Source organism: Moschus berezovskii, chromosome 15 (assembly GCF_049115385.1).
Source record: "Moschus berezovskii isolate FMDL1 chromosome 15, NW_MosBer_1.0, whole genome shotgun sequence".
NCBI lineage: Eukaryota > Metazoa > Chordata > Mammalia > Artiodactyla > Moschidae > Moschus > Moschus berezovskii.
Window position 1 is genome coordinate 72,374,248 of NC_142474.1, and position 70,941 is coordinate 72,445,188.

The 70,941-nt window shown below is 50.0% G+C and overlaps 1 protein-coding gene and 1 pseudogene across 2 annotated transcripts; one reads left to right on the forward strand and one right to left on the reverse strand.

Annotated features, from left to right (window-relative positions):
• Positions 1-25,543: 25,543 nt before the first annotated feature.
• GATA3 (GATA binding protein 3) lies at positions 25,544-46,211 on the reverse strand. 2 transcript variants are annotated; one of them, XM_055427298.2, is made up of 6 exons: positions 46,010-46,211; positions 44,962-45,588; positions 42,070-42,606; positions 36,902-37,044; positions 32,535-32,660; positions 25,544-27,676 (listed from the first exon to the last, which is right to left on the reverse strand). In XM_055427298.2, exons 2-6 carry the CDS (start codon positions 45,200-45,202, stop codon positions 27,392-27,394), a joined length of 1,332 nt encoding a protein of 443 aa, XP_055283273.1. In that variant the 5' UTR covers positions 45,203-45,588; positions 46,010-46,211; the 3' UTR covers positions 25,544-27,391. The 2 variants fall into 2 exon arrangements, with proteins under 2 accessions (XP_055283273.1, XP_055283264.1); XM_055427289.2 differs by having other exon boundaries at positions 36,902-37,047; positions 46,010-46,209.
• Positions 46,212-49,828: 3,617 nt separating this feature from the next.
• Positions 49,829-50,498, forward strand: LOC148775470 (uncharacterized; annotated as a pseudogene).
• Positions 50,499-70,941: the final 20,443 nt, after the last annotated feature.

The window sequence follows — 70,941 nt, forward strand, 5'->3', positions numbered from 1 at the left end:
TTCTGGTCTGGAGAATTCCATGGACTGTATAGACCATGGAGTCACAAAGCATCAGACATGACTGAGCAAATAAATAAATAAGAACAGATTTCATCAGTGTTTGTTAAATGATGAACATTCCCTGTGTGTCTCCTGCCATTCCCCTGGCCCCCTTCTCAGCTGGTTGATCCTTTGCACCTGCCAGGATGCAGCACTATTTCTTGTTGTTCTAGAGAGAGAGAAATGCATGCTGTCAATCTCTGTCTCTGTCTAAGCAAGGGCCATCCCCTGTCACTTCCCCGGGACCCTGGTGTTCCGGAGCATAACCTCCACGAATGCCAAGAAGTGACTCCAAACCCATGGTTAGTCACCCCAGGGCTGGCTACTGGATGGTGTGGTCCACTTAATAATAATACTTAGCACTTAAACTGCCGCTTCTACGAGCCTCTTCAAAGCTTTTTACAATCATTAACTAATTATGGCACAGCCCTGCCCTAGTGACTACAGTTATAATTCCCACTTGACAGATGGGGAAACTGAGGCAGATTTTAGATGAGTTGCCACAGGCTAGAGTCAGTTTGCAAATACCAACTTCTGGATTGAAGCTGCTGTACCCCACACCTCTCTTATTCTAAATAAATAGTTTCTGAGTAAGTGAGTGGACAGGCCTCTGCCCGGGAACCGTGTCCACAGCTTTTGGGGGATGAGTGTAATTCTTCCTTCAATACTTCTGTCAGTCTCCGGGCAGAAGTTGAGTTCAGCTTCCAAAGGGAATGACTAACAAACAAACAAAAAAGAAACAAATGGGTTTCCCATGGGTTTTTGTTTTCTACTGTACATAATTTCTGAGCATATGTGAAAAGTCTATGGCAGTTTAGAGCAAATTAAATATTGTTCCCCACTTCTGGCCACTCACCAGCTTCCTCTCAAGAGAAAAAGATGCAAGAGAAAGAGAAAGGAGACGTAATGAAACTTTAAGCTCTGAGAATCCTCAGTTGGTGACAGAAATAATGATAAGTAGCCACAGCCAAGTGACATTAACATAACATAGCAAACGATCAGGATGATACTTCTGCTCTTGGATGTTAGATGCTAGGTAGAAAATTTTGATGGAATAGTTTGGCAGGAAACTAAATGACTCAAACCATCCAAAAGAAAACCCAAGACTCTTGATGTCTGAGTGCAGATTCCAACTATTAGCACAAAATAAAACCGTGCACCTATCCAACTTGGCAAGTTTGGAGGGGAGTCGGTTATTATTAATACCAGAACTAGAAACAAATATTTGAGATTCTTATAAAAGCTAAGTACCAGTCTCTGGGCCCTCTGGCCTATGAAAAGAGATGAAATACCAAAGCCAAGGGCATCCTGAGCACAGGAAAGATTTGGTGGATTCTGGGGGACCCCTTCTGGGGGGCCCAGCCAGCTCAACATCTGTGGGGACTAGAGGTTTGGGGTCATTGGCAGATATTCAGAGGGCATACCACACTTCACACACATGATGTCACAGAGATAAAGAAGAGCCAGTCAGGGGACCCGACCCAAAGAAAGACAGAGTTGGAGACTTCTTTGGTGGTCCAGTGGCTAAGACTCCACACTCCTATTGCAGGGGGCCCGAGTTCGATCCCTGGCCAGGGAACTAGATCCCACAAGCCACAGCTGAGAGTTCACATGCCACAACTGAAGACCCTGCCTGTCGCAATGAAGATCAAAGATCCCACATGCTGCCTGTCACAGCAGATAAATAAATAAATATGGAAAGAAAAGAAAGCACAGAGTTGAAGAAAAGGATGTTTATTAACCTTTAAATAAGACAATTTTCTGTTGCTGTAAATCACAATAACCTCCATAGGTGATTTCTTGGAGGGAGGGGCAGTAGGCCGCCCCCCACTCAAAGCCTGGGAAGTACATATTTCTTGTTCCTTCCAAAAGAGAAAATGCTTTCTGTGCTGCAGGAAACTCGTGAAAGTGGGCCTGTGCCCACCGCCCTGAGATCCTTAAGGCTCACAGTTTATCAATGCTTCTGCTTCTAACTCCCTGAGGTGTGCAGCCAAGTTCATCCCATGCCCACTAGCAACGTGGCTGAAAACTTGGAACAGAGATCATATTTTAGGACAAAATTAAGATCTTCCTATTAGGGGTTAGTTAGTTCAATGCGGTTCCCAAAGCAAAGGCCAGGGGAAAAATGAAATCTTTCTTGTTAAGTCACAGATTCCCTCCTTACGTGTAAGAGGTGAGTTCACGCCGAACAAGGGATCGAAGAGGGGTTTGGGGTTTGTGTTGTTTTCATGGAGTTAACTATTGGAATTAAAGCAATTAAATGCTATTAGCGTAACAGTTCTTCATTATTATAATAGTCCAGGCTTGAATCGGGTAGACTCAGGGTGGATTTCAGATCCCACGGATATTTGGCCTTGAACTCTGTTTCATTTCTTGCATAGGTGAAAGGAGCTAAGAAATAAAGCCTGGGGAACTTCACAAGTCAGAGGGAGAAGGAAAAATATCATATAACCTCCCTTATATGCTAAATCTAGAAAGAAATGATACAAATGAACTTGTTTATGAAACAGAAACAGGCTCATAGACTTAAAGAACGATCTTACGGTTGCCAGAGGAGATGGATAAGGGCTAGGGATAGTCAGGGAGTTTGGGATGTACATGTACACATTGCTGTGTTTAAAATGGATAACCAACAAGGACCTACTGTATAGCACAGGGAACTCTGCTCAGTGTTATGTGGCAGCCTGGATGGGAGGGTGAATTTGGGGGAGAATGGACACATGTATGTGTGTGGCTGAGTCCCTTTGCTGTCCACCTGAAACTAGCACAACTTTGTTAATCAGCTATACTCCAGTATAAATTTTTTTAAAAATGCTGGGTGACTTGGAACAGAGAAAGATTCAGCCTTTCCCAAGCCCAGAGAGCCCCAGACCCAACCCTAACCCTTTCTCATCCCAAAGCCCCTGAATAGAGACAATAGGGTTTGAGTTCAGAAGTTTGTGAGGATGTCACAGAAGAGAAATACACCAGAAGCACAAGTTCCTGGGATCCTCTGCATAGAAAGTTGCCGTGAAGCATATCACGAGAGGTATGCTGGCTGTGTACGAGTTAAAATTCTATCCCTCACGCCTAGGGTTGCCATGTAAAACATAGAACTCCTAGCTAAGCTTGAATTTCAGATAAACAACCATTTTGGATCAGTATATCCCAACTATTGGATGGGACATGCTTATACTAAAGTAGTGCCCTTTGCCTCACAGTCGTCTGATGACCTCAGGGCTTCCAAGGTGGCTAGGTGGTAAAGAATCTGCCCGCCAATGCAGGAGACACAGGAGATTTGGGTTCAGTCCCTGGGTTGGGAAGATCTCCTGGAGGAGGAAATGGCAACCCACTCCAGTATTCTTGCCTGGGAAATCCCATGGACAGAGGAGGCTTGTGGGCTATAGTCCACGGGGTTGCAAGGAGTTGGATGGGACTGAGTGCCTGAGCACGCACGCAGCATTTCAGTGACCCCACCCAGAAAGAGAAGCTCACTGGTGTAGCTTTTCCACAAGGCTCTCCTCCCGGCTGGAGTTTCCATGCTGAGTGCCTCCTGGAATGGATAAAGGAGGAATCTAAGTGTCCCCCAGAGAGATACTTCATCACGTGCCTCTAGAAAACCTGGAATTTGGGGAGAAATTGCCCTAAAAGATACAACATCCCATGTGCCTGCTTGTTTCCCACTGGAGAGTAGTGAGGGCTGGGAGAGAAGCTACAACCATCATCAGTGAATGAGGAAGGGTCTGCCCTCCCAGACGGGTCCATCGCCTCCGAGGCCAGCATGCAGTTCGGAGCCAGGAGAGAAGGCTGGGCTTGCTTTCTGTGCCTGTGTGTCTTCAAGCTTAAGCTTCTAGAGCAAACAAGCCTAGGGCAGCCCAAGACAAGGCGGGCATATAAAAGCTGCCACTCAAATGAACACCTTTCTTCTCAGCTTTGATTCCCTTCAAGCCACACCTGAACACGATGAACAGATGTGGTTATCTCACCAGATCTGAGTCTGGGGGAATCGTCAAAGTTCTTCCTCCATGTTGGTCCAGATTCAGGGTTGGCGAGAGAAAGAAGTGCTGTGAGGGGGCGATACTGGCTGCGTGGGTCATCATTATGATTACTGTTTGCAGAAAGCCCAACTGTGCATTCAGCAGGATTGTAACTGCCCCGAACAGGTGGAGAATGCCCCCTGGTCCTTCTCAGGGAAGCCAGCGAAGGCACCCCTCTGCCAGCATCAGATAATGACCAAGATGATAAGTTTCAGCTCCCTGCGCTGGAGCCTCCTCCAGGACTTGATCCCAGTAGGAATCTGATCCCTCGTAATGGCAGGTCTCTTTGATGTCTGAGATTCTCCTGAGGATAAGGGAGGTGACTGCGGCCTCCTGGCCTGACTCAGTTTTGCTTTCCTGCAGCCCTTGAGAATGACTTCCATCCTAGAGGCCTCCCATCCTGGACCTGTTTCCCAGGACCTATCTGCATGGAAGTTGCTAGTACCATCTTTTAAAAATGAACATCAGGGACTTCCCTGAGAGTCCAGTGGTTCAGACTCTGCACTCCCACTGCAGAGGGTGTCGGTTCAATCCCTGCTTGAGGAACTAAGACCCCACATGCCACACAGTGTCCATAAATAAATACATAAAATAAAAAGCAAGCATCAAGCAAAACTTCCTTTTTTTTTTTACACTAAGGACGTCTCTAGCCACCCAATAGAAGCCCATTGTTTCAAGAAACCAAAGGGGTAAAATGTTAAGATTTTGGCTTGCATACATTCTCCAGGTACCCACTGAACAGAATTTCTCACTAACTAGTTGGGTAACATGTAGCCTGGGGGTTAAACTCAATACACTATTTCACTGCATGCCTGTTCAGTTGGTAAGTCTTGTCTGACTCTTTTGGGACCCCATAGACTCTAACCCACCAGGCTTCTCTGTCCATGGGATTCTCCAGGCAAGAATACTGGAGTGGGTTGCCTTTTCCTTCTCCAGGGGATCTTCCTGACCCAGGATCAAGCCCACATTTCTTGCACCTCCTGCATTTGGCAGGCAGATTCTTTATCACTGAGCCACCAGGGAAGTCTCACCCTATTTCGTATTTGACCACAAATATTTATAAGCCACCAGCCTGGAGGTCTCCATGTCTCTCTCTCTGGCAGGTAACTGAAGGTCGGCTTAACACCCCGGGGAAGAAGACTGATGGCTAGTGGGGCTGAACCCCAACTCAAGGAGCTGCACCTACTGGCCTGTCATCCTGCTCGTTGAGTCACTGAAAATCCCCAAACTGTCAGGCTGAGTTGGAAACTGTGAGAAGGAAACAGACTTCCGGGAGCTCCCCCTGAGTGGTACCTGAGGGTCAGTGGTCCTTATGTTGCTCTGGGGTAGGAAGGGGTTTATTCCATGTGCTCAATGTCTAGACCAGAAAAACATTCTCTCATTAGTCAAATTCTCTCATCCACACACATACACACCCACCCACACATACATCTCAGGACGAATTGCATAGAAAACAAGATCAGGTCCCAGGGTCTGCTGAGCCAGGGTGAAATGAACACCAGCTTGGAGGCCAACCGGCAGTTCCGGGCTGGGCTCCAACCAAACCAGGGACCCTCATCCATCTGGTGACCCGGTGTCTCCCAGGAGGTAGGAGGCTGCCTTGGGAATGGTCAGGAGGGTGAGATGGGCTGAGAAGACAGTGGGAGTGGGGAGAGAGCAGAGTTAGATCACAGGGGCAAATTCTGGCAGGTCTGAATCCCAAAGGAGTCTTCCAGGACCGCATTCTTCCAGACTCTGAACCTTCTGAAGTAGGGACCATGCCCGTGGCCTGGACCATTCTGGAGGAGGGGACCCCCACTGCCCTGAGGTCTCCAGTTCTTTAAACTCTGGAAACCGCAGCCCGGCGCCCAGCTCCCACTGCCTCGGGCTGGCAAGCGGCAGCTGCAGCCCCTCCTCCACAGGGGAGGGGACAGGAGGTGCTGGGGCCGAGTCCCAGCAGGTGCCTGGGCCCGCCTTTCGTCCTGGGGCAAGAGGCAAGCGCAGGTGCCTCCTGCCACTCCCGCTTTCCTCCCAGTGGGAGTGGGCGGCGAGGGAGGTGTCCCAGCCGCGCCCTCGGGCCCCCCAGGGCTGGTGGCCGAGGGAGGGCCCTTTCCTCCCAACTCTTCTCCCAGAGAGAAGGCTGGGCCCCTAAACCCCAACCTTGCCCACCCGCCCTCCTTCAGCTCCAAGGAGCTTCAGGGCTCCCGGTAACTTCTGCTTCCTCCAGACCTCAGTCCTCTTCCTCAAATGTGGTGCCAGCCAGTGCCCTGCAGGAGGCAGCTGTGACCTCAAGGAAGCCACATTCTAAGGAAACAGGGAACCCAGAAGCTCTGAACCTCCCATACGGGCCTTCCCGAATGAATGAGCCCTAAGAGCTCGCGATTTGGTTCCTTAGATTTACAACCCACCCTGAAGCTCTGGCTCCATCAAATCTCTGAGTCCCTGCTCCTGAATCTTATCCGACCCTGGACCACACAGGACCCTGGAGAGCATCCCTCTTCTCCCCTACATTCAGTCCGCTCGTTGGGGAGGAAGGGGAAAGGGGATTCTTCAAGGTAAAGGGTAGGGGAGAACCATCAGATCTGTTCTAAAAGTTCTTCAAGGAGAACTTCAGGTCCACAATCGACATGTATGGCTAATCTGGAAAGGACAGCATCAGGAGAATGAATGACACACAGAGCACCCTTCCTGGATACGGCCACCGTGTGTGTTCATGGACCCCTCCTCCTGGCCCCTCGAGTTCAGGGCTGTGGAGCAGAATCCCAGGGAGACTGAGATCAACCCACCACAGGACGACCTGCTGCTTCCCAGTCCACCCCAGCAACTCCAGAGAAGAGCTGCTTCTTCACAACCTGAGAAGTGCCCTGTTTCCCTGGGAGGAAGCAATTGATTCATGGAAGCCCTGTTCTAAGGAAACAGAGGGAACCCAGAAGCTCTCTAAACCTTCCACATGGGCCTTCCAGAGTGAATCTCCCAGATAAAAGGCAAGCACAGAGGAGAAAATGGCCCAAGGAAGGCCCCTTGGAGGCTGGCAGAGATGTATGGGTGGAGGAAAGGCGACAGGGAGGTGACACGTGTTCGGTAGTGATGACAAAGGTGTCCTAGACTAGAGAATCCACCAAAGACTGAAAAATAATTATAATTTTTGAAAGACCAAAAGTGGCTCTAATTTTAGGGAGAAGGAAAGTTGGAGAAGCAGCAAAGGAAACAAGAAGCAGCGGCAGGATAGGACTGGGCAGGAATGTGACGGAGAAGAGAAGGGGAGACAGGCAACGAGGGAGAGACATGGGCAAAACGCTGTCCTTTGTGCCTCGGGCCCCTCTTAGCGCTCGTGACCCTTCTCTCCTGGACGTGCATGAGCTCGGACCCTGTTCCGCTAGTCTAAACTTGAGCCGAAATGCCAGACGGCCCCCAATTCTTTCCGCTGAAAACATAACTAGATGTTTGGGTGAAGGGAACATCTCCCCAGAAGCAGTCAACCAGGGTTTGGGGGTCCCTCCCAATGACGATCCCTCATTACTAAGCCCCAGGCTGCATCCCTTCTTCCACAACCCGCCTGTGCAGCAGTGAGACATCTTACATTATGGAGGTGGAACATCCTTGGTCTTCCTCTCCTTCTGACCCCCCTTTCTCAGCCCAGCGGCCTTAATAACCAGTCTTCATGTCAAGGTTTCGTAAGACAAGCTGAGAACGTATGTCCCTGTCCCTCCCACCTAGAGAAGGGGAATGTCTAATGTTGGGTCAATCTAGGCTAAGCTTCTAAAGTCCTTCCTTAAAGGATGCAACAATAAAACACTACCATCATCTAGAAAGGTTGTTTCTATTCTCCTGTGAAATTTCTCAAAAAAAAGTAGAACTAAAACGAGATGAAAGAGAACTCCAAGATCACGGAGTAACTCCCAAAGAGCCTTCGTTGCCCATCCACACAGCTGAATGTGATCAAAGACTAGAGAAATCAGCTCTAGAAGGACCTTCAGAGGCTATCCAGGCCAGACTCCAACTAGATGGACAATGAGGTGTCAAGGACCATGTGACTTGTTCAAGAACACACACTAGCTTTGTCTGTATGTACAAGCGTGTCTCTACAATGAACTACTGGTAACAGATTCACTGGGTGAGAAAGCAGATACATTATAAATTATGAAACATGCTATCAAATTACATTTGACAAGTGTATATCAACTTGTACTCACATGATCAGGGTATTTAACTTACATGCAGGGTACATCATGACAAATGCTGGACTGGATGAAGCACAAGCTGGGAATCAAGATCGCCAGGAGAAATAACAATAACCTCAAATATGCAGATGCCACCACATTTATGGCAGAAAGTGAAGAAGAACCAAAGAGCCTCTTGATGAAAGTGAAAGAGGAGAGTGAAAAAGTTGGCTTAAAACTCAACATTCAGAAAACTAAGATCATGGCATCTGGTCCCATCAATTCATGGCAAATAGATGGGGAAACAATGGAAACAGTGGCTGACTTTATTTTCTTAGGCTCCAAAATCACTGCAGATGGTGACTGCAGCCATGAAATTAAAAGACAGTTGCTCCTTGGAAGAAAAGTTATGACCAACCTAGACGGCATATTAAAAAGCAGAGACATTACTTTGCCAACAAAGGTCTGTCTAGTCAAAGCTATGGTTTTTCCAGTAGTCATGTATGGATGTGAGAGTTGGACTATAAAGAAAGCTGATCGCCAAAGAAGTGATGCTTTTGAACTGTGGTGTTGTAGAAAACTCTTGAGAGTCGCTTGGACTGCAAGGAGAGCCAACCAGTCCATCCTAAAGGAAATCAGACCTGAATATTCATTGGAAAGACTGATGCTAAAACTGCAACTCCAATACTTTGGCCATCTGATGCGAAGAACTGACTCATTTGAAAAGACCCTGACACTGGGAAAGATTGAAGGTGGGAGGAGAAGGAGACGACAGAGGATGAGATGGTTGGATGGCATCACCGATTCAATGAACATGAGTTTGAATAAACTCCGGGAGTTGGTGATGGGCAAGGATGCTTGGCAATGCTGCAGTCCATGGGGTTGCAAAGAGTCGGACATGACTGAGCGACTGAACTGGACTGAACTGAATCAGGGTATTAGGGCTTCCCAGGTGGCGTTAGTGGTAAAGAACCCACCTTCAAAGCAGGAGACATAAGAGACATGGGTTCAATTCTTGGGTTGGGAAGATTCCCCTGCATGAGGGCATGGCAACCCACTCCAGTATTCTTGCCTGGGAAATCCCATGGACAAAGGAGCCCAGCAGGCTATAGTCCATGGGGTCACAAAAGAGTCGGACACAACTTAACAACTAAAACAACAACAAATCAGGGTATAGACACGTCTGTGTATTATAAATTTTCTATAATATCCTCTGTTATTACAATAAAATAAATACTTGTGCATAGAAAATATCATTTTAATATTGGTATTTTTACAAAATATTTCAATAAAGGATAAACACAATGTCCAAAACAAACAAAAAGCAAAGAACACACACTAGGAATTGACTCAACTGGCATTACAGCTTAAGAAGAAGACATTAACTTTATTGATATTAGCATTATTATAATTAGTCAGTCCTTCTCTCCTAGCCTGCATACAGAATACTGCTGTAAGTATGTAGCTTATGCATTTAACCTCACTGCTAACTACAGTATGAGTTATACTGTCAGCAATATCGCCTTTGGGATAAAACGTGTTTGCAGAGTCTCAAAAGAAAGAGAGAAACGACATTGGGGTTCATCATAATTCAGAAAAGTGCAACTATGCCTTACTCCCCACAAATTCTGCACTATTGTATTTATATTGAATTTTTATAGTGATGCCCTTTGAATGGACGAAGAAGTTGGCAGTTGTAAGCAATCCTACAGTGAATCCTTTCTATTAGCAAAGCATCTCTTTGCAAAGCAAATAATAATGCCTCCCGATGTTCCTAAATCAGTTTTACGTAAACTGAAGTGTGTTGTCTGTTCTGAAAGCTAATCCCCACATTACTCCAAGCACAGCTCAGATTCCATGAGGGACGTTACTTTGGGAGAGCTGGGAAGGAAGCACTGGGGGAGGAGTGGACCGGGCAAATGAATCAGATGGATTCACTTCTTTCCTAATTTCTTCCGTCTTCACCAGAGCAAAGCCCCGACCATCATGTCCCCAAATAAAGTTTTCTGAGGAATCTCTTGAAAGGACAGCTATTATTAACAGGATGGACAAGGAAGCCTGTCCGATGGTGAAGAATAAATGGTATCCAAAACAAATATTTACTAATCCTCACCAGCACCATTCGAGTGGGAAGGCCCGACAGGGAGTGTCTTGGATTGACGAAGAGGAAGGGAAAGTCAGAAATCTGTTGAGGCGAAACCCATCCCCAGAGTCTAATTCATATTTTTAGATCTATTGGGGCTTTTTTAAAGATTTGTTTTTATGTGGACCATTTTTAAAGTCTTTATTGAATCTGGTACAATACTGCTTCTGTTTTTTGGCCTCCAGGCATGTGGGATCTTAGTTCCCCAACCAGGGATCAAAATGGCACCCCCTGCATGGGAAGGGTGGATTCGTAACCGATGACTGCCGAGGAAGCCCCTTGTTGAGACTTTTTTAGATGAAGCTGTAAAATTAAAGGACCAAGGATTGCTTCAAGGGTAAACCCAGATGGGGTCCATTCAGAGGAAGGGGGAGGCCAGCTTTTCCTTCTCCCCATAAAAATGTACAGTCAGGAGTAAGGGAGAGCTCAGAGGAAGGCTAACATCCTGCCAGAGTTTTCCTTGTGCTCTCTGGTTATTGCAGCAACTCATGACGCCCTGCGGGGACCGTGGCAAGTTAAGTATGAAGAAGTAGGAGCACTCACCACCACACCAGACTGTTAATTGCTGTTCATTTGGGGGCGTATTTCTGGAGTTCTTTAAAGGAAGACATCATCTTGCTTTCTGAAACAGGGCACAGGAGGGCAACTCAAAGGGCAGGACACTGTAATCCCACACCAAGGAACTCGTGGTGCTCAGCTCTGGCTCCTGCCCTGTAGGACTGCATTCCATGGAGCAAGATGCCGAACGCCGAGGGGCCTGGACGATCGCAGCCTCACATTCCCAGGGCCCCTTCCCCACCCCGCCCCCGCCCCCACCCCAGGGCAAGTGAGCCTGAGCCTGGGGAGCCGCCAGCAGGTCCAGTCCCCATCTGGCCCATCTGCAGACACCCATCCCAGTGAGGGTGGAGCGCTCCGAGTCCTGACAAATGGGAGAGGATCACCCTGGGGCGCTGACGGCTCCTAAATCGAGTTCTCAGTTCAGGGGGAAAAAAAATAAGCCAAGAGAGGAATTTTCCACTGCCCCATTCATCACACAGCCTGGGAGCAGGAAACAGCGAGCAGCTCCAAGGCCCCGGGCTCACCTGGCCCACTACAATGCTCCGGGCGCTCCCACCCTCATGGATGGGGTTCCTAGGGGCCATCGTTGGTAAACTTTTTTGACCTAATACACAGCAGGCCGAGGGGCCGCCTTTCTTTCCATGGTTCTCCAGGAGAAATAGTTTGAAGACTATGAGAGGGACACTCCCCATGCGGTATCTTCCCATCTGGGGTTCACAGTGGCTGATCCACCCCTGAGATCCACCTCTTTGGTGGAAGCCTCATCCCGCTCCTGAGCTTCTCTCCTGAGACAGCTCAGAACAGGGGCTAAGAGGTCACTCCACCACCAGCCAGTTGCTGGTCATTGACTCTCCCTCGGCTGCAGCATCTGTAAAATAAGAGTCGTATGTCCCCAGTCAAGCCGCTGTGAAGATTCATATGATAGCGTGTGCACCAAACCTGGTACGTGAGCCCTTCACGAGTGCTCATTGTTTCTGTCCAGGGACACATTCATTCAACAACTATTTATTGATAAGGTGTCCTGTGAGGACACAAGGCTTCTGCCTTCAAGCAAGTCATCACCCAGCAGGGGAGACAAATGTTCAAAACAAACAACTGTGACATCACATGATGATGTCTGTAAGGTGTGTGTTATGACCATACTTTTGCAGACTATCTCTTCTATCTCCCCAGTAAAGCTCCAAGCTAGATATGACCGTATTACCCATGATGAGGCTGAAGTCCTGAGGCTGTGGGCTTGGTTGGCAGACCCTCGTGGATTTGAACCCAGGTCTCCAGAGTCCAGCCCCCATGCTCTCAATCCACAGTCACAACTCCCTTTTTTCTCTCTCTTACAGGGTCCTTCAAAGCTTCTGCCGAACTTCCTGAGATTAACTCCGAAGATCTCCCCGACGCTGAACATGGCTTTAGATCTGAACCTGAGGGTCTTCCTCCATCAAGTATTCAACTCTGCCAGACTGATGCAAGATTGTCGACAGGCTTCCATCACCTGGGTTCATGTTCTCGCCACCCCAGCTCTGTGCCCTTATAGAACTGCAGCTCTGAAAGTCACTCTGGGACATGTGGCCACTAGGCCATGGCTGCTGAAGGCTGCCCTTCCATGCCTGACTGCAAGGATTACACATCGCCTATGACAGAAGCGTAAAGAAGCCAGATGTCCCACTCAGACGAGTGGAGCAGAGAAGAAACACCTGTGCAGACACTCAGTCTACCTCAGCCCGTCTCATCTCACCAGTTTCCAGATTCAACTGATTTTTCCTTCAGAAGATCGCTCCTGTCCATCCCCACCTCCTCAAGCTATTGTCCTGAGTTAGCTGCCACTTATTACCTTCTACTTGAGTACCTCTCATGGCCCCCCAGCTTGTGTCTCTTCTTCCATCTTCCTCCCACCAATCCATCCACTTTCTGTCATCAAACATACAGCTGTGATCAGACCACACCTCTGTCCAAAGACCTTCCATCTCTCCCTGTTGAGGAGTGCAGAAAGCCCCTGCTCGCTGATCTGCCACTCACAGTCTGGCCCTGACATCTCTTCTCAGCTTCCACGTGTCCTCCACAGAGTTAGAAACCGGGGCGACCCCAGGGAAGACCCTCCTTCTTACCCGCCCCCGCCCATAGCTTTCCTCTGCACACAGCGCTCTGCCCTTCACCTCACTCTGCCCAGGAAAGGCCTGCTCTCCCTCAGACTCAGTCCAAATGACACTTACTCTCCACAAGCTTCCTTGGTCCGCTCCTTGTCACCTTCCTTGGTTCCCTTGCACCTTCCTTATCAGAGTTAAAAAAAAAAAAAAGCGTGGTTATTCATGACATGATTCATCTTCCCTCCTGGATTCTAAGCCCCCTGAAGGTTCAAGACCACATCTTAGTTCTTGAGCACTGAGTCTTGCCTGGTACCATCTCTCAGGAAGCATCTGTCAGTTCTCCAGCTGGAGAAAATGTTCTGATCATTCCTTGACTCTACAGAGTTCTAGACCCAAACATCTCAGTCATAGACATCTTTGTTTTGACAGACATCTGCATAGCAGCATCAACATCATTTTCTTTTTCTTTTATTAATTGACTTCTCTGTCCTCACTGATTTATCTTGTTGTCATAAGAACACTTAACATGACATCTACCCTCTTACACATTTTTAACCTCACAGGATATGATTATGGACTTTAGTACATATTGTACAATCTAGGTGCAATCTCCAGAGCTCATTCATCTCAAATAACTGAAACTTTATTCCCATAGATGAGTAACTCCCCAACTCCCTTCCCCTGCCCATGGCAACCATGATTCTACTTTTCAGTTCCGTGAATTTGACTAGATTCTTTATACATAAGTAGAACCACACAGTATTTGTCCTTCTATGATGGTTTAGTTCACTTAGCATAACATCCTCCAGATTCATCCCTGTTCTCACAGATTGCAGAATTTTCCTCTTTTTCGGGGCTGAATAGTATTCTGCTGTAAGCATGGAGCACATCTTCTTTATCCACTCATCTGTTGATAGACATGTAGGCTGTTCCCATATCTCAGCTACTGTGAATAGTGATGCTCTGAACACAGGAGAGGCAATATCTCTCCAGGATCTTGATTCTCTCTTTTGGATAAATACCCAGAAGTGACTCAGATGGTCATTCTATTTTTAATTTTTTGATGTATGAAGTTTCTATTTTCTCCACATCCTCACCAACACGTGTTATCTCTCACATCATTTTGAAACGTATTAAACATATGGATGGTTGAGCCTTTCTAATGACACTAAGAACAGTCACGATCTGTTGAATAGCCATGCACTAAGCAAAATGTTCTGCCTGAGTTATCTCACCTAATCTTCATAGAAATCCCCAGGCTACAGTCCATGGAATCGCAAAGAGTTGGACATTACTGAATGACTCTTTCACTTTCACTTTCTCAAGCTAAATGTTCTACCTGTGTTATCTCATCTAATCTTCGTAGAAATCCCCACTTTACAAATGAGAAAAGAAATTTTCTACGATCAAAAAAAATGTATTAGTCAGCAATTGTGCTCCTGTGAGCTCTATTTAAGCTCTGGGAGTGACCTGGGACTTAGCCTCGGTGCCTATTTTTCAGAATATCTGAGTTTGTGCAGCCACTAATTCTCTTTATGAAGAGCCACTCATATGGAACTTGCCACTGCTATTAATCAGCTCCAGCCACGAGTCAATCCGATACCAGGGGCAGGAGAAGCAGTCAAACCTGTTTGTCTTAATGTGTCTGAATCATTTCATTTTCAGTTTTGAAGTTTTTATGCCTCTTACAAACCATCAGATTACCACTAAAGGCATAGCCCAATGTCTACTACACAGTGAGGACTTCATACCTTCTTGGAATTTTTTTTCCTTTAGGATGTAATTGAATGATTATGCACACCCAGCTGTGATGTGTCATCAGACTAGTTTGCCTTGCTCAAATGGGAACACATCTTCCCATCATGCAAAGGAGAAAGAATGTGACTCCTCATCCACTCTAGGGCTCTGAGATTCTTTCAGATCTGGGAGAGTCAGAGACTTGGGTCTATGTGATGGCTGACCACAGTTCTTACCTCTTTAGATAAGAGGTCAGATCATCGGTTAACCCTTAAAGGACTCCATAAGAGGCCACATCAGAGGCCACAGGAAGCATCACGGGAGCCCGAAGCCAGCAGCTACACCCAGAACAAAGCCTGTCTCCCCAAGAAAGAATCAGCTCTTAGAGCTCTTGACATGTCAGCCCCCATCCGAACATCAAGGAATCAGAACCAGCCTTTTCCTCCAGAAAACTTAACCCTACCTAAGGAGAAGACAACCCTGAAATTCATTCTCTTTCCTACCTAAATATTGGGCTTCTGATAGCTTCTCTGATGCAAGAGGAAAAAGACATGCCCAGCTCAAGATCATGAATAAACCTAAACTAATTTATTATTTTGGGCTTCCCTGGTGGCTCAGATGGTAAAGAATCCGCCTGCAATTCAGGAGACCCAGGTTCAATCCCTGGATCGGGAAGATCCCCTGGAGAAGAAAATGGCTACCCACTCCAGTCTTCTTGCCTGGAGAATTCCATAAATTTATATTTGTATTTATATATTTGGGACTGTCAAGATAAGCACACAAACATGCAAACACATGCCCATCCATGGCCAAACATGTCGGCACACACACTCTGAGACACAAGTACAAGCACCTACTTTTGTGCGACTTGAACCTGATCCTGTAGTTGGAGGCCAACGTCTTGATCATGTTGACTTTAATTCACTTATTTTTCTGAGGCTTCTCCTGAATACGTTCAGGGCTTACGTTCAGGGCTGACGTCCAGGCCGATATCCACACTGCCAGTATCATACTCCTGATGCCAAGAGTATTTTATACGTTGGGTTAAAGCATAACTTCACACAGCACTCTAGCACTTCTCAGTATTGTCCAACATCTTAATCCCATCCTTGGCCAAACTAACAACCTTGGGGAAAACAAAATAGGCCAAAACAGAGCTGTCAATGCTTTCCCACTGATACACCCTTCACCTAAGGACTCATAAGCTGTAATTACCATGATATTCCCTGGTCTTGAAATGAAGAAGCTAGCACAAGGAAAGTAAGCCCCTTGTCTGGGCTCACGTAACAAGTGAAAGTTACAACCAAGGCTGAGACACTGACAAAAATTCTGGACATTTTTCATCCCTTTCAGTCATAAACCAAATGGTTCCAAGAGGTAGAAAAGAGAAGCTGAAGGATCCAAACCAGTCCCTGGGCAGATATTCATTTCTTTTCATCCTGATGATGTTAGTTCTTACCTTTTTACAACACTGACAGAGAAATGTACAAACGAAAACCTGAATTGTACTTACTATGGTTCCACCAATCCTTAAAACTCTAGGGATTTTTTTCAAGGTGTTTAAGATAAGCCAAACTCCAATAAAATGCTTTTTAAAAACTTTTTAAATGAGAAATGAATAAAACATGTTAAAGGATGTGTCAGACAGGCATTTAGAAATTCGACTTTTTTGGCCAGTTCCTGGCCACTGGCAGCCTCTATATGCCTGTCGTTGCCTTGGGACAGCAGGTTCTTTCATTGTTCAATCACTGCTTTTGGAAAAGGCCGCAGACACCTCTTGAAAGGCCAGTCATTTGGGCTTTTATCTAGTTTGGGTCTGTCATGAATGCTTCTGTTTGTTCTGCCATTCCCTGATAGGTATCATTCAAATAATTCTGTTCAAACCCCAAAGGGAGCTGCAACCATGTTAAACCCACCCTCTTCCAATCCCCCTCAGGACCCAAATGTCACAGGAATACAGTGACAAAAGACCAGACAGTTTCAGGGAGTATGGAATCTCAGTCCTAGAAGCTTCGATACAAGACTGTAAAAAGTGCTCAGGTCCTCAGACAAAGGTTCCTATGTTGCATTTCCATCTTTATTTTGGCCAAGCCAAAGTGTGCCACTTATAAAAGCAAACAAACAAACAAGGAGTCCTGCTTTATTTTTAGACCCACACATGGTTCTGACTGGGCAAGTCATATTAATTAACATTAGCCAGTCACCCTCAGATCCGGGATGAAAGGCAGGAGGTTATGTTCCGTGTACCACTCTTCATATTATTACTATTGTAATTATATTTTATGGCAGTTTCCTTAAGCCCTACTGCTCAACACTGGTTAATTTCTCCACTATAAAAAGTGGATTCTTTTATTGGACTGAGTGTTTTGTGATTAGTTGGGTTACATTTTACCACCAAGACATAATTAAGAGTGGCAGGTCTCCAAGTAGGACTGAACCCCCGCTATTCAGTCTGTGGGCAAGCCAGCAATTTTGAAGGCAGTGACCATGCTTTGCAGGTCGTCCAATGGGAAATCACATCCTTTTTCGGTCATGGAAGGGGAGTTTTTTTAAATAGAAGTATAGTTGATTGACAATATTGTGTTAGTTTCAGCTGTATAGCAATGTGATTCAGATATAGATATAGGTATGTTCTTTTTCAGATTATTTTCCATTTTGTGTTAGGACAAGGTATTGAATATAGGTCCCTGTGCATACGTGCTTGCATGCACAGTTGCTTCAGTCTTATCGGACTCTTTGTGACCCCAGGGACTGCAACCTGCCAGGCTCCTCTGTCTATGAGATTCTCCAGGCAAGAATACTGGAATGGATGCCATGCCCTCCTCCAGGCGATCTTCCCCACCCAGGATCGAACCCATGTCCCCTGCTTTGCAGACAGGTTCTTTACCTCTGAGCCACTGGGGAAGACCCATAGTTCCCTGCACTATACAGTGAAAGTCTTTTTGCTTATCTGTTTTATATATAGTAGTATTCATCTGTTAATCCCATACTCCTAACTTATCCCCCATCTCCTGTTTCCCCTGTGGTAATCATAACTTTGTTTTCTATGTAAGTCCATTTCTATTTTGTAAATAAGCTCACTGTTTTAGATTCCACATGTAAGTGACACCATATAATATTTGTCTTTGTCTGACTTAACTTGGTGTGATCATCTCTAGGTCCATCCCCATTGCTGCAAATGGCCTTATTTCATTTTTGAAGGCTGAGCAGTTTTCAGTTGTATATTTATATATGCCTCATCTTCTTCATCCATTCATCTGTCAATGGACACTTGGGTTGTTTGCATATCTTGAGTATTGGTAATAGTGCTGCCACAAACACTGGGGTGCACATATCTTTTCCCGTTTGAGTTTTCCTCTTCTGAAACCTATTTCAAAACCAGACCTTCCATGCTGAGATTATTCTGGACTCCTGCCAAGACCCCCAGTGACCACAAACAACCGGATTTAAACAGAACCTACCTCTCTGCTCAGAACATTCCCCGAGGGACACCGGCCCTGTGCACGCCTGTGAGTTTTCACCTGGATTTTGACCTTTGTCCGCTGTGAGATGTTGGGCAAGTAACTTAACCTCTAGACAGAGAAGGTAAATGGTTAGGCTGCCTTTTAAGGGAAAAACTGCAAGATGAATCGCTCAGCATAAAGAGCCAGTGGAAAATGAAGTGAAAGTCACTCAGTCATGTCCAACTCTTTGTGACCCCATGGACTATAGCCCACCAGGCTCATCTGACCATAGGATTTTCCAGGCAAGAATACTGGAGTGGGTTGCCATTCCCTTCTCCTGGGGATCTTCCCAATTCAGGAACTGAACCCAGGTCTCCTGCATTGCCAGAAGATTCTTTACCGGCTGAGCCACCAGAGAAACAAACCAATGGAAAATGCTTCCCCCGCAATCCCAAAGCCTGAGGACATGGGAGCACAGCGTCCTTTCTTCAGCCCCTGGTTTCGGTTGAGGAGGAGAGGCTCTCCGAGAAGCAGGAACTCGGGAGCAGCGATAGCTCTAGAGTCTGGCAAGCTGAGTGTTCCTGACCTGTTTAGCGTCTCTGAGCTCTGTCCTCCTCTGTAAACTGGGGATGATAGAGAGTAAGCCTACGGCCTAGGGCCATTGGGATAATTAAGTGAGAGGCATATGGCAAGCAGTCTTCCCAGGTGGACTGGTGGTAAAGATCACGCCTGCCAGTGCAGGTAGATGTAAAAGTCGCAGGTTCGATCCCTGAGTGTGGAAAATCCCCTGGAGGAGGGCACGACAACCCACTCCAGTATTCTTGCCTGGAGAATCTCAAGGACAGAGGAGCCTGGCAGGCTCCACGGGGTCACAAAGAGCTGCACGGGACTGAAGCAACTTAACACACACACGCACATATATCAAGCATATAATAAGTGTTCAACATTTAGGGCAGCCCCCAGATATAGAAGCGTGGAAGAATATATCATTGGTTTATTGATGGCCATTTCCTTATGCGCTAAAATGATTGCTACCTTTCCAGATGAGGTGCCAACTTTATGCACTAGCTGATAGGATTATTCGACAGATAGCCCTGAGGTGGTGAAAGACATCAAAAAGTCCCTTTGCCCCCAAATATTCTGTGATCCCTGGAACCTAGAATTCCCATGGGGATCCTGTGCTTGGTTTAAGTTTTAAGGAGAGCTCTCTCTTAGTACGCAAGTCCATCTGACAGTGCTGTTCTCAGACCCACCTGGGTGGGACTCCTGGTCTCTGGGAACTGATCTCAGACGTGGAAAAAGAGGCCCTCCCCTGCCTGTAGCCCAAAGGAAGCTGTAGACGGTGGAGCTTGCCACGTTGCTGTAGGAACTGAGCCTTCTTTAAACCTCCTCTGGAGGCACCAGCCCGTGAGTTCCGCAAGGCCGTACCTATGCAGAGCTGTAGGCAGGCTGGTACCCACCAGGAAGCTGAAGCCATGTTAATTACAGGGCCAAAAGGTTGGGCTCAAGGCGTGCATGAGGCTTCTGTATTAGACATTCCATATTTCATGTGGACGAGTTTGATCCTTTAAGCTCTGAAAAACACCCAGAGGGCAAACTGTCAGCACCATGCACAAGAATTTTGCCCTGAACAAAATGACCTTTGAGTTCTTAACTGGTTTCATATTCTCCAGGCCTCCATGCACATATTCCTCCACGGTCACTCTCAACATCTTAAATGCATTTATTTGCTGGTGGGGTTGGCCCTCTCTGGCCAACAGCCACTGATTAACATCTAGTCTGCAAACCATGTAGAAACGTAATCCTTAACAAAATGGGGAAGTTCCGAGCAAGCCAACACATTGTAGTGATTTGCAAACTTGGGCCCACAGTGAGCATCTTTTCTCACTGAACTCCAGCTGTCTGTCTCCTCTGAGACTGCATGGAGATTCCAAGGATCAAACCAGGACTCCCTCTTGTCACATGTCACCAACATTAAATTCAGTGGCTGATGGGAGCAGATCATGAGGCTAAGATATTCCCTGACAGGAATGGGACTTTTTGTTTAAGATGTGAAGTCAAGGGACTTCCCTGGTAGTCCAGTGGATAAGACTCCACGCTCCCAGTGCAGGGGGCCCAGGGTTTGATCCCTGGTCAGAGAACTAGATCCCACTGGGAACAACTAAGAAACCCTACATGCCATAGCAAAGATTCCCAGTGTTGCAACTAAGATCCAGGGCAGCCAAATAAATAAGTAGATATTTATATTTTTAAAAAAAAGAATGTGAAATCAAAGTGACATCTTTCAATAGGGATACTTTTGTCTAGATATCAAAAATTGTTTTTTTCAGCAGTAAGCAAATCAAAGCAGCATTTCCCTGACATGAAAAGAGTTACAAGCGTAGGCTTTTCTGTCATTTACTGTCAAGGCTGACAACAGACACACCAGCACCCCCTCAGCCCAGGACTGGCCCTTGGGGACAGGCTTCTCTGCGTCTTCAGGTAACTCAGATATGTCCCTCCATCTTCAGTTTCCCAGGTCATGACGGCGAGGAAACAGGGCCAACCGTGTACCTCTGAAGACCTCAGAGATGGAAAAAGTGGATTGATACATGCCTCTTTCTTTCCTCCTCTCCTTTCACCTCGGTCCAGCCAGCTGGCTCTGAGGGTGAACATCCTGCCAGCTCTTCTATCTGTGGTAATGGAAAGCAGACACCTAATCCCTAGCCCTCACCTTAGAGTCTGAAAACTGGTACCTTCATCAGAGCTGCTGGTGACGAGTCAGGCAGGCTGGCAGAGGTGTTTTCATTTCTCTTCCCCATTTTCCAGTGGGCGGGCTGAGGAACAAGCTGGCTCTTCAGTCTCTAAAGAAATGTTGCCGAAAGGGCCTGATTGATCCCCAGACTGGATAATCAGCCTCGGATGGAATCGGGGGTGCAGGGAATTAAGCTCTGAATTCCAGGCCTTCAGGCCAACACCCATCACAGGGCAGGAGCCCGAGAGGCAGCTGCAGGCTCCCTGATCCAATTAAGACGGGAAGTCCTCCTCTTCTCCTGGTTACAGTCAGAGAATTGAGCCTTTGAACCTGCTCTGCCAGTGAACCAATATAATGGTTCTCAGGCACATCTCAGCTCCCCAAAGAGGCTGCAAAGCTCTTAAGAGGAGGGATGACTTCACTCACAGTCGGGTCATCTTCCCTCTGCAGTTTGGCGGGTCCTAAGCATTGTTGGAGAGCCCATGTGTGCAGCACAGCGGCCTCCAGGCCGCACGCTCACTCTTGGTCCTCTTATCATCCAGTCTGCAGGAGCCACGAGGGCCAGATGGGGCCAGTGACCTGCCCCCTGCCCTTCTAGAAGGCCCCTGTGTTTCCAGGCCTCTGTCAGGGATCCTGGGGTCTTTAGAAGCGTGAGCGTCATGGGTTGACAACTGGGATATGAGGAATTCTCTGGAGGAGGCTGAGCTTGAGGCCACCAGGAAGTCCTGAAATGTTCCAGGAGAAGGGCAGAGGGCTTCGTGCACTCAGCTCTCAAGTTCATAGAAGACAGGTCTGCTCTGGACCCTCCAGGGAGGAGGGAGTGGCTGCATTAACCAGGTGGATTTTACTCAATAACCCCTCCCAATTTATGAGATGGAGTGTAATGACCCTCAGAAAGCACAGGTTCTACCCAAGCCCCCTCCCCATCCAGCCCCATCTCCCAGTCCATTGGATTCCAACATCGATTCCTGAGCAACTATTCAAAAGATCAGATCACGGACTTCCCGGACAATCCAGGGGTTAAGACTTCGCCTTCTAATGCAGGAGGCTCATGTTCTATCCCTGGTCTGGGAGCTAATATCCTACATGCCTCAAGACCAAAAAACCAAAACATAAAACACAAGCAATATTGTAACAAATTCAAAAAAGACTTTAAAATTGGTCCATGTCAAAAAAAAAAACTTAAAAAGACCAGACTACACATGGACCATTCAGCAGCATCCCAAATCCTGTGTCTTCTGCTTTAAAAAAAAAAAAAAAATGGGGGAAAATTTTTTTTAATTAATTCAAAAAATTTGAGGGGTATTTTACAAGTTTGGTTAATTCTGTAGAGAGGGGAAAAACAAAAACCGTCCATTTTATGGAATTTATTTATGCACACTGCCCTCTCCCCTCCAAAAAAAAGTCAAGCAGAATTGGCTGGTTTCTTAAAGCGAGTGGTAGTTTGGGCTTCCCTGTTGACTCCGTGGGAAAGAACCCACCTGTCAATGCAGGAGATGCAGTTTCAATCCCTGGGTTGGGAAGATCGCCAGGAGAAGGAAATGGCAACCCATTCCAGTATTCTGGCCTGGAGAATCTCATGGACAGAGGAGCCTGGCGGTCTGCACTCCATGGGGGTCACAGAGTCAGACACGACTGAGTGACTGAACCACCACCTGGTAGTCTGGCATGGAGTTGACCCCATCTTTCTGCAGTGGGGTCCCCTTCAGGACAACGCCGAACTAGAAGCCGGGGCCAGAAGCCGGCGGCCCTGTGTGTCTTCACGCCACAATCCTAAACTGCACAAGGCTGGGTACAGAGCTGTTTCGTTCAGAAGCTGCAGCTCCCTCCAGGTGGGTGCAGGCCTCCGGGCTGTTGCTGGGCCCCAGCAGCACAGCCCAGTGCTTCGTCCTGCATGTCTTTTGTTTAGCCTGAGACCGAGGGGGTGGGGTGGGGTGGAGGAGGCCAGGGGGGAGGGGGCTGCTCTCCAAATCCCCACGCCAAACTGTGCACACAGACATGACAGGGGATTGTAAAAACACACCCCAAACAATGTGGCTAATGTACCAGGATCCCCTGCAAAGAAGGTCAAGGGTGAGGGAGGAACAGCTCAGAGAAAGCAGAAGCTGGATGGAGCACCCCAAAGGAGCAGCTCTGGGGGACTATTGACCTGATTCCTCTGCTGATCCTCTTCTCCAAAGAGAAAGAGAGAGAGTGATGGAGAGATAGCATAAGGAAAAAGAAAGGCTAGGCGCTGGCTGTCTCCCTAGAATAGGCTGTAAGCGATTCAGGCAGAATTTCTTTACACAATGGATTGACTGAAATCTGAACCATGCTGCCAACATCAGCTGGACAAGCAAGTCCTGTGTATTCCGCTCAAGAGGGGCCAGGACACATTTCAGAAAGAGCCGGGAATCTGAAGGCTGGGACACTAACTCCTGTCCCAGGGTGACAGTCACAAAACACAAGTTAATTTGTGTTTCGCAAGATAGTAGTAAGGACAGATGGGAGTGGAATGACCCCCAGCCCAACTGGACTTTTACGAACCAGCACCGCTGCAGGCTCTCAGGACAGTCTGCTCAAGATTTTAACTGGAGGGTATGAGGATGTCTTTCCTAGTAAAGGATGCTCTCCAAAATATTTTAAAAATCCAGTGGAATCGTGGCATTTTCCTTCTCATATGAGTCTTAGCATCTCTTCCAATGGTGCAGACAAACAGCCCAGCTTCAAAGAAATCAAACAAAGAGCCTCAGGTCACCCTGATCGTTAGTGGCACAGCCAGGAATGAAACCCAAGTTCCCAGACTCCTAAGACTGTGGTGGTCACACGTCTCAAATGATCAATGAATTTCTCTGAATTGTGAGATTTTCCTTTTACTGGGTTTTTGCAAAGAAGAGCAGACGAGTCCCAATCTGAGGGTGTGTTCACACCGGTTGAGTAAGCTGGAATAAGCGAAAATGAAAATGTTTTTCAGAAGCTCATTTCATCTGAAAGTGCAGGAAGGGGTTGGTGTATTATTACTCAGCTATTCTGGATCCTGGTTAACATTTCTGCTCTCCAGATAAAACTCTAATACAAAATGCTCTCGCTCAGCCGTTTTCTTTGCGACTTTCTGTGATTTTAAAATTTTTAATTAAAGAAAAAAAAACTTTAATCTCTGCTCAGCTTGGAAATGGAAGGGGTATTAGTAATGCCTGCTTATCTGGGAAGGATCACAAAAATGGTTCGAGGATTTGGGGACGGATTCGGGTTGAGGACAGAGGATGGAATGCAGGAGAACGTGGAGTCATGATGCTTCTAAATCTTTGGAAAGTAAACGGGACAGTTCACGACTCTGAGGCAGATATCACAGCCAGGAATGGATGGCATTGGTGTTTCTGAGTTTCAGTTTAAGGAATAGGTGTTTTCCTGAATTTGGGTCCGATGTCCGTTTCTACCTGGGGAGAACTGGCTGCTTTCAAACTGTTTCTAGACTTAAGAAATCCTAAAATGATGTCCCCTGATGAGGAGTTAGCTTTAAAAATATTTTTAAACTAAAAATAATTCTAATTTCAAAAGTTTAGAAAAACAGACACTGCTGTCAGCAGGCAGACTCTGGGTGTCCCCACTGCGTCACACCTTCCACCTGCCTGGCGACCAACACCCAGGCCCAACCAGGAAACTCACCACAGCTCACGTCGTTCGTTTCAAAGGGGAATAACCTGTAAATGTCATAAGACTGAGACACTGGAGCCTTGGTTTCTCTAATTCCTACACTGCTTTTTTTTTTTTTTAATAGCTCTTAAATGGACTTTAACCTAGAGCTTCAATAGTTATCTCCTAAATCAATGAAAGTACTTCCATTCAAAATGTTTACATCATGAACGTCCAGTTGTTTGAAGAGTTCATACACAGCAAAATCTTTCAATAACTACGCAGTTTGTCTTTTTTGTATTGTGTTGGCTCTGAAAATGTTTTCAAGAAATAATCCAAACGTGCCCGTATATTCCTATGGATGAGCTAAGCGCAAATATTTCAAAAGCGAGGGAGAAACAGATGGAAAATTAGGGGCACAGTTTATCAAGAATATTGGAGCAGCATTTTAGATCTACAATCGTGTTCTGTTTTTCTAGAGGAAACCCCCTCTCAGGGTCACTGTTCTAGTATGTCTTTTTTAGAAGAAAAGAAAGAACAAAATGATTGAAAACTATGAAAACATATGATAACATCCTGATCAAGAAACTGGAGAATATAGTTTTTTTTTTTTAAAAATCTTCCGCATCATCTTCCAGAAATATCTTAGAATGTTAAATCCAGGTATTGAATGATAAAATGACGTTTCTCTGAAGAAGGAGTAGGATCCAATAGGATCCTTTATGGCTACAGCACCTAAGACAAAATGTAACTTGATTGTTGAGTTTGGGAATTTTCTATGTGTGCCCCCAACTCCCGCCTGTCCTTCTCCCACCCCCAAGAATGTCAAGAATTTGAACTCCCTGTTCTTAAGGTGAAAGGGCATCAGCTCAAATCTGTATGGAGGGAAAAAGTGGCAAACCCTGAGACACTGGAACTCTCCAGCAACAACTGCACCCAAGTTTACAATGGCAACAGACGGCCACGGCCCATGGCCTTGGGTGCTTCAGGAGTCACCGGAAACCACGTCCAAATTAGGAGCCAGGCAGATCCTCACGTGCATGTCAGTAATTCTCTACTTCTTTATTTCAACATTGAGCTTTAGCTTTGAAATATTTGCTAAGAAAGCAGAGAGGCAATTAACAGAGATTTTTCAAATGTGTGCCAGGGTTACACATTCTGTCAACAGAGTCAAAGGAAACTATACAGCGTAAGTTACAAAACGGTTATTTCATGTTTCGCAAACATTCCAACCCACCCTTCACTGTGGTGTGATTCAACAGTAGAAAAGCAAAACAGACATAAACTCAAGACCCAGCCCAGCTCCTTTCCATCTTGCAGAGAACCATGAGGAATCTCAACTGCAACCCGCCCGCCTGAGAATCTCAACAAGGAAATCCTCCCATTTCTCTGGCGAGAAGATCTCCTCGAGGCCAGACCAGGAGGAGGGAAGAGCAACTCAGAGCGGACCGCAGAACTTCCTCCAGCCCCGGGGATGCCTTCCTCCCGGCTGCATCGCGAGCTCCCAAGATGCCCAGTTTCCCAAACACATCCACGTTCCTGTCTGGGGTCTGCATCCTCTCCCAGTGGCTAACTGAACACAACTGGGCTCTGTTATCTTGTTTAAACTCCTTTTGCTTCGATTAGCTAGAGCTACCAGATTCTAGAAGAGCTTGGTCACCACTCTTAATACGATGTTATTTGGTTGTTTCTTAAATATTTTAACTTTATTATCTCTTTATATTATTATTCCAACAGACTGCATGAAAGGCAGTGATCACTAACACAGAACACAACAGGCGCTAACATTCAGCCAGGCTGCTCTCAGGACCCAGGGCTGGCGGGCCTGAGCCGCTGACATGCACGTGGGTAGCTCATACGCTGCTACCCTCATAGCACAGGCTGCAGGAGAAGTGACAAAGGACATATGCTCTTGTACCCTTAGAAGCTATTTAATAAATATCATTGAGAAACAAAATGGAAAAAAAAAAAAAATCAGCCCCGTGGAGCACAACCACCTCAGGTCAACTGAACGTCACCTAGTTTTTTCAACCAAAAATGGAGAGAGAAAGAAAATATTAAAATAGAAATAAAAACAAAAAAAAAGCAGTACTTAACACTAGCAGGAAATAAATTTATACAACAATTCAGTCTGTATAATATGATGAAATAAATCTACAACTTTTCTTATTTTGGTGCTTTGAATTATACATACAAACAACAATTACAGAGACATGTTCACAAAGCTTGAAGGCCCAGGAAAGTCTAGCTGAACCCTCCAGGACAACCTGAGAGTGGAACACGTTGCCTGGAGTAATAGAATTTCCTACGCAGAGGCCCACAGCTTTGAACAAATGATTTGCCTACAAATTTTTTTTTTCCTTTTTTTTTTTTTTTCTTTTAATGCATCAAACGACTGTAACCAGGAAAAGGAAACAAAACTGGCAGTTTGTCCATTTGGATATCAGACCTAGTTTCTTCTTAATCTCCACTCTTTATTCCACCCCCCATCGTCCTTCAAAGGCATGGCATCCTCCGTGCCTTCCCGACAGCGACCGAGAGGCAATCAAGTCTTCTTCTTTCAATGTACAGTATTTCTTACAATATAAGTTATATGCAATGTTCGGTGACTTTTTTTTTTTTTTCACAGCACTAGAGAGACCCTGTTCAATAGGGAATGTGAGTCTGAATGGCTTATTCACAAATGGGATCCAGATTCGGGGAGTGAGAACACAGACAGCATGGTAGGCTGCGTCATCCGAGTGGCCACATCAGGTTGCTTGATGCCTGCAAAAACACACAGATCCATCGGGTTTTGGTTTCATGATACTGCTCCTGCAAAAATGCACGTAGAAGGGGGCCGGAGGGACTCTCGGCTGGAGCCCTGTGAGCGTCGCTCGAGCAGGGACCCTAGCCCATGGCGGTGACCATACTGGAAGGGTGGTGAGGTCCGAAGGAGAGGCTGGACGGCGGGTGCATCGGCGTGGGCGTGGTCAGCATGTGGCTGGAGTGGCTGAAGGGCGAGATGTGACTGAGCGAAGACATGTGTCTGGAGAGGGCGGCGGGGTTGAACGAGCTGCTCTTGGGGAAGTCCTCCAGCGCGTCGTGCACCTTTTTGCACTTTTTGGATTTGCTAGACATTTTTCGGTTTCTGGTCTGGATCCCTTCCTTCTTCATAGTCAGGGGTCTGTTAATCTAAACAGAGATCAATTTTTTTTTTTTTACTTTTTTTTGGCTGGCTCTGAGAGGGGCAGACTTCCACACCCAGGCACAGGTTCATCTGACCACCCCAGATCAGGGATCTGCTTTCAGGGGGCCCCTTATTCTCTGCACCCCCTGACTCCTTCCCAGAGACCCCAGAGTTCTGCAAGTGAAGGTTCTGCGATGGGGTGGTCTCAGCCTCTATCAATTTCAGAGGCCAAGAGGCCCCAGATAAAGTGTTCGAAGCAGGGCTTATTCGTTTTGTTCATTTGCACCAATCACTCAGGGGGAAAGTTTGTCCCAGGGAACTTTCCGTCCCCAAGGACCATATTCTTGAGCCACCCAAGATGGCTGTATTTCTCTGCTTCACTAAAATCTAGTAACTTGTCTTCTTCCTAGAATTACCTTACACGATTTCAGGAGAAGAGAGGCAAGGGAGGGATTTTCAAGAAGGAAATATATCTGGTCTACTGGTCCAAAATCTGACTTAGAACTTTGGCACCACTAGGCAGTTGATCTTAAGGGTTTTGTCTCTCTGCTTTGAGAAGCCCAGACTGCTTCAAAGTAATTTTTGCATGCCTCTCTTCTAATGGCCTTTTGAAACAAGAGGTGCTGTAAAATCTCCCCCTAAATAGACAGCTAGTGGGAAGTTGCTGCATAACACAAGAAGGTCAAGTCAGTGCTCTGTGACCACCCCCAGGCGGGATGGAAGGCGGGAGGGCAGTTCAAGAGGGAGGGGACATACGTGTATAGTTACGGCTGATTCATGGTGTTATACGGCAGAGACCAACACAACACAACACTGTAAAGCAATCACCCTCCCATTAGACATAAAAAATTTTTAAGTCATTTTAAACACAGGGAAAAAATAAAATCTTCCCCTGAAATTTGTACATTCTGGGGTCGGAATTTAATATAACGCGTCTTTGCAAAAATGTAACCTCTTGCCCCCGCCACAGCAACTGTGATAATGAAGTTGCAATTTCTACCTGGTCCTGACAACTCACTTCTAACTAGATGAGCAGCGAAACAACCAATCCACAGACTTTAATATTCACTTAGCGGGTGCAAAGCCCTGTGCTTGCCTGAAAGCACTCTCCTCCTAAAAAGCAAAGCCTAGTCATGAGGGATTTACCTGGCAGTCCAGTGGTTAGGATTCTGAGCTTCCAATTCAGGGGACAAGAGTTAGATCCCTGGGCAGGAAGCTAACATCCCATACTCCAAGTGGCCAAAAAAAAAAAAAAAAACAAATACAATTCCAGGGTAAACAAAAGATTTAGGGGGAAAAAAAAAAAAGACCAAGCATGAAGTCGAGGAAAAAGACCGACAAGCACAGACTCTCATGATCACTGCTCTTGTCTTCAGCGCAGCACAGCATCACTTGCTTCCTGATAAGCCCCATGTGTTTTGTTTTGAATACACATTTGCTTAAGGTGGGGGTGGGGGAACTTGACAAAGCAAACTAAGATCTTTCCCCTTGAGGAGTCAGAATCAGATTGACCTCAACAGCAGCCACCTGCCCCGCACAGCAAACCAACCGCACATTCAGTCCCATTTCCAGGGAAATGGGCAAAGGGACTCAAGTGGGGAAGGTCAGGGTCTTAGTCACTCCTGACTTCTTAGAGAAGAAACCACTTCTTCCTCCAGGGTCCTCAAGAAGAGAGGATGAGAAGATTTCATGACGCAAAGATCTGCCTGTTTGCTCCAAAAGCTAGAAAAAGATAGTGAAGGCAGTGAGAACCCAGAAGTCAAGAGGGCCAGGCTGCTGATAACACTTCTGGGAGCAGCAAACTCACGGCTTCTAGGGGCTGAGCTGGTCACCTGGACAGGAGTGCAGACCTGCTCGGGGGGTGCTGACCCCAGCTCTGCCCCTCGCACAGGAAGGCCGAGTGAGTGACGGCAGACGACCTGAAAGGTTGTTGCTCAGAGAACGTCTCAGGGTTTCTTCCTCAAAGTTATAATCAAGATAAAGATGCAGCCTACAGAGGTGATAGGAATCTACTGTCACATCAAATCTCCCCCGAGATATCACCTAGACACATGCTCTTCGTGATGATACCTAGATATACAGGGCCAGGTATCTAAATATAATATCTAGTTGCACAGATAGCCACACAAAGCCAGATAACTAGTCCTAGCACTGATTCTGAGATAGGCAGTTATCTACACACCTAGATAAGGAGGCAGGAACTAACTTAGGGCACGCCTGGTATCTCGATGGGCAGAACAAAACACAACAAGATGAGAATGTTCATAGATTACTATCTCTTATTGTTAAATACACAACAAATCCGCCTCCTTCTGTGAATTCTTACTAAACCAGAGAAGGCAGAAAAACCACTCTGGAGGACGAGCACGCGTCTATCTCCCAGACACTGGGGCCCAGGACAGGGTGAGGGCATGTCCGTGGTAGACCAGTGGTTAAGAATCCACCTTGCAATGCAGGGGACACAGGTTCAAGCCCTGGTTGGAGAACTAACCGACTAAACCTGTGAGCCACAATGAGAGATCTCCCACGATGCAACTAAGACCCAACACAGCCACATAAATGAATAAATATTTTAAAAACAAAAAGAATAGAGTGGGAGTAAGCAGTGAAGAAGGGCCTTTGACTTCTCTTGGATTTAATGAGAAAAGCATATCTTTCAGAAATAGATGGCTTTTCAATTGGATACAACTGAGATCACATCTCACTGTGGCTGAGCAGTCAAAGAAATTTATAGCTGGTTCATTTCTCATAATTCCTATACTTCTGTGGAAATCAGAAAGAAGTACATACACACACACAATCCATTACTCCAAACAGATCTCTGGTATATTCTACAATAAAGAGGGGCTCACTCTTCCCTGGTCCCCAACAGTCCTGAGCTCCTGATCTCCCTGGAAAGTGAAGTGAAGTCGCTTAGTCGTGACTCTTTGCGACCCCGTGGACTGTAGCCCACCAGGCTCCTCTGTCCATGGGATTCTCCAGGCAAGAATATTGGAGTGGGTTGCCATTTCCTTCTCCATGGGATCTTCCCGACCCAGGGATCGAACCCAGGTCTCCTGCATTGCAGACAGATGCTTTAACCTCTGAGCCACCAGGGAAGCCCAATCTCCCTGGAAGGTCTGTCGCTATTCAGAAATCCATCCGGGCCCTTCTAATTATCAGCCTCATCCTTGTTTCTCTGAGTCATCATTTTTTCAAGTAAAACAAAATCAGAATAACTTCTGCCCTGTCTACATCACGGGACTCTTTGAGGCTCAAATGTTGTCAAACAACAGGAAAGTTATTTGCAAACCATACATCACACCCCCAAAATCATTTTGTTGACTACCATTGGGTGAGCACAAGAACTCTATGGCCCCAAACCTTCCAGATTCTAATCCCAAATCTGCTTCTCTCCATGGCAGTGACAAGGAAATCTCCCAAACTGAAAAAGGGCCTAGGGTTTCATCGCTGATAAACGTACACAGACCACAGTCTAGGGATGCAAGAGAGAGAAATGATGGATTGTAATAAGACCCTTGTTCCATCAGCTCCAAGCCCTGAGTATCAAGCAGAGATGACATGGTGGCAGGGGGGTGTATTACAGGGTTCCCAGGAATCAACTCATTCCCAAGAGGTACCAAAGGACTAGATTGCTAAGGTTACCCTGGGAAGTTCTCCTGTGATTCAAAAACTCTAACCAGCAAATCTTCCTCCGCAATTCGCAAATGTCTTTGGATAAGACTCGCTGATTGCCAGGATGGCTTTGAGCAAACCCCTCTGCCTGTCCCCAATTCACTCCCAGACTCTGCCAGTCAGACTGGCCAAGAGACTTCAGGAAAACCAGACGGAACCAGAGAGATGATATGAGAGATACAGAGAGAGAGAACAAATTCTTTCTCTGGGATTAACATAAACATCAGGCGTCACTAGGGTCACAGCCTGTCAGCCGGAGTTGTACAAGGGGGAAAAAAAACAGCTGAATTTTTTCAAAGGTAGAGATATCACAAAATGGGAGGATCCCCAAATTGAAAGATCAAAACTGACATGGCCAAACCCCTGTGACCGAGTGGCAATTATCATTCTGCTAATATGACCTATAAGGAAAAAGGCACTCTTTTCCCTGGAAAGGATAACCTCTGCAGGCTGCCTTGCAGGAGTGCTCCCGGGGAGGACAAACTCAGCAGATGAAATATCTCTGCCATTTCATCTCTGATCTTTTATACAGAGAATCTGTTTAAAATTCACAGCACAGGTTATGCCAAGCTCTCTACCCCTCAGTAACTGAATCGCCCTGAACTCCTGCATCATGCATTACAATCCTATTTACCTTTCTCTTCCACTCTCTGGCACACTCTTTTTTTTTTTTTTTTTTGCAAAAAGTTTAAAATGCAAGAAAATATCAAAATATGACTGGCAACTTTTTTTGGTTTGCTAAGGGGAAGATTTTTTTTCCCCCCTTAAAAACCCAGACCAGGTCCACCATGCATTCTGTTTCCAATACAAACTAAGAGGTTGGATCGACCTATTTTAAACCCTTCAGTCTTGACAAGGCTTCGCTGTGCCCAATCCTTTCCACACTGGATCCTACTGCAATGATTTTTCTGAGGCTCCTCATTGGCTGATTCAAATGGGTCATTGACAAGGACCTACTGGAGAGCACAGAGAACTCTATACATGTAAAGAATCTGAAAAAGAACTGATACCTGTATATGTATAACTACATCACTTTCCTGAATACCTGAAACGAACACAACATTGCACATCAACTATATGCCAATAAAATTTTTTTTTTTAAATCAAGAAGGGGACCAGGGAAGGGGAATGCCAAGCACTGTGCGTCAGCCAAAGGAGACCATCTGGGGGTGGGCCCCGGACACTTACATTGTGCAGCTTATAGTAGAGCCCGCAGGCATTGCAGACAGGGTCTCCATTGGCATTTCTTCTCCACAGAGTCGTAGTTGTGGTCTGACAGTTTGCACAGGACGTACCTGCCCTTCTTGCTGCCGACTGGGGAGGGGGTAGACAGGGGAGGATAAAAATCAAAACAAATGTTAAATGGGTTTGCAGAACCGCGGAGACCAACTTAAAAAAAAAATTATCACTGAAATCAAAACTAGCAAGGGGCCCACATGAAAGTAATAAAGATCCCCAAAAGCTGCATCAAGAAGAAAATTAGAGCTGACCCACTGGACTCGGAGTAGATCAGACCATGGTCCGGTGGTCAGTAGGTAGCCTGCTGTCCTCAGGGGTGAAGAATTTGGGAGGATCCGAAAGCTGACCCTACCTCTCTAAATCACAAGCTATCCCCTCTCCTACAAAGTCTACCAGATGTTTCATTTTTATGGGTTGCAATAATTTTTGGAATTAACTAGACATGTCTGGGTAGCAGGCTCTCTGTGGCTTTCTTCACCAGCCCTCCAGGAGGTCCTTTTGAAGAGTGACTCCCCAGAAAAACAGCTCTCAACAAGGATAGTGGTCATCACAACAGACTAACAGCCAAGGAAGAGGAAACCCAAGCATCAGAAGTGCCTTCTAGATCCCAAATAAAGAACTGCTAGATGATAAGGAGAGCAGGGTGCCAACAGTGTGAGAGAACGTCTGTGTGTATATGACTGACACATGCGGGGTGGGCCACAGAGAAAGCACCAAACCAGAACATCCTAAGGGAACCAGACCCAGCCCATCTGCAGCTCTCCTAAATGTGCACGGCCCAGGCTTTCAGATTCGGTCAACTCGTGTGACAGCCATCTTCATCCTCTTTAAGTGGTTTTCAGTTAATGAGACAAACTAAGAAGAACAAGGACTTCTGTAATCCACCAGGAACATGGGCCCCACTTCTGCCTTCAATTCATCTGACTCCCTGGAAAGTTTCCTATAGGCTCTTCACAGAGTCAAATGGTCACAGGTCAGATGTCAGTCCCAAGCTGAATTTTAATTATTTGATTGTGTCACGGCCTTCATTTCCTTTAAAAGGGAGATTTTTCTTTCACTTTTTGACATACTTAAGTGCATCAGGGGACTATTCCCTGCATCCATACTCAGAAAAAAATAAATAAATAAACTTAAGCTCAAAAACTTTTGAAAGAAAATAAAGGTGGGTCCCTGGTAACACCTCTCATCTCCTCACTACTCCCTGTAACATAAAAAGACAGTTTCAACTGCAAAATTATTTCTGTCTCTGGACTCAAAAACATTATCAAAACCAAGAGAAAGAGAAAGAATTTAGTTGCTCTTTATCTGTGATCAAGAAAATTCTGGCATGGTTATGAGAGCATGGAACAAAATGACAGGGATCAGGGTGAGATTTTCCATCAATATTTTATCCAGCAAGAAGTTGAGCCAAGCACTCAAAGTGGCCAGATATGGAAAACCCGGAGGCAATTCTGAATGAACCAGGGTGATTCCTTTCCTTTCAAAGCTACTAAATTGTCCCAAAGATGCTCCCCTTTTCTATAGGTTTAAATACCAGAGCTATGGCACTTTTTTTTTTTTTGCTTTTTTTTTCCCTCCAGTAATTCTTAGTTTCTGTGTTCTGTGGAACTAGAAAGGAAACAAAGCCCTTCTCCCTCGTAACTGAGAAGGTTCTACTTTTGAGTAGTTCATTTGGAAAATAATTCACCACAGTCCAAGAGTGCTGTCTCTCATTCCACAAGCCTCTGTCCACCTGCCTTTATGAAACATGATTGTTTAAGACTTAAGACTTAAGATTGTTTAAGACTGGTGTTCTTATATACTTTTGGGAAGAAAATGAAGTTATGAAATGGATGCTTAAGGATTCTGACAATTACATTACCATGCGATGATTATTATCATCCTGGTTTTCTACACTTTAAAAGAAATACTTGGATATAACAGACTAATATCTACTCAAGCATTGGATTTCTCAGCCCCACAACTGGGAAGGGGTGGTTCAAGCACAAAACACCAGCCAAGAAAATAAGAGTTCCGAATAACGAGGCTCACGGCCCTTTGCAGGGTCTTGACAGTATCATGAATCTGAAGACTTTCAGTGAATTTATACAGAAGCTCTGAAAGTCACACTGTTTGGTTCACTAGCAGAAGACAAAGTATATTAATAAAACAAGCTAGAGATTTATGAAAATCCTCCACCACTAGGAAAAAATATTTCTATGGGTCTTCCCTTCTATTTCCGGCATGGCCTGAGTTTATTTGGTGTTAGATATGCATCTACCAAGGGGTGGAGTGGTCTTCAGTGCAAAGCAGAAACCGCAAACTGGAGACAGAGCCAGGAAGGAGAGACAGGGAAATATAGGAAAGAAAAAAAGAAGTTCTAGACACTCAGAAGTCAAATACATCTAAGTATATGCATATATATCCTGAATGGGCCCCCAGTGTCTCTCTGGAGCATATGAATTCTATGGAACAAAAAATATAAAACCACCCAGAAGAGATGAGTAAGAAAGAAAAGACAGCTTCACATGTGACAGCAAAGGAACTCTACAATTAAAAGCGATTATTACTCAGAGTTCTAGAGATTTCTTACGAAAGGTGAATGAGGACAAAACTATATAAAATGCAAGTCTAGCCCTCCGAGGCAATCCACCCCAGACAGAAGAAATGTCGAGAAAATGTCAAATGCATTCTTGCTCATCAACCAAACAACCACGGGGTCTGAGACTTTACTGCTCTTATTTCTTCTTTACCTTTTAAAAAGAGCCTGATTATCATGATATCATGATTTATTTCAAAAAGAAAGTTTTTGTTGTTAGTTTTCTTTTCTTTTTTCCCCCCTTCTCTCTTTTCTTCCTAAGGCCAGGTTTGGAGTGATTCAGAACATTCTTTTGTGGTGTGATCATATTCATTCTGCACTAACACCTCCAGTCATTTTTTTTTTTTCAAACAACGTCTTGTTCTGATACGTTCAAACATCTTGATGTTTAGGTTGGGGAAGCTGAGTTGTTGTTTATGAGTTATCTCCAGAGCTCAGATATCCGGCAGCTTTTTCCTAGGAAGTTAGCTTTGCACATGAGAGAAAGGAAAAAAAAAAAGTGCCAAAGAGCATGTGGACAAGTCGGGGGAAGGTTGAGAAAGCTGGAGACAGGGGCAAAGATCAGAAAAAATAAAGCCTGGAGACCTGGGATGGCCAAAAATTAAAGTCACGTGGGCATGGCCATCGCTAGAAAGATTTTCCTTCTTCTGAAGAGGATGTGAAAGGTGTTGATTTGCACTAAAATCTGATGAGGAAAACAAATAATTCTTTAACAAGAATGCAGAGTATTTGGAGGGGTCCACCTTACAATCTGAGGGATGCTACTTCATCCATTCATCGGCACGGGGAAATTCCCCTCCTCCCCTCTCCACCTGGAGAATGTCATCACCACAAAAAGCATTTTGATCTCTTGACTGTGGTTAGAGTTATCATTTGCCAAGCCTGCTTTTATTTGTCTGTTACATACACTTGCTATTCAATCTGGCCTGAGGTTCCAAAGACAAGTTTGCAAACGAACCTCTCCGGCTAGTTTTCCTTATACGTGCTTGCTTGTGCCAGGTTTTCTCAAGTATTCCTAGGGGTCAAGAGGTTTAAAAAGGGAAAAAAGGGGGAGAGAGGAAACGGTCACCAGGCTGGCGGGAGTTCAAAGGGAAAATCAGACTAGACGCTAGCAGAGACCAGGGAGCAGGACAGAAATCAGTTTTCCCCTGTGTTTACCTGTGGCAATTCCTCAATTCTACAGGCCACGGAAGAAGAAAAACTCCACAAAGGCCACCGGCTGCTGCTTGTGCAATGCCGTTAATGAGCCCCATTCATCTTACAGCCCTGGCCACATGAGATCTTATCCAGGGCACTAATCATCACTTCCTGGGAGACCCCTTCTACAACTCCAGAAACAAGTTCTGGGTGGCACCTGGGAGCCTCCATCCCCCTACTAACCTTCTCTGTGAAACTGTGGCTATCAACACACTTCCAATCAGTCACCCTGGTCCCGTTAAAGCAATCATTCTATCCACGAAGATATTTAAAATTGGATAAACCAGAAGTCAGCCTCCTTAAAAATGTGGTAAGTGACTTAAGAACCACAGAGGGGGCGATAGAGAGAGAGAACACTCTCCTGTAGATCTAATTAAAAAAAAAGAAAAAACAAAGACGAGAGGAAAGCTTCCCCAAGCCAGCTGACACGATTCTGAGCTGTCCTGCCAATTTCCTGCAGAAAGCTCTCCTTCCTGAAGAGGGGAAATTAGAGACACAAAATGGAGAGTGTCAGGTCAGGGCTGCCCCAGGGATAACTCACCAGCCTTCGCTTGGGCTTGATGAGGGGCCGGTTCTGTCCGTTCATCTTGTGGTAGAGCCCGCAGGCATTACACAGGTAATGCCCGGTCCCGTCTCGTCGCCAGAGAGGGGTGGATGTTGCCCCGCAGTTCACACACTCCCGGCCTTCTGAAAACAACATCACACATAAGTCACTTATAGAAGCAAGACACACGGAAAAGCTGCCAGCAGAAGGAGGGAATGAAAGCTAGACAACTTTTTTTTTTCTTCTCTTCTTCTTTTGTGGAACTTTCTCATCTCCAGCTCCCTTGAAAAAGAATGACTGTACGGCCCTCTCATGGCCTGGCCATTCCCCATGTACACATACGTGCATGTACACACAGGCACACACATGTACACACACGTACACACACACACACAGCTCCCTGGCCCAAGAAGTGACACAGGAATCAGAAGCAACAGACACCTGTCCAGGGCCGGCCCCACTCGATGGGGAAGATGAAGCAGAGCCCAGGAGGAAGGCGAATTTCAACTTGAAACAGTTCCCTGGGAAAATCCTGAGCCCCGGACAATGGCAAAAGCTAAACATTCCTTTCATTTCCCTCAGAGGAAAACAAAGATGATCCATTCTCATCACCAGGTCTGTCTATATAGATTGATTAAATAATGACGATCAGGATAAGGCCAAAGGAAAGATTCATCAATGGCTAGATAGAGAAAACAGATAATAAACAGATGAACAGATGGATCAATTGGCTGGCTGATTTTTAGCAACGAGGGCTTTAGGTTTTACTTCCAATAAAACTGTAAACATCCCTGGCTAGCAAGGAAAAGATGAAGACCCCGTAGGACCCACTCCTTCCCCACCATCTCTCCTTCTAGAAAAGGCCCAGGTTTTCTTCGGGTTCCCAGGCCCTGAGACTCCAGTCTGAAGGGTTGGAGAGACACACAGAGGTGTCTTGAAGGCTAGGGAGCTGGAGATGGGGGAAGGGAGACAGAACCAAGGGAAGTGTTAAGAGGTGAGGAGTGGATCAGGAGGATGGGCCAGTTTGGGGAGGGGGAAGGGAGGCCCTCGGGTCAGCTCATTAACCAAGGCCTGCCTGCAGTTGCTCTTTTTCCAAAAAAACAAACAAACAAAATCAACAAAAAACCGGCCAGGCCAGGTTGGAACAACGCTAACTCTAGGGGCTGGAGAGTGACCGGGCCCACCTTCAGAGGGGAAGCCCCCAGAGGGGAAGCCCCCAGGGGGAAGCCCTCCAGATGCTATTGTAGTAACTGCCTGCCAGCTCTTCTGAACTTCTGCAAGGGGAGGAAGAGGAGGAAGGTTTCTGGGAGAACTTGCCCCACTCCTGGGGGGCTCATTCTCCTGAGGAAGACACACCAGTTTCACAGCCCTCCCAGACGAAGCCAACCAGAACTCAAGAACAGGAGGATCTCCCAGGTGCTAGGGGGAGGCTTGGGGATGGTGGGAGAGAAAGATGAGCTCCTAACAGTTGTTTTTAAAGATTAATCAGCTGACCCCAAACTACCAAGAAGACAGGGTGGGGGTGGGGGAGGGAACCAACTGCCCCTGGAGGGCAAGCCCAGCCCAGGGCCCGGGCCCTGCTCAGGTTTAGGAAAGCCCCAGACCCAGGATGAGGGGTGGCAGGGAATGGACACCCCCAGAGCCTAGGTTTTTCCCCAGGAACAGACTCTGGGGAAGGAAATGGACTTTTGGAAATGAAAGTGGCTGTGGCCTCCTTTTACAAGCTGGAGGTACTCTGAGGAGTTTCATTCACTTCGCTTTTCTCAAAAAAAAAAAAAAAAAATGTAAAGGAGTTACGAGATTTCACTTTCCTTGTTCCCCCTTCCAAAAAGGTTCTTAACCTGGGGTCTACAGAGAGCCTTCCAAGCAGTCCCGAGATGATCCACACGAGTGTGGCCCTAAGCGGGCCAGGAGGGTTTGCAAGGCACCCAGCAGGCTCTGGGCTGAGTCACAAGCAGAGAGGCCTCTGCTCTGGGGTCAAAAGCGGGAGGGATGCGGCCGCTGAAGGTGCAGAGGCTCTGAGGAAGGAGGGAAGGGTGAGTGGGCGAGGAGTGGCCACAGGCACCCGGGGGCCCCCAGGCCTTCTGCCCCCACGGGGCAGGCCCAGCCTCTCCCGGGGGCAGCCGTGCCCACCGCCCAGCCCACACCCACTGCCCCACCTGCAGAGACAGGGGCCTCGGGCTCCCCGTTCGTTGTCTCACCCCCCAGACCTTTGGGGGTGTCTCCTGGACCCCAAGCCTCCTCCATCACCAGCAGCTCGAGCTGGACTGCCCCGCTCCCAGGCGCCTGGGCCACCTGGACTGGGGATGTCCCCGCCTGACACCATCAGTCTGATTTCCTTTCCTTTGTCAGGCAGCAGGGAGGATGACAGCTTCCTTTTCTGAGGGACTTTGAAAGCCAGTAACGGTTGCCTCTCCAGCAAGGCTCTGCACACTAGAGCAATTTTCTGTCTTGATTCACTCGGCAAGTTCGCGATTGCCTCGCGTTGGTTTTCTCTTATTTTTTTTTTCCTTCTCTCCTTGTTGCCTCTAATCTGTGACTTCAGCAAACAACCAGTTTTCCTTAGGGAGGCCCTGACTGTCTCCTGCTCTTTCTCCGCGCTCACTGCCTGGTGTGAGCTGCTCAGACAGACACCTCGCGCTAAGGTGACAACCACAGGCCTCTTAGCATTCAACAGCCATTTTCAGACACCCCTCTGCCTCTGACTGTAAGCCTGAGCCTGGAGTTAGATGGAAAGGGGTACGGAAACTGCAGAGGAAAAAGGGGGGAGTCGCATGCCCCACGATGGAGGGGAGCCGGGGAGAGCTAAGAATTGGTCCCCGCCCAACCCCTGCTGAAGAAAAACGACTTATAGTCTCTTGTTTGCAAAGACACATCCCAGCCCGACAGCCCGGGCGTTAGAAAAGCAGTAGGTGCCCTAAACCACAGCTCAACCGTTTCTCCAAAATGCGACAACCCTCTCGTCTCTGGGCTCCTCCTTCAGGCGATTGTGAAGAAGAGGTTAAATTAAAAAAAAAAAAAAGCAACCACTAAAACCAAGACAGTGCCCTTCTCAGGAATGCCCACCCTGTCCACCCTCCTTAGGAGTCTGGAAACGTCCCCTGCACGCTCCACACTCCCAAAAGTCCCAACTCCCTCGCTGCCCAAGTGTGCGGCCCAGGATTTTTTTTTTCTTCCAAACTGTGAGAAAGGAATAGGGAGGAGGAAGTCAAAAGCCAAATTGAAATCGGCTCCTCTCCTCTCTCCCCAACCCAAAAAAAGAAAATAGGTATATAGGTGCCCCTGGTTCTGGTTTGGGGAAACCGCAACCCTCTCCCCTACCCCTCCCCAATATCCTGAGTCTCCAGGAAAGTGACAAAGGCAGGCAAACCCGAAAAGGCACAAGGTGCGCATGACAGAGGCGGGGGGCGGGGGGAATCAAACTCCGAAATGAGGGCAGAGCACCAAAGGCATTTGGAAAAGTCACTCTGTCCCCTCCCCCCACACAAACCACTACCCCAGCCTCAGAGACCACGATCTTCCCCCCAACTTTTCAGCCCTACCAGAAAAGAGAACTTAAAAAAAAAAATCCCAACCTGACCTCAAAACTGCACAGGTTTGGCTCTTATTGCCAGCAGCCGTCCAGCCTTGATCAACAACCTCCCCCTCCCCACTTCAGGGGACCCTCCGCTCCCCGCTTTCCTGCCTGTCCTCCCTTCCTCCCGCCGCCTCCCTCTCCCTCGGCCGACTTTCATGTACTGAACATGCAGGTCTGAGTTTTTCTGTCAGCCTAACCGCATCCGGGCTCTAGTGAAGTTCCTGGCTCGGGATAAACAATGCAACTGTCGCGTGCAGCAGTCTGAAAATAATTGGATTAGCTGAAACATATCAACTAAATAGAGACAGTCCTGCCCAGGCAGTCGGAGTGAATGTCACCCTGGAAAAAAAACCCTGGAAACTGATCTCATGGTCACTGGGGCGCCCAGAGCCCTCTCTCGGAAGTTTTCTAAACCCGGGTTTTGCAAGCTCTGTTTCAAGACTGGTTGTCTCATCCAGAAAAGACAAGCGATTTCCACCACTTCAGTGTCTACAGAGTCTGTTGAGAGACTGGTTGGGGGAGTAGCCAGTTAGGACAGACCAGAACAGACACCCAGCCTGAAATGGATATTTCCCAAGGAGACACGCCAATCTTCCCAAAACCATCTCGGAAAAAAAAAATACAGTGAAAAGGCATCTCAAAGAACCCCCGACTCTGATTCAGCCGCTTCGACATGGGCAGTGGATTATTTTATTTTTAAAGCAAAAAAAAAATATTTTGTGTGGGCTTTGCATTTCCTTGCCAGCCTCTACACCAAGAGAATACACAGGCAGCTCAATTTTAGGGGAGGGCAGGGTGTTCTTCTATAAGCAGATGAGCAGAGGAAGCAGAGACAGGCACCTGGGGAATCTTTTTCCGTCCTTCCTAACCCCTCTGGCTTCAGATCAATCGAGGAGTAGGTCGTCAGACGCCTTCCTGCCCCTGTCTAGTACTGGGCTCCCAGTACCCGAAGATACTGCAGGTAACAAGTCCTTCTGATCTTCACTGAACTGCTTCCCCAGGGCGGAGCTCCCCTCTCTACCCAGAAGTCAGGATTCGAGTCCCCTTTGCCACGCAGAAAATGTGTGTCCTGCTTTTGCCAGGGTCCCGCCCCCGACGAAAAACATACACATACTTTATTTATACATGTCTGTGTCAAGGGCTATCCTCCGGTGACTGACTGACCTCCTCTGAGCTGAGCAGAGGGGGAGAGCCAGGACGTGGAGGCCAGGGGTGTCAGAGGAGGGACCTGTTTTGTTTGGGTTTCAGGAGGTTTCGTTTTAGCATTAAACACCAAAGATTTATTCGCTCGCCTTCCATTTGGGCTTGCAAACTGACTAAAGGTTACCGCCAGCACCCACCAGTACCCCCGCAGGACAAGCAGGAGATCGGGGTTTGTTTTTGCTTATCTTTTTCCTTCTCCAGCTCTAAGGGGGCCTTTTCAACCAGATCCCACTTGCCCCCTGCTTTGAAGACAGGGCTGAGACAAGACACACCTCCTCATCTCCCCATGGAAGAACTGGGAAGGCGGGCTCTCTCGTCCCTGCCTGCGATTTCAGATTGTGGAAGGGGCCGGGGGAAGGGTCTCTGGGGGAGAGAAGGTTCCTACCTGTGCTGGATCTCGCCTTGGGCCTCGACTTGCATCCGAAGCCAGTGGGGGAGCCCCCGAGGAGGCTGCTGGGCGGGAAGAGTCCAGAGCTGTACTCGGGGACGTAGGGCGGGTAGGTGGTGATGGGGTGGTGGGCCGAGGCCGCCGCCCCTCCCAGGGTAGCCATGCTGCCGCGGGGGTGCGCCGACTCCAGCTTCATGCTGTCGGGCAGCGGCACCTGGTACTTGATGCACTCCTTCTCGTCCTGGCGGCCCGAGCCGGCCGAGCCTGGGGTGGACAGGGATGGGTCTGGGGAGACGTCCTTCGGCGGGGTGGGTGGGAAGGTGAAGAGGTGAGGGCTGGAGTGCCCCGCCGACAGGGAGGAGGATGAGGCCGGCGGGTAGACCGACAGGGGCCCCGGGGAGCCGTGGTGGATGGACGTCTTGGAGAAGGGGCTGAGGTTCCAGGGCGAAGCGGTGTGATGGCTGCCCAGGGCCTTGCCACCATCCAGCCAGGGCAGGGATCCGTGCAGCAGAGGTGGCCGGCACACCTGGCTCCCTGTAGGGAAAGGAAGGGGTCAGAGAGAGACACAGGCAGGTGAGAGCAGCCCCGGGAGGCACTGGGGGTGGGCATTCGCCCTTCCACCCCTGCCTCCCTGGCAGCGGGACAACCTCAACACAGACTGACCCAGCAGCACCTGGGCCAGCACACCCCCTTCACCCCTGTCTCCCACGCCAAGGTCCCGCCAGATCCAGGGAGTCAAGGGCCTGAGTCTGACCCTCGAGACCTGCTGCGATGGAGCAAGAAGGGGCCCTGACTTTCTTGGCCTCTCCAAATACACTTTCTAAATCACAGCCCCGAGGTCCCTCTCTGGAACCTGACTTGATTTATTGGTTTCCTTCAATGACCCAGCGGCCCCCAGCCCAGACCTAATCCCATGCAGCCAGATAAGAACGTGGGCTGTGAAGGATGATGTCTAAAGGGGTGAGCCAGGATGCAGGACCGCTCAAAACCAGAAGAGCACACGGATCCAGCAGCCCAGGCCCAGAGCAGGAAGGACAAGGCTTGGAAGAGAGAGAAAGGACCATTTTAGGGTGACTTCCACGTACCCCTACTTCACTGATGGCTTATAAATGACCAGGCCTAAAATGAGATTTGCAGGAAAATTAGTTGCTCAGGCTTTTGGAGAAAGTTACCAAGTCTAGACCCTTGGGACGGCACTTTTGTCTGTCTTTGTCACCCTCCCAAATCCTACTGAAAAAAAAACAGGCCCATCTCAACCCCAGAGTTGTGATTCCACCAGTGTAATACAAGAATTTTCACCTGAGCCCCGGAGACACAAAATTCCAGTTTCTGTGCCTATTTAGCTCACACGCAGCAAACTGAGCCCTCCTTTAAAATACAGAGCCATAAGGCAGCCCTAACTTAGACCAAAAGACACTCTGAGAGGGGTAAGTCTGAACAGCAAGTGCAAATCCACACACTTATTGATCTTTTAATCCAGTACCTGTCTCAGCATCTGACATTCTATTTAACCATTAAGAACAATACTGAAACTAAAATCTTCAGAGAGGAAGGGGAGGGGAGATGAGGGGGAGGGGGAGTCCTCTGAGCACGGAGGGCCACGCTTCACATTATGCAGGAAGTCGTATAGTAAATAATATTAGGGCTGCATTTACCTCATTTCCACTTAACTGCTGATCTGCACAGAACAAGGGCAAAGAGCACCCCCTCTGCAGAAACAATTGTTTAAAACCTGGTGACAGCAGGGTGAGAACGCCGGCTCCCACAGGGGCTCTGTCATCAGCCCCAGCCCTGCGATCTAAGCAGGGGAACCAGGGCAGATCTCCAGGACAGCAACTCTGTGCCTCCACCTAAAATGTTGCTCCTACTTTTCCTCTGGGAACCCACTTACAGATGGAAAGTTTGAGAGTTTTCCCTCTCAACTACATAGGACTGGGTTTCTCTTTACCATTTCAGAACTCCCCCGAACTTCTCAAGATGAAAAGAGAAAGAAAGAAGAAAATACTGGAATCGCATTCATAGAAGATGAATCCTAAAGATGATCCTGATGGATCCTAAATCTTCTTTGGGGCCCTATGGGTCAGTTGCAGGCAGGAGGAGAGAGAAAGGCAAGAGCTACCGGGAGCAGGCAAGGAGGCAACCAAAAAGCATAGACGCAGGAAAATTCTGTGCAGGCGGGAATCTAGGAAAACCCAAATGTCTCAAACTTAAATGGTAGTCTTTCCACCGAAACCTGGTCAAGCACCAGAATTCCCTTCCTCGGAGCCTAGGAGTTAAGAGATACGCCTAAAAACCAAATGCACTAGTTTTAGGGAAAGGCCGAAACACAGCGAGCGGAATAAATACATTCCTTGGGTCCCTCTGGAAATGTGCTGGAGAAACACACCGAGGCACGCCGGCAGATGCCCCCGAGAGAGAAGCACGGGATAAATAGGGGAGCGAAGGCCCTAGAAAGAACTAAGCCCCAGCCAAGTTTGGCCCGCGCCGGATGCCCGGCCTGGGGAGCGGTGACCGGCGGAGGCGGAGGTTCGGCTCTCCCGGCGCCGCGGACCTTCAAGGCCCCCGAAGCCGCGGCCGCGCGGGGAGAGAGGGCAGCCGCGCGGCGCCCGCCAGGTGAGCGCCAGGCCCCCGGGCCGCAGCAGCGCAAAGGCGCCTGCTGCGAGTGTTTTGAAAAACAGACTCTAGCGACGATCGAGACGAGACGCCTTCCTCGCCCATTTCCGGGCCCCAGTTTTTTAAATGGAGCAGCAGCGGCACTTGGGGGGTGGGGTGCGGAGGGGGGCTTTGGCCGGCTCTCCCCACCCCCTGGTCCCTCCCTGCCTCCCAGATCCGGGGAGCCGGGACAGCCGGTCGGGTGAGAGGTGGTCCTCGCACCCGGGGCGCACTCACCGTGGTGGGTCGGAGGGTACCTCTGCACGGTGGCTCTCACCGAGTTTCCGTAGTAGGACGGGACGTGGTTGCCTTGACCGTCGATGTTAAAAAGTACATCCACCTCCTCGGGCAGAGGGTACTGCGCCGGGTCCATGTAGGAGTGGCCGAGGCCCGGGTGGTGAGTGTCCGGGTGCTGACCGTTGAGGACCGCGGGGTGGTGATGGCTCACCCAGCGCGGCTGGTCCGCCGTCACCTCCATGGCCCCGGCTGCGCTCGCGCCCTCTCGCCGGGCCCGGAACCCGCGCGCGGAGTGAGAGGGCGGTCGGGGGCTCCGAGGCTCCGCAGGTGCTCCTGCCGTCGGAGGGGCGGGGGTCGTTTAAGAATTTGTTTTCGGTGGGGGAATGGGAAAGCTGGGAAGGAAAGCTGAGCAAGTGAGATTTTTTTTAAAAAAAATAAATCTTTGCGGGGTAGTTTAGCAAAGAGAAGAAGAGGAAGAAAAAAAGAAATTCCCAAAATTAGGTACGGGAGGGCTAAAAAGGACCAAATTGTAAAAGGGGAGTGAGGACTAGCTAGAATTCTGCAAGTGAGGCTCCTGTGCGCCGGGGGCTCCTCGGCGGCTCCAAGACTGAGGCTTTCCTGGGCCACCTGCAAAGGAGAGAAAGGGGAGACCTGGATGAGATCCTAAGTACTTAGCACCTGAGTTTATGAAGTGGCACCTCCTCCCCCCGAGCCGTCCTGCCCCGCGCCCGCGCCCCCGGGACACGCTAACACGCGCGCACTGGCGCACGCCCCCTTCGGAGCTCGGAAAACCGGGAGGAAGCGAAGGACCCGACGACTCCCAAGCGCATCCCCAGCTGCCTGGCTCTCCCGGGATCCCGGGACTGACTGAGCGGTTCCCACTTGAACGACAGCTCCCTCCCTCCGGGACCCAGGTCCCAGGACCGACTTTCCAGCCTCCAGAAACTCTCCGAAAGAGGAGGCTTGCGTTTTCCGTGTTTTAAAGTCCTCCCAAATGGAGAAAGAAAACAAATCAAAGTTTAAAAAAAAAAAAGTCGCCAGTACCAACCTGGGTAGCGAGGAGTAGGGAGGAAGAGGAGGCGTGCGGCCGGGAGAGCAGAAACTGCCCGGTCAGATTGCGTGGCTCGCTCTGCCTCACGCGCTCGCCGTCCCCCTCTCTCTCCTTTCCTCTCTCTCTCCCTATTTTTTTTTTTTTTTTTTTTTACAGGGAATGCATTCTTTCTGAAAGTATCAAGACGGCGCCAGGCAGCTCAGTGTTCGCAGACAGCTGTGGCGCGACGGAACTTAAGGAGGTTCTAGTGTCATCCGCGCCGCCGGGGGAGGAGCCTGGCGCTGGCGAGGAGGGGACAGGATCCCTGCACAAGGAAACTGCAACCCAAACCCGCTCAGGACTTCACCCCCCCCACCCCCACCTCTCCTCCCGCCCCTCCACTGACCGGAAAGGGGCGCCGCGGAGGGCGGCCCGGGCGGAGGGGCCGCGGGGAGGGTGGGCTAGACGCGCCCGGGGGTTCGGGGCGGAGGGGGCGGGCAGGAGGGAATACGCGCTCTGGCCCTTTAAATGTGGCTCCGGCTCCTGCCAATTCATTCCGGCTAGATAGATTATTCCGTGCCGGGGACACCGGTCTGCCCCATTCATGAAGTTTATTTCTACAGACGGCCCTTTTTCAGACTTTTTAAATGAACAAACTTTTTTTTGGCATTCCTTCCAAGGTATTGGGTCGTTTATGGATGTGGGGTCTCTGCAAGTAAAAGTGGTCAGGAAAAAAAAAATGTAATGTCAAGAGTACATGGAGATATGCGTCTCTTGAGAACTGCCTAAGAAATTGAGGAACTGGGGTGGGGGGAGCGGGGAGGGGAAGGGAGGAGGGCGAAATGTGACTTTGATTGAAATGTCGGTGGCAACTTTTTGGTGGTCGTGGTCAACATTCTCCCAGCCTCTGGCGTTCACAAGCCCCTGGCAAGAATGTCTCAGCTGTTGCAGCTGTCCCTTCCAGACCTAATATTCGTAATCAATGCGTGCTTTTGACCAGAGTGATAATAGTGATGGATGAAAAGGGGGGCAGGCGAGAATCTCTGGCTCCCCAAGCACTCGGGTCTTTGCTCCGGTTACCCAACTTGTTCCCTCTTCCCCGCCCAGAGCCCTATTTACTCCCGCTCCCGGCGTTTTTCCCCAGCCCCCTACTGCGGCCCCCACCCGGGCCGCCGGGCAGGACTGCGGCGACCTCCCCCGGGCCCCGCAGCTCGCAGGACTCGCTGGGTCCGGCCTCGCAGCCTCGGGCGGAGGCAGCAGAGATCAGAGACAGCCCGGCGAAGGGGCGGGGCGCCCGGGGCGGGGCGCCCGGGGCGGGGCCGGGAAGGGGCCAATCAGCGAGCGAGGCTGCGGCGCTGCCGCGATTGGCCGGCCCCGAGGGCTGCAACCTCCCCGGCCGGTCTCGGTGCTTTGAGCCACTGCATCCCCTAGCGGCGCTCAGGCTGCTGCAGCCGTCTGGCCCCAAAACGCGGCCCTGGTGTGCTAGAGTCGGGCGGGAAGCGAAGTCTCAAGGTTCCACCCGCGGCTCTCCTCAGGGCAGTGTGCAAGGAGAGAGCGTGGGTTCTCCCGCAGGCTTTCCCACGGACGGGACTGACAGTTTGATTTGGGGTTCATTTGGAAGGCATTATTCCCTCTTCGCTTTTCTACCCCACCCCGTAACAATTCCCTATAAATACACCCCAAAAAAGTCAACATAGAAGAGACCGTCCCTGAAAGTAAGTGCTAGAGGATTCCTTCCTTGCGGTGAAAGAAAACCATCCATATTCAACCTTAACTTGGTGTGTGTGTGTAGGGGGGTGTCCTGCTTTAATATACAATCCTCGTAGAAAGATTAACATTTCTTTTGGAAGAAATAGTGGAAACGTGGCTCTTCTTGACGTGGAAGTTTTCTTGAGTCTCCGTTTTCTTAAAGCTGATGTTTGTTAGATGTGTGTTAGAAACATCAGCTTGAGTTTCTAGACACGGATCGGTAAGAAAGTCCCTAAATTAACCCCCTCCCCATGTTTCTCCTGAGCCCACTTAGTCCCTGCTTATTAGGGCGGCCCAGTAAAGGAGCATCGATTTTCCTTCATTCTGACCATGTCTCTCTAGGGCCAGTCAAGCTGCCAGCCTCTCCTGCTCACTGCGCTCTCCAAACCTTTTAATTATTTAGTTTCTGTCTAACATTCACCGGAAACCGCTCCATAAACAAGGACAGACGGACTCATACACATTGTTGCTAAAAGTCCCGAGATTCAGCTTAAGGATGGCTGCAGAGGCGGGAAAAAAAAAAGAAAAGCGCATCTTTGCGCATTGATCTAGGACCCGCCGACACTAGCCGGACCCCAGTTCAAAGCCACGCGGAAACTACCAAACGGAGCTCTTTGGTCCTCTGCGCCAGGACCTGAAAGTCCAGGAAATAAAAGGGACCCATCCTCGGAAAGAGACGCTGCTGACGCCAGGACTTGAAAACGTAAACTTCAGAGGCTAAAGCCGATTTTAAAAGACAAAGAGAAAATATCTCTGAGAAGGAGGCCTGCCGGTGTAGTGGCGCCTCTGGTAACGCTCAAACTTTGGGAGGAGGCATTATTCATTTTAATTAAATCACGAGCACTAAGTCTGGCTGCACCGACCTGAAGAGTCTCCCCCAACCCTTGGAAAAGTAAAAGATCTCGAAGCCCCCTTCTTGGTCTGGGTGGTTTGGAGCTGGCAGAGAGGGGTGGGGGGCTGCGGCTGGGTGCTCGGTGTAATGGAGCCAGCCTGTAGGGGGTACTTAACATTTAATTCCCAGCCGGTCCGCCCCTGTTCCCGGACTGACAGTGGGTAATTGGGAAAGAGGACGTTGCTCTTTTGATGGCCCGCGCCGGCCAGTCTCGCCGACGCCACACTGGGTTTGACGTCACGGACCCAACCCCAGAGCCAGGAGCACAGAGCTGGGGGGAGGGAAACGGAGAGGAGGGGTCTACCGAGCAGGGAGGGCCGAGGTCGTCCCCAGGACCCACGGGGAAGGAAGGGGGAAGGGAGCCAGGCCGGAGAGAGGCTGCGGCGCGTGGCCTGAGGCGGAGAGCCGGGCTGCGGGAGTCCAGGCCAGGCCCGGCGCCTGCCTGACCCGCCTCGCGGGCAAATGCTGGCCGGGCTTCCTCCTCTGGGCGGGCGGGGGGAGTGTGGAGGCTCGAGGCCCGGTGAGGGGAAGAAAAGGTAGTACTGAGCCCCCTCTGCCCTAGCCCGCAAAACTAATCCCAGCCTCCTGCGGAAACGCCTCATAGCCCTCCGGCAGATCTGAAGCGCCCCCCTGCTCCCCTTCCCGGGCTGCTACCCAGGACCCTAGCCTGGGCCGGTCTCGAAAGCCCCCGTCCCTCCTCTTCTCCCCGGGAGCTGCCGGCGGAGCTCGGGCCAGGGAAGCAAGGTGGAGACCTAAAAGGATGCTGCCGCTGCCGCCGCCGCCGCCGCAACAGGGCCCTGGGCTCCTGCTGAGCGCTAGGCCTCCCTCTCCAGGGCAAGGGGCTGGCCGAGGTCTGGATGCCTGGGACCCCTGGGGCGAGCATCCCGGAGCCCTGGCGGCGACGGCGCGGCTACCGCCCAACCCCGGTCGCCCGGAACCGGTACCCGGGCTGAGCGTGGGGCGGCGGGAGCCGGTTGGCCTATCTGAAACGCCAGGCCTCGAGGCGGCTGCTTCAGGCGTCAAGTTGAGCGGGGTGTGTGTGCCCTCTTGGGGAAAGGGTAAGAAATGGAGCCTTCCTTTCTCTCCTCGGTCGGGGTAATCGGGGGCCCACACACACACACTCCCAAACATATGCCCCCCCCCCCAGCTGAGGTCCCTCCCACCCGCCCTCCCGGGAGCTCAGACGCTCTCATCGGATGCAAGTGGGGAACCCAATCCCGCAAAGGAGCTAGAGCCCGTGGCGTAGAGAGGAGGAGCGTGCCCCCCCAGGCTCACCCCTGGGGTCGCAGGACCCAGAGAGCGGAGATCCACGTGGCAGCGTCACCCACCCGAGCCTGGCGACAGGCGCGTCCAGGCGAGCTCCGCGGGGCCGAGGTGTCTGGAGAGCGGCCCCGGGCGCCCGCGCGAGGCCCGCGGAGGGTAACCAGAAAAGCCGAGCCTTGGGGTCGAAGTCATAAAGTTACTAATCCGGTGCAGGGGGAGTGAGCGTGCCTCGGGCCGCCTGGGGCGGTCATTTGAGCGTGTTTACTTAAGGACTTTGCAAGCGGAGCGCGCGCGAAATAGTCGGATTTCCAGCGAGGCAGCAAATATTTGCAAGCGAGAGAAAGAAGCGGAGCCCGGCCGCGCCTCCGCGTCCCTCCCCCCGGAGCCGCGGCGCCGGCTTGGGCGGACCCGGCCGCGCCGTTGAAGACAGAAATGAAGCCGGGAACCTGCGGGGCTGGGGGGCAGGGAGGGCGCAGAGCCACAGCAAAGGCCAAAAACTGCAGTGCGGCCCCTAGGCCCTGGCGAGCTGGGGCTGGGGGAGGAGAAGTCCCTTCCAGCTCGATCAATCTTCCTGGCTGCGATCGGTCAATAAAAATGGTGTGAACCGACCGCGATCGTTGTGCGTCTGGGGAGGAAGTGGAGGCCAGAGGTGCCGAGGCTGGCGCCAGCGCCCCGCACCAGTCCCGTTCGCGCCCAGGCGGTCTGCAAGCCCCAGGCCGGTGGCCAGTTCGTCTCCGGGAGCCCAGCGTGGTCCGGCGAGGCCTTTAATTGGGTGTCTCCATTTTTATAGTTGCCATTGTTGGAGCAATTAGCGAGGGACAATAAGCGCCAAGAGGCGTTTAATTCGATTCCTTGCGCCGGCTGCGGCGCTCTGGAAGAAGCGGCTGGCCCTGGAGGGAAGATCTGGTTAAGTGCCGGCTCCCTGCCTTGCCAGTCTAGTCTTAGATGTGGGAGTTCTCCAGGGGCAAGTTGAAAGCGGAGTGAGAGCTTTCACCCTGGTCCTGGACTGGAAGGATCCCGTCCCAGGTCTTGCTAGCCCCGCGGGGCGCCCCCGGAACCGCTGCGCCCACAGGCAGCACGCGTCCGGCTTGGGTCCCCGATTTCCTGTTAGAGGGAGAAAAGCAAAGAGGACAGGGACATGGAAAACGGCCTCCTTCCTTCTTCGCCCTCGGACCCCCACCTCGATCACCCGAACCATCCCAGTTTCCTTCCCCATTGGGGGAGGAGGGGCAAAGGAGAGAACCCCCTTCTCTCGCGTACACATCTCGCTCTTCACCAAGCACGCCTCGCCACCCCCTTCCCTGCCTCGGCCCTCGGATTAGGTTACCGTGGCCGAGCGAGGATTTCTACTGGATACGAGAATAGCACAGGTAAAGCTGTATAAACAGCTCGCCGGCTGCCGGGCGAGAGGGTTACGCGGGGGACACGGCTCAAGGCGCCACCGCCAGGCCCGGCTGCGCGAGCGAAACGGCGGGGGAGCCCGCTCGGGCGCCGCGTCCGAGACAGCGCAGGCTAAACACATATTACACGACATCTCTGCAGCTCCCCCGCCTCTCAAAACCCCCTTTCTCTTTCCCGCATGAACTGAAATGCAGAAAGTGGACAGTGGGATCACAGGATGATGGAGAGAAGCAGGCGGTGAGCGGTGCTGACGGCGCTGTTCAAATGAAATACAGCTAGCCAGCAGGGAAGCAGAATAAAGGGGATCCCAAAATACACTGGCAAAGGAAAGATGCTCGAGATAGAAGCAGCAAGGGGGAAACCCGCGAGTACGCAAAAGCGCTCGCGGCTCTCGCACTGCTTCTCCCGGCTCCCACGCCCACCCGCCCAGGCCCAGGAAGCCCTGGAAAATGAGCCAGCGATTTGGGGATGGTATGTGGTTTGATTTCCTTTTTTTTTTACCCCTCTCTTATTCATCTATCACCGTTTAAAATTCGAAGGAAACCCGCCTGGGCCAGGACGGGCTACCAGAGAAGTCGGAGAGGATATGAGCCAGGAGATTACCCGCCCAGAACCCGCCCCCAGTGCCAGGCCGGGCCCTCCAGCTTCGAGGGATCCTGGCCCTCCATGTGCAGCTACCCTTTTCTCCCCAGTTGAGAAAAACCCTGATTGTAGCGAGATAAAAATTGGGTGGGTAGGGGTGTAGCGGAAAGGGTTGGTGGGAGGGAGAGGAGAGGGGATTTCTCTTTTGGAGTTTACCAATGCACTGTCAGAGGGGTTGGCCACGGGGGGAGCCCCGGGGCTGGATGGGTGAGAAAGATTTCCCCTTGATGGGGTGGATCGAAAGGACTGCGAGTCACCCTGCGGGGACGGGGCACCTCCGACCTCTCCCTCCCTCCTGGCTTTAGGGGCCTAGGAGACAGGTGAAACCAGGAGAGAAGGGAAGGGATCGGGGTGCTCCAGCAGGTCCCCGCGGTGTGTCCGCGGGCACAAGCCGCGTGCAACACCCAGCAACACCAGTGACTTAGGAAGTAGCCCGCAGCGCCTAGACCCAAGCTCTCCCGATGTGGCGTCCTCAGGTCACGGCTGAAGCCTTCAAGACACCCAGGGAAGGGAGCAGCCACCGCAGGCGAGGAAGGAGTCAGTGGTGAGGGGTCCACCCATGTCAACTCCAGGCCCTCGCATTTGGAGGGCGTGGGCTCCATCTCCCTTCGCCTCCCAGTGTCCCCACTTTGTCGCGGCCGCCTCACCACCCCGCACCTTTAGAAGCCCGGGGCCAGCCCCGAACCCAGCGCTAGTGGCGGCCAACTCTCCTCCGACGGCTTCATTCTGACATTTCAGGAAGAGGAGGGCTTTCTCTTGGGTCTACTGTGTATTTTACTTTTCTAGAGTAGCCGGAAAACTGGGATCTCGATTGCTGAACAATGACAGTGCGCTTTGAGGACTGGGGACGTCATGACCCGGACAGGGAAATGGAGAAAGGTAATCTGTGTCGACCAGGAGACAGCAGAGGCGAGCTTCTAAACGCACCAAGTGTCCGCGTCTTCCTTGGACACGCTGGAGATTGCCGGGCAAAATCTGGGGGGCTCCCCGGCTCTCAGGGGTTCATACTTCGCCTAGCCACCGCCTCTCCCCGCCAGGCCCAGCTCGTGCTCAGCTCTCTGCTGCCTGCCACCTCGCAGACCCCAAGCAATTTGTTATATAAAACAAAACAGCAACCGCACATGTGTACCAGCACACCCGCAGTGACGGACACCCAGGGAGAACTCCGCTCCAGCGCCTTAGGCCACGTTTCTTTCTGGTCCTTCCAAAAGCCGCATCCCTGCCACCACCTCTAGTCCCAGCTGCCCGAAGCAAAAAGGGAGGTTCGGACTTCAAATCTGGGGCTCCCTTGGCCCTTTCCCTGCGGTGGGTAAAGCACTCTCTAGTTACTCCCACCGTTAAGAAAAAGAGTTGATCAGAAATATTTGGTCTGCACACGAAAGGAATGCACTTTTTGCGCAAAAGGCTTCGGACTAGGAGTCCACACCTGAGCACAGCCGAGAAATGGTTAGAATAGCCAGCTGCAGGACAGATCTGGGCCTTCGGAGTCAGCCCCACGGCCTTCTCAGGACCTCCTGCGGTTCCCTGCGTGTACTGCCTTAACCTCCGAGAAAGCGACTCTCAGCCACCCGGCTCCCTGCGTACCTGGCGCACTCCTGGCCTCTCTGGGTGGCCCTACGCTGCTGGGCGTCACCTTAGAGAGGCTCCGCTGATGCGCCCCAGAGGCGCCCACTCCCCTTTCTTCACTGCACCCCCAGAGTCACCCACACCTCGTATATCGTTGGCAAAAGGCAGGATGGCCACATCAAATAAAGCAAAAGGCAGCTTCCCAGTCTCCGGCTTTTGGCAGGAAAAGACAAACCCCAATTCTGATTCCCCAGGACTGGTGGAGATTCCAGTGTAGATGGGAGGATGCACATGGAGGGGCAGGGTGCAGTGCGGGGCTTGTGTCCAGAGAACCACTCAGCCGGATTCTCAGATCCCAGCTGACTTCTCCAGCTAGGAACCTTTAGGCTTGGTGGGACAATGCTGAGGGCTGGGCCTCCTGCCCAGTCCCAGGAAATTGGTATGGGGGCCCCTAAGACCCTACACCCACCTGGGTCTTGATTTGTCTGCCTTGGGCGCTGTATCCCACCCCAGATTCAGATGGGCAGCAAACAATTCATTTCCTCAGGATCACACATTTTAAAGGTTTAATGGTGAGCCTACTCCCCATGACCAGCCATTTGGTCCTACAAGCATCTCCTAACCAGGACCCTTCCTGGGCTGACTCTACCAGCCTGGCTGGTACCCCCCTGCCTCAAGCCTGTCATGCAACCGACAGCCGCCCTCCCCGCACCATTTCTGCCACAAGCACTAAGGGATGAAAGGACTACAAACATTACATTATTATTATTTGTCCCTTTAAAGTTCCTCAACCCCCGCCCAGAACCCCAGCACTCGGGTGAATGTGGGTGACGCAAGAAGAAAAAAAGCACAGGGGAACTGGGAACCCAGCGGAGCGGAGATCCTGAAGGTTAGAGTCCTTTCCATCCCTGCCCAGGACAGACTTACCCATGTCCACTTCCCAGGAACCCCACAGTGTCTGAGATGAAGGAAAAGTGAATAAAAGCAACTCTTGTGCTGAGATACTCTCCTGTTCAGATACTTTCTGAGAATGCAACTTCCCTTGCATTTTAACGTTATCTGTCTTCATTGGGAACTGCTTCCCAACGAGTTACTTCTTGGAGGTCAGCTGGTCCAATGTCCCTGGAGAAAGTAGAATCCTAGTTCCCTCTGCCCCTGCCACTCCCCAGTTCCCTAGCACCCTCTCCCAGGCTGCGGTTTTCTCACCCACTGTAGGGTGCTTCTGGAATCAAAGCTGCCTGCCAGCCACTAAGCTCCCCAGGGGATGTCAGATGCTCACACATCTGGGCTCCAACTTTCAACCCACAGCCACAGCTGTTTCTTTAATTGTATTCAGAGACAATGAGCCTAATAAGGCACTTTTGGGCAGAGGGAAATAAACATGAAATTGACACTCCACAGCCACCTTGGGGAGAAGGCTGAGCTGCTCCTTCAGACTGGTTCTTTCCCCAACCCTCTGCCCTCCCTGAAGAGGAAAACATGTATCCAACCCTTCCCGAGCCTTACCATCCTCTCTTATTTTTCTGTTTAATTTTTTCTCCACATGCCTAGTTCTACTGGCTCTTTCCTCCAAACATGGACAGGCACACATGCACACACCACACTCTCCCAAGGTCATTGCAGAAAGTCAAAGATTTCCAGGGACCAGAAAGAACAACAAGGACTGGGGTCTAGTTCATTTTCTGCCAGGGGCAGCTGTCCTTCTGGAGCGGAGACCGCCTGTTAATTCTCTCCACGTGGAGCAGGGAAAGCCCATGCAGAGCAAGAAGATACTGATATTCACTAACCTGGGTAGCTTGCTCTCCGCGGCCAGCTGTTTTGTATTTTTTTTATTTTTCCTGACTTGCTGGAGATCTGAAGGCAGAAATGACAGGCAGACCTGGCCACTGTTGTCGCTGCCGCGGTCCTCGCCGCCCCAGCTGCTTACGGCATCTCACGCAGGCTTCCAGCGAGAACTAAAACCAGGGTGATGTGCATCCTTCCTAGGAACCCCCTCCCCCGCCTCCTGCTCACTGTGGAGAGCAGAGCTCTTCCGGGTTGCGAAGAGGGAAAGGGAGGGAGGGAGGGTGGGAGGCTGAGGAGGAATGAATTCACCCCCCTTCTGCAAACAGGCACGCTGCACATAAGGAGTAAGTGACACCGGCAGAGTTGGGGGAATGAGGAAAGCCTGTTTGAAATGTGACCAGCCCCCTGGTGCCTACAAAGTCCACTGTCTCTGGCGGGGCTGGAATTAACACTGTAAATGTCACTAGTAGTGTTGACTGGGTCACCAGCAACCATAGATAGAAAAGCTTTAGAAGAGTTTCCCTCCCACTTGGAAGTGGAGACCCAGTGAAAGCATCTAGAGGTAAACCTCATGGCCACATTTAGGCCATAGTCTCAGCCTCCCAGGTCCTACCCCCCACCCCTCCATCTGACTGTTCCACCAGGCTCTGTGTAGGCTGATGCTTCAAAAATGAATACAATCCACTTTCCAGTACCTGCAGCCACAGCTGATCAGTGAAAGTTAGGAAAAGCAGGAAGGTCAGTGACTTCGATCTGGACTTGCTGGCTACAACTTAGCTCTTTGGGGAGGCCATAAAAATATGTGAAGTATGCAGCCACTAAGTAGAAGTTTGAGGAGAGTCTCCTGAGGGGTCCCAACTCTTTCCAAGAAGACCTCTGGGAGAAAGTAACTTCTAGGAAAGTGAGATAAAGGAGCAAGAATCAGAGGTCACTCTGAAGATAAAATGCCAGAAGGAAAATGATCTTATTCGTCTATCTACCAGAGGGAACAAACTCCCGCCCTCAGCCTCAGAAGCCCCTTCTCCTGTATCATCCCTACTTCTGCAGGGGCGGGGGCAGAGATCAAAATAATCCACAGAGGGAGTCTGCCATGAATAAAATTTCTGCAAGAGTAAAACGAAACTCCATAAACATTGGGGTAGAAAGGTCAGCGTCCATTTGTTTTGACAGGTAGAGTTTTCCCTTCACAATATTTATACAATGGGAATGTGGAGACTGACTTTAAAAATAAATCAATCTTTGGGGAGAAATAAAAAAGAAAATGTGTCCACCGCTGGGCCAGGAAGTCAAGAAGTTTCTTGGGCTGGAACCAGTTCGGTAGGAGGGAGTGGCACGATCTGAGGGTTCCAAGTGTTCAGGAGTGGCTGTCCCCCCGCGGCGAGGAGAGGCCATTGGTCAGCGGGTCCAGAATGAGTGGGCAGAGGTGGGGCGGCGCCGAGGCGGGCAGGTGCCCAGCGCAGCCCCGGCGGCCCGGCGGCCGGATCCGGGAGGGGCAGCTGCCCGCGCCTTGGATCCCAGCCTGCCTGCAGCCGCGCAAGGCCCCGGGACCCGGACACTGCACGGCCCGCTTTGCGCCTCGCTCGGCATGCTCCGGGGTCCAGGTTCAAGCCACATGCGGGATGGGCGCGGGGTGTCTTCTCGTTTGCCCAGAAGGCCAGGAGCCGAGCCGGGAGCCCCCTGCCCCCGAGGAAGCCCCGAGGTCCACCTCGCGTCACGGCTCGGCCCCTCCCCGCCGGCGGCCTGGCCCTCCCGCCTGCCGCCACCCAGCGGCAGAGCCGCGTTCTCTGGCGCCGAGGCGCGGAGGCCGCACGGCTGCGCCTTTCGAGGGCGTCAGGGAGGGGTCGCTCCTTGCCCCAACCTGTTGCCCGGCGCGAGTCAAGGAGCCGCGGGCTGTGCCCGGAGGGCGGCTGAGGGTGGAGCCCTTCAGGGCTCCCCGGCCACTCTCTCCTCCTCACTCCTGCCTTGTGGGCAACAAGACCCCCGGGCCCGGGAGGGTCATCGGCCACCCAGATGGCGACAGCTGTCTCCTTAACTTGGGTGTCAGCCGTGCCCCGCTCCTCGCCGTTCTCCAGGGGCCACTCGCCTGTTTCTGCATCTCCCCTCTGACTTCGGCGCCCTTTCGAGGGCCTCCTACCTTCATCTCCTCCCTTCCCCATCAAGGAGTCACCTCCAACCTGCAAAAGCCTTTTACCTTTAGCATCTGGATCCCCGCCCTGCAATACCCCCCCACCCCAGGCTCTCGCTCTCTCCGTCACCCCTCGCACCTACCCACTCCTCACCCTGTCCCCGGGGCGCGCCTGCGACCCTCCACCCGGTTCCGGCCGGTCTGGAGGCCCCTGCCCGCGTTCCTTTTCTGCTGACGCGGGCACTTGCTTGTCTCCGGTCTAAAGTGACTCTCTGGTTAAGGGACTGAGAAACCTGATCGCTTGCACACAGCACCCCCATCGCCCCAATTCTACCTTTAGCAAAAGAAGGTTTAATTTAAGGACATTGGACTGCCAAAGACACTGGGGCTTAAAAAAAAAAAATCCAAAGGACTTAATTAAAATATAACCGATTTTGAATTCAATGTCCAGTAAGGGGCAAGATTCTGAGAAGAAATGCCAGCTGGGCATTTCTTGTCATCTTGATGGACTTAGCAGTGGAAAGTGCTGCTAATTAGGAATCCAGGAGAGAATTATTCCAGGATGATTGGGGAAGATTTGATGTTGGGGGGGAGGGTTGGGCATCGCGGTGAAGAAAGGATAGAATTTATCCTGAGAAGTAAACAAAGTGAAGGAAAGACGCTGGTCACTTATCCAGAGGGGCTAAAGATTTATTTGGGATTCGAGGACACCAGCCCCTGCACACGTGACTTTAATGAAGCTACAAGTCACTTTCTGAATTTTAAAAGCTGCCACCCTGGCTTGCTGATTTGTGGTTCAGGTTTATGTGTGTGTGTGTGTGTGTGTACTTGTGCTCATGAGAGACAGAAAAAAAGACCCTCCCTTATTCAGGGGGCAACTGCCAGTGTTAAAAGCTGAGGGGCCTCGGATCCTCAGGTGCTTGGGAGAGGCTCCATCTTAACAAGTCCAAGGGGAGAGGGTGACTTCTCTCCCAAGGTTTCAGAACTCACAAGTGAGCCTTTTTATTGACATGTCCTTGCTTGGTGAGTACCCAGGACTGGAAGCCAGGAACCCAGCTCCCTGGCACATACAGAGGACATGCAGGGGCAGCTCACCTGTGTCTGCACCGCTGTCTCTTCGCCACCCCAGCCCACCCCCAGCACATACCACCGGCCTTTTAGCCCCTTAACCCCAGGCAGGTGATCCTCCTTCCTGGAGTTGGATTCAGAGGCTGAACTAGGAGGAGAAGTGTTCTGTGTGGCTCCAGGGCCTGGGGACTGCGCTGGGTCTGGGGTTCTTCCTGGAGGCAACCATGCCATTCTAATTGGCACCAGCATCGATTGCTTTCAATTCCGTGGTGGGTTGGACCACAACCCCACAAGCTAAGGCATTTGATTGGATTTTAAACATAAAGGGAAGTCGCTGGGCATGTGGCGGTGGAAGATGGATCAGTAAATGACTAACAGATAATGGAAACACTGTGTCCCCGGATCTCAGCGATGGCCGCACAGATATGAACTTCACCTGCTGGACAAAGAAAAAGGAGACCCTGTAGGAAGAAATAATCACTGGCAGAACCTCCAGTCTTTCTAAGAACATGCCGCCACTTAGAGTTGTTCCAAGCAGGGCTGGGGGAACCATATATTTATTCTTCCAGGTTTCCCACATCCCATTTCTTTTCCCTAAAACACAGGTAATCTTTTCTCCTCTTGCCTATCAGCCTACAGCATCATTCCCCTTCTCCATTAATCTACCTTCCTGTGTATACCCTTAGATTGGCTTAGTTCAACTAAGCTCACTCTCTGCCAGATGAAAACACACACTCAATATTAGCCTTGGTTTAAAAGTTCCACTCTTTCAAGGCCATTCATTGAGATTTATTTTATTATAAATGTGTACGGTGGGGTGTTGGGAGGGAGTAAACGGATGTCTAGTGTGGGGACAGTCAGTTCTTTCATTTTTCTTTTTCAACAGAACATTTTCATTAAACTCAACTTTCTGGTTTGATACTTTGACTGTGTTCTTTGACCAAAACTGCAGCCTGGTTGAGGGGTGAGTGGGTGGTGGGGGCCTGGATGGTATAGAACCATGGATGTCTTAAATGAAAGTTTCACAAAGCAATGACTGGAAATCTTAAAAAAAAAAAAAAAAAAAAGAACTATTCCACACAGGCGCCCTAAATAAATAGCCCCGTTTGCAAATTCCTATCAATTATTACGTGATGGGAAAAAATCCTATCTGAAAATAAAGCACGTGAACGTGGAGAATTTTAATTAAATCTTACTGTGGATATAATAACATGGAAGTGATTTTTCATTCGGCGCTTGCCTGCTCACCAGTGTTTTATGGCGTTTTCTTGCCTCTGACTTTATTTTAAAATATTAGACGAGGTGGAGAATTATAAACGACTCTTTCCTTATCTGTACTGCTCACATATCCAGGATCAGAGGAGCTGATTAAGAAAGAAGTCAGAGGCAACGTTGGATTCATAATGATTTGGAATAATGAATCCTTATCTCTGCTTTCCAGATTATCTGCCTTTCAGCTCCCAATGTTTTGTTACATGGGATAATTTATTGCATCTAATACATCACAATGAATCTGATGGTAGAAAGTGATGGCCGACGTTGTGAAAGGGGGCCCTTATTTTTTATCCCGGGGCAATGAAACTGCTTTTTGCAGTTTTTAATTGGGAAAATATAAGGTAGATCTGATAAAAAAAAAAAAAAGAGCTGGGTATAATCTTGCCCGCTCCAGCTTTACCACTCTGCTCTTTAATTAGTGTGTCAATTTCAGGCTGAAATTAACAAGATCGACCTGAAACCGGGGCTTAGTTTCTCCCCAGCACCTAGATCCTAATTTTTAACATGATTTATTTTTATGAAAAAGGAGATAATTAATCATAAACACTGAGGAGAGCACAGAGCCCAGTTGAGATAAAATGCCATTTGCATCTTTATATAGAAAGATACCAATAATGTTAATTTTTCAGAGATTTCTTCACTCCTTGCCATCTGCTGCCCCAACTCAGCTCCCACCCTGACCGATGGCCACTCCAGCCCCATTCCTAGTAAACAAGAAAAAAAAAAAAAATCAACTCCAGGTTCCTCTTTGGTATTCACTGATCTTTCTTTTAAGGGTATATATTTTTATATCTTGTCAGCTCCTCTGGCTTTGTCTATTAACAAATGCAGAATTTTACAGATTTCCTTCCCTCTTCAGAGCAGTGGGCTGGGTGGATCGCCTGCTGTCTCTTCCACCTACCCTCTTCATCTTCCTTCCATTTTAGAGTTAGAGAGAGAAGGACACACATCTCATTTAATGGTTAATTAGTTACAATAATTGGCATTTTTGTTTCTTTTGTCTTTTGCCCTAACGCCCAAGGAACAAAAGGCATCCTAACGCAACAGGCTTTCCTCTGTGCTTCTTTCAGGACCGATTTCAGAATCCAAGGCTACACCCAGGTCCGCTCCCTACCCCAGACAGCACTAGCCACCTCCTGGCTTCAGCAAGTAAGAAGGTGCAGGAGTCACTAGTAATTTGCTCTTTAAGCTTTTTGTGCCTGTTGATTACTTTCTGGTTGCTTGGATTAAACAATCGTTGCAAATATGCAAACCAGTGAAAGGCGATTCATACATATTTGCTCTCCAATTGTTCCTCCTGACGTCAGATCATAATTTCTTGGTAATTGGATGGCTTGCACCCGAATAATGCGCATCTGACATTCTCCTGTTTGCTCTGGGTTGTACTAGATTTTGTACTGGGAGTGGGGGGCAGGGAGAAGGAATTGATTTTTTTTTTTTTAAGAATTCTTTTCTGTGCACTGAAGTTCCTACTGTCTCCCTTCCTCCCCTACACTTAAGAATATTTGCTTATGAAGTGTGAGGATATGGGAGTTTGTTTCTTGGGAATATCATTTCCTAGGCAGTTCTTGAGTAGATTGAAGAAAGTTGAAGACAGGCTGGTAAAGATGGAAGAAATGGGGATACAGTTGGGGCAGAAGCAGGGGTGAGTGTCCGTGGAGCCAGAACCACTTCTCTCTCTCTGCTCGGATCTGCAAAGTGTCCTGCTCTGTCACTTCTTCACGTCACTCTAGATTCTGAGCTATCTGAAGTCAAGTTTCCATTCCTGACTGTGACCCCACACACTCAAGCCACGTAGGCGCCAAATCATTAAAAGCTTGAAGCTTGATTATAAAGATATTTCAGGTTTTAGGCAGGTGGTCCCAGAGAGAGAGACCTGACTTTCTGATATGTTCTCTTTCGCTTCACCTTGGCCTTAGTTCAGTGGACCTAGACCTCTAGGTCCGATTCTGTATCCAGTACTTTGGGATTGCCTCTCCTTCCCGCCTCTCTCTCCGTCCCGACCCCATCTTCCTTTTGCTCTCTTTTCTAGGACACATCACTCCAAGAATTTCAAGTATCAATTATAAGTAATATTAATTTCTCAGCCCCAACCAGTGAAGAGCAGATGATCTGATAGGAGTATAAAAACGGTGCTTCCCTAGATGAAACAGACCAGTGGAGCCTGCTGGGCCGATTCCCATGGCCAGATGAACATTCAATTTTCCGGCATTATCTCCGCACTTAAACTCGCTTTCTCCGTTTCTGTGCCAAGATAAATTTGCATAATATTTGCAGCTGTAATTAGCTGATGAGCATCTCCTAGCCTCCTCCTTTTGTTTCTCTCTGCATTTGGTCTTCCACTGATGCAACGTTTGATCTTTAATATTATAGGATTCCCGATAGAGGACTGCATATCTTATCTCCTGGGCTCCAAAATCTTTTAAGAAGGATGGGAGGCGGGAGAGAGAGGGTGTAGGGAGAAGGCTGAGTGGGGCAAATGAAGCCTCACTAATCACAGTTGGAAAAGGTTATGATGGGAGAAGGTATAGGTAGTGACAGAACAAATTAGAGAAATGGAGAACTATGGGGGGGTAGTGGAAGGGTTAGGATGAGCCTCTGGAAACGGGGGGGTCTGGAATGAATGGGTTTATTTAGTGAAGCAAAAGTGCGGTTTGGGGGCTGGGCTGAGATCTGAAACATAGATATGTAGGGGAGTGCGGTTGGCATCCAGCCTCAAAGGGTATGGCCCTTCCTCCCTTTCTGAGGAACCAGTCACTGACCATCCAGGGTCCGAGAAGGACGCTCTGGTGGGTTGCTCCCTTCAAGCAGAAACTGGAGCTTTTGAAACCAGGCGACACCTTTATCTGCTCATCTGTTTGTCTCTGTTAATAGAGACCAGGGCACTCCTGAATTTCTAATACACCACTAACACTTCATTCCCTCCAGCGCTGTTTAAAAGAAATGAAAGCCCAGTCAAAAAAAAGAAAAATTAAGAAAAGGGGGAAAATGAAAAGAAAAAAGATACAAGGGACTAATGGCGTCGACTCCAGAAGTGGAGCGAAACCGCAAGTGGCCCCTTGCCTGGGTTGCCATTGTTCTTTTTCCCTAAACCAGGAGTCTTCTGACTCGGATGGCAGCAGGGTGGGAGGGCGGGAGGATTAGAGGAGCCACTGGTTGAATTAGTATTTGTGGGAATCCGGAGGGGAGAGGGAGAAAGGAAAGGAAAGAGGCAGAAGGAGGGGGAAAAAAGAAGACAAGAAAGAGTCGGTTTCCATGCCAATCATCGGAACAAATGGCTAACATTTAACGTTTACACCCGCACTGGCGGCGCCCTGGCGCTCCGAGGACCTGGAGCCGAGCTAAAATGTCCCGAAAGCCTTTGGAGAAAGCGAGTTTCCAGCTCTCAGGTTCTCCCCGACCCCCCTTCCGTGAGGCTTCGGTTTCAGGCTGGACTTGTCCAATGTCAGCGTCGCTGCTCCGAGCCCCCAAATGAGTGTCAAGGAGGCGAATATCAAATAGCGCCGGGGTCAAGGCGATTTAGTTAACCGCGCGGGGCGCTCGGGACTTGAAACTTGTGTGGGACTCCAGAGGGAGTCAGTCAGGCGGAGGGAGGGCTGGTGAATGAATGATGGTGAACTCAATGAAGACTCAGTGGACAGGACACGCAGGCCCCCGTGGGGCTGAAAGCGCCTCCACGCGCTTCCTCTCCGCCGCAGGGCAAAAGGCAACTCTCTCGGCTGGAGAAAAGTTCCTTAAAGAAACTTTAATATTTTTATGTAATGAGGCCAGTTTTCTAAAGAGAAGTCAAGCCATTGGGCTCTTGTCCGGCCCTTCAACGTGTTCCTTTTATCATTGTATTGCCTCAAGGACTCAGGGTCCCCATCTGCCAAATTGATGGCGCAAGACCAGAGGATGGTCTAGGTCCCTTCTTCCTGCTCTGAAAAAGCAGGCTGCGGGCCCAGGGAGGTTAATGGGAAGGGGGGCGGGGGAAGGAGACCAGATCCGCAACCCCAATGCGCCCTGGAGATCCCAGCACTGCCCGCTCCCCCAGTCTGGGCCACAGGCGCAGACCAGACAGACTTCCAGCAGCGAGAGCTTCGGACTCGTCCAGTGCAACTGCAGGGTGCCCCCCTCCACCCCACTCCCACCCCAAGCTCGGCCGCCTGGAGCAACCGCACTTGTTCTCGATTATTCGATTATTCTCGGGCTCGCCGTCTAGGGAAGTCCGGCTCGTCCTGCCTCGGCCCACCAAGACTCCTTAGGCGCGCTCTGCGCAGTCTTGGCCTCTCAAGTCTTTGCAAGAGAGCATCCTCTTTTGGGGAGGAAAGGCGGAATTGGGGGGGGTGTGCGGTGCGGATTGAGGTTTCTTTCAAAGTTCCCAACTCCAAAGCCAGAGCGGAAGTCCAAGCGGACGCAGCCTTCCGCTGCACCGCGCGCCGGGTTAGTAATCGATTAACCCAAGCCCGCTCCTTAGGATTTCACGGTGTCTTTTTTTTTCCCCCTTTAGTTTTGAAACCCGGGTTTCCGTAGGCAAACGGGGGAGGAGGGACATTTGCACGTGCGCCGATCTGCGTGCGCGGGCGCCGCAGCCCGTGCTCCGGAGCTGGGAATGGGGGCGCGGGGGAGACCGCGGCTGGGGTGGGGTGGGGAGTGTGGGCACCGGACTTGATGATTTGATGATTTACTTCCCCGAACCCTGAGTGGAGGCAGTAGGCAGGCGGCAAGACGTTGCTTCGGAGGCTGCTCAGGCTCCAGGACTGGCACCCAGGTCTCCATTATCCTTTCGGCCTCGCCCCCCGCCCCCATCAACTCCCCCAGACCCCTACCTCCCACCCCTCGGGCGCCGCTCGGGGTCTGTCCAAGGCCGAGCGCCCGGACCCAGGCGGTCCAGTGCGGTGCCTGAGGGGTGGGGGTCTGTGCGGCTGGGGGGCGGCTAACTGCTAGCCAGGTGCCCGGACGTGCGGGGTGGGCTGGCGGGGGAGGGGTGACGCCGTCTACTCAAATAACCCTTCTCTTGGTGAGTCCCTCATCTCGGTGTAATTCTCAGCGATAGTCATGAAGACCAATCGCGATGCTACTTTCCCTCTTCTTTCTCAAATTAAAAAAAGAGAGAGAGAGAAAGAAATGCGCACCCAACTCCACTAGCGTTCGGGTTGTGGAGAGAAATTCTCCAATAGAGCAGTGTAATTTCTCAGTTGATTTTGATTGACACACTGTCCCTGGGATCATGTGTTAATCCCTTCTTCACTCAAGCCTTTTCATAACTCATTTCTCTCTTGCTAGATGGGGACTCTGATGGTTACCGAGGCAACCACGATAGCGCTAAGCTATTTCCCTCTCTGCAAGGAGACCATTATTCCGCATGCATAGGCCATTTGCAACAGAGGTCGTCGCAAAGTCATTCACAACACAGCACACACGTTTATTAAACTTTTATTCCCTTTTTTCCCCCCAACACAGAAACTAGTTTGCCCTTGTACGGGGGAGTGAGGCATCATTGTCCGGCCCCGCGTTGGCAGCCACTGCTCTTGAGGGTGCGGGCCCCTCGCGGACACTCAGCGCCCGCCACCGCCGCGCGGGGGTCAAAGGTCCCCCCACTTCCCCATCTGCCCTTTGAGTCTTCTCTGACGCCACTTCTGGGACCTCGGGAATAAGAAGAGGCGGGGGCCGGGAACCGGCCTCTCCGGCCGCACGACCTCCGCCGGGGAGGCCGGGACTTCGGCTGCCTTCCTATGCAGGCGCCCCCTTTCTCGGAGTCCCCCCTCGCCGACATCCCCTTTCTGCCCCCAGCCTGGGGACCTGGGCTCGCCGGGGGCCTCCTGCCGCGCTGGCCGTCCTTCGGCGGAAAAGCTACCTGCGCGCGGCGCTCGGATCGTGGGTTTCTGTTCCCATTCTGGCCAGGAAAAGGGCAGGAGAGGCGCCCAGGCTCCGGCCTGGCCCCTGTCGGGGGCGCCGGGAAATGGAGAGATTGGGTCCCCAGACTCTGGCCGGGGGTTGGGGCTGGCGGGAGGGGAGTGGAAGAACCGGACTGTCTGGGGCGGTCAGTCAAGAGCATTACCCCAGCCCCGTCTGGGTTCAGGCAAACACAGCAAACACCTGTCTTCCTTGCGCGGGCGCTCCCCAGAGCCACAGCGCAGCTGGAGGGCCCTGGATCCTCAGCCACAACGTGCATATTCTGCCACTTCCTCCCCCCTTTTTGCTTCTGTTTGGCCCTCTCCAGTCTTTGTGTTTCTGGGAGTAGACCCACAGGCCCAGGGTGTGTGTCTCTACCCGATGGGAGGAGACGGGCCTCCACCAGCCCCAGGCCCCCTCACGCCTCCCCACCTGAAGCCCAGCTCCCTGAGGTCCCCCAGAGGATGCACCTGCCTCACCCACAGCCAGGGCTGTCCCCTGGAGCCCGTCCCTCCCCTTCTCCCCTACCAGGACCGGCTGGCTGGGCGATGGCTCACTGCCCAGCAAGTGAGCACAGACGTGGAGGCAGGCAAAGGTGCTGAGGGGTCGGTTCCTGGTCAGCGTGTGGCGGGTCCTCCAGAGGGTCGATCTCCCTCCCCAAGCCCGGGGTTCCCCACCTTGTCTCCAGGTCCCGCAGATGATACTGAAGGCCGGAGGGGATGCCACTGGCACGGGTGCCCCCCCAACTCCGTTCTGTCCCCAGAGAGAGGGGTTGCTTTGTTCAGCCTCGGAGGTGACATCACCTGTCCCATAGGGAATGCACCTGGCTGGGGTGGGGGGCACCCGAGAAGCCTGTGATCTGGCGGGGTGGGGTTCTGGGGAAGGGGCGAGGAGGGACTCTTCCCCGGGGGGTCAGCCAGCTCATCCTGGGTCCTCCCCTCGCCACATCCACCGACCTCCCCAGGAAAGGCATCTGGGGAGGGGAACCTCCAGCCACAGCCTTCCCAGGGGGTGTGGGGGTCCCGGAATCTAGAGCCCTGGGCAGAGGGTGCCAGGCTGGGGAACTGAGTCGGGACATGGCTGGGTGGGCGGCAGGGGCCCGGCGGAGCCTGAAGGAAGTGGGCTGTGTGTAGGCAGCTGGTCTCACTTTTTACAAGGAGAACCCAGTCACGGAAAGTGCATTTCGGGGGGGGGGGGGCTGGGAGCGGAGCCAGGAAGAAGCAGAAAGAGTTCCTGTCCTGGCTGCTCCACAGGGGGCTCCGAGGGTCACAGGCAGGTCACACGTTCCCCCTCTGAACTGTGCCTGGTGTTGGTGGGAGGGTGGCAGAAGCCTGAGTCTGGGTGAGGGTTGGCTCGGGTTTGAGGCACCTGAGGAAGAGGAGGAAAAGGACTGCAGGTCCGGGGGCCAGCTCCCAGTGCAATCAGGCTGGTCAGTGGAGGTGACAAGAGTGCTAGCTAACACACTCGGCGGCCCGGGGTGTCTTTGCTGAGGGTTGGCTTTAGGGCCGGCCACCTGATCTCTGTGAGTTGGAAGGCACCACATGTCACACAAACTCATCACCCACCTGAGTTATCTCTGGGGAAACCAAACTGACAAAACTCTGTTCTAAGGAAAGGGCCCTCGAGGTTATAGGAAGCCGGACCACTAACACCAAAGGCCACAGCAATCTGGAGATGTTATGATAGCATCTTCATCCATCGTAAAATACATCGGTTATGAAATAACGCTTATTAAACTCCAAACCCCCTGTAAGATAGGTTTATCCCCGTTTCACAGGTGACCCAGCCTTTCTGGTCATGACTCCAGCTCTCATTACTGCTCCTGGGGCTTCATTTCTTCCAGGAGACCTCAGTGTATGCTGGGGAATGTCCGTGGGGTTACCGGAGTATTTCTGTGTCTTCATCCTTCCGTCCTGTAACCTTGTGTTTGCCTGATGGGCACCCTGCTAAGCTCTGAGACAGAGGAAACTGTCCCTGAGCCCAGGTAGAGTTGGAGGGGGGGAGGAGGACAAGCAAATGGATCACTTGAGATGCAATAAGCAGTCTGTAAAAAGCCTGCTGTGTGAGAACAGAGGACAGAAGGCTTGGGCATGTCCCTGAATGTTCACCAAATTGGGAAGCTGGATCTGTCTCTTGGGTGCTCACAGTGCAGGGTGGGCAAGGAAGAGATTTTCCACAAGTAAACAGGCAAGTTCAATAGCACTGGGATGGGGCTGGGGGTTGGGGAAAGGATGAGAAAGGTTGTGTGTGGGGGGTTCCCAGGTGACGCGGTAATGAACCTGCCTGTCAATGCAGGAGACGTAAGAGATCGGGTTTGATTCCGGGATCGGGAGGATTCCTTTGTAGGAAGACATAGCAACCCACTCCAGTATTCTTGCCTGGAGAATCCCATGGACAGAGAGGCCTGGCAGACTACAGTCCCTGGGGTCTCAAAGAGCCAGACACGACTGAATCAGCTTAACACACTTGAGCAGGGGAAGAGCGGGAGGGGTCAAGACTCAGGGCAGTGAACTGTGGAGTCCAGCTAAGTGGCTTTATCTGGTGGGCACTGGGGAACCAGTGATGGTTCACGCAGAGGGGCAGCGGCATCAGAATGAATGGAGTTAGAGATTCCACGTGCCATTCTGATGACAGGGCTCCCCCTGCCCGCTCCCCACCCAGTCACATGCCCAGAACTAAAGTGTTTGCCTCAATACTTTCAAATTGTATACAGCAACTGAGTAACACTCCCCCCACCCCCAAATGCTTAGGCAAAAGCAACACTTACACCAGGGCTCCTGCGTCTGTGCGTTTTCTCACGACGGCTGCTAGGGACCCTGGTCCCCTGGGCTCTTGTGAGTGTGTTGAGAGCAGCAGCTCTGGTTGCTGGTTATGATGCAGGCACATCCCTGCCTGGACCAAAGGTACTCTGACAGTTTCACGGCCACGACAGAAATCAACCAAAGCCCAGAAGGCAAGCGGTGACACCACCTAGGACACCACGCTGCGCCGCGACTGTGATGGCAAGAGACAGGGAAGCCGCTGCCCTCATGAATATATGGCAGGTATCTACAAACCCTCACGCTAATTGATGGGCTCCCTATATATCATCCTAGATAAAGGGCCCCTGTGCAGTAAATGCTGATGTTGAGAACACCCTGATAGGGCTTTGTTAACAAGAAGATAACAGGAGAGCAAGATATGTTTGTTTAGCTGCCTATAGATAAACCCAATAGGTCTTCGTTAACTTTTCATGACTGATGGCAACCGCTAACCATGATAAATAATCCTGCGACGGGGAACTTTATTTAAAGTGCCAGAAATGGGACCTACATTTTTAGCTCTTTTGAATGAAGAGGAAGTGTTTTCTGAGTGTGAGCACACCTATATGATAGTACACCCGTGCCCAATTTTCACTAAATAATTTAAATCATCAGCTGAACCCCTGAACAAAGTTGACCTTTGGTACTTTTTCAGGGTTTGCTGTTTTTCAACCTTATGGAAGTGGAGGAGGTCTGAGGGAGGAACTGGATTTTACAGAATGAAATCTAGTCCAAAAAAGTGGCAGAAGCTTTGGAAATCAACACAAATGTTTTTGGATCAGCTACAAACAGGTAAAAATGCTTCAATATTTTCAAAAATATTCCTCAGTATTTGTTAGGAATATGGTGGCCAGAGATGGCCCATCTCTCAACATATTGGAAGTTGCAAAGTCTTTTCCAAAACTGATGGCTGCATAAAGATTTATTTTTCAAAGCTAAAAAGGTAAGTTTTTTACTGTCTTAAACAATGTCTTGATACATCATGCTTTACCTAGTGCCCGACTCTTTGCGACCCTATGTACTGTAGGCCGCCAGGCTCCTCTGTCCAAGGAATTCTCCAGGCAAGAATACTGGAGTGAGTTGCCATTTCTTCCTCCAGGAGATCTTCCTGACCCAGAGATCAATGGGTCCTCAAATCAGGCTGTGTCCAGAACTCACCCCAAATGAAATCCTGCAAGTGCATGGAAGGCAGCTATTTCATAAAACTGCATCCAAAGAGACCAAACTCATGTGCTATTGGAAAAAATGATCATCCTACTGTTACCTTTCTTGAAATCTTTTTTTTTTTTTTTTACTAAAAGCATCATTTGAATTTTATCTTTGCTAAAATGCTAGGAGGAGTGAGGCGTCTGACCTGATCGAATAATCTTCTGTATCCTGCAGACTAAACAAATTTGATGGAAGAAGTGACTCTGGGTCTCTAAAGTGACCCAAATTTGCCACCAGTAAATGGAGATCTCAGGTGAAATGATGTTTCTGTTAAGAAAAAGAATATGAAGTGGAATTTGTTCTAATGTAGAAAAATGACTGCAAAACCCATAGGTTAAATATGTCCTAAGGTACTAGGGAAAGCTTTCTGTCTGTCTTTTTTTCCCCCTGATGTGTCACAAATAAGAAAGAGCTATTGTAATTCAGGTCCGTTTTTGGTTCTAACTCTCTGGGGCAGGTCAGTCCTGAAAGCATCAGATTTGATGCCCTAGACTCCCTGGAACCTCGAGTTCACATCCCCAAGGGCTTGGGCTCCACCCTTCCTCCTTCCTGGGCAATAAATAGCATGGAAACCAGGTTATCTGTGTGGCCAGCTTTCAGGAAAGACCTTGAAAGCAGACACGGGGTGGACCTGAGCGGTCACGTGGTGCTTTCCATTACCGTGGGGTTCACCGCTGGGTGGCTGCAAGCAACCGTTCAGAAAGCAACTAAGCACCCCAGCGATCCCAGGAGATACTTCTCGCGGGTCTCTAATAGAAGGCCGTTTCAAAGCCTGCCTAGACTCCGAGGCAGCCGGCTCCCTTTACCCTGGTGTAAAGCCATTGGGTGGCTCCATCAGATTAGGTGTGAGACCGGGGGAGGGGATTCTGAATGTTTACTGTTACATCCAGCTTCCAGTGGCAGGTCCATAGCGCCTTCATATCTTAGCACTCTATTTTGTATTCGTGATTAGTGGGTTGGCTTCGGTACAACCCGATTAATCTTTCTTCCTTTCTTTCTGGTTCAAAGTGATGGTACCCTCACCTGGGTTTCAACAGTCAAGTTACTGAAGCCATGGCACACTTTTTAAAACTTCTGCCACTTCTTTACTTAAGGGGCACCGTCTTCACTTGAGCTTTGAATAGATTGTTTGCCCAGTTTCTGAAAGACCAGCTTTTCTTGTGGGGGAAAAAAAAAATCAGACAGTGCCAGCCAAGACCATCAAATGGTTGGGCTGAGGTTCGTTTTAGTGACCTGAGCTGTCATTGCACCTGAGCAGTGACTCGACCAGACAGCTCTCCTGGGCCTTCGCTTACTATTT

Coding starts and splice junctions, on each gene's coding strand:
- GATA3 (XM_055427289.2), bottom strand. CDS start 45,202: ATGGAGGTGACGGCGGACCAGCCGCGCTGGGTGAGCCATCACCACCCC. Junction 42,607..44,961: donor GTACCCTCCGACCCACCACG/GTGAGTGCGCCC, acceptor CTTTCCCTACAG/GGAGCCAGGTGTGCCGGCCA. Junction 37,048..42,069: donor CAAGGCGAGATCCAGCACAG/GTAGGAACCTTC, acceptor TGTTGTTTTCAG/AAGGCCGGGAGTGTGTGAAC.